The sequence below is a fragment of the Hibiscus syriacus genome, unplaced genomic scaffold, assembly GCF_006381635.1.
Source record: "Hibiscus syriacus cultivar Baekdansim isolate YM2019G1 unplaced genomic scaffold, ASM638163v2 tig00113722_pilon, whole genome shotgun sequence".
NCBI lineage: Eukaryota > Viridiplantae > Streptophyta > Magnoliopsida > Malvales > Malvaceae > Hibiscus > Hibiscus syriacus.
Window position 1 is genome coordinate 2,467,461 of NW_024063469.1, and position 72,089 is coordinate 2,539,549.

Below are 72,089 nucleotides of genomic sequence, written 5' to 3' on the forward strand. Positions count from 1 at the left end.
TTATTTTGATCCTAAATAATGTGCTAAAGCTTATGGAAGCTACTTAGGGTCATAAAGTACCACAAAACACATGATTTACACTAAAAATACCATCTATGGCATGAATTAATCATAAACCCTATGTTGAAAACATTTTAATGTTTCGATATAGCAAATTAAGTTAAATGAATTTTAAGATTTTACAAATGATTTTCTAAGTATATTCGATTTAATTACTCGAATATCAAAATATTACTCCAAGTCTTTCAAAGATCAATTTCAATACTTACTAAATGTGTAAAATTGTGTTTTATACTTAATATATTTTTGAAACAATTTTCACAAAGTATTTTGAACCAAAATCAAGCCTAAAATCAATTTTTCAAGGGAATGCACCGATGCACCAATCCATGCATCGATGTACCATTGAATAAATTGAACATCGAATGCAGTTTATGCATCGATGCACTCTCCATGCATCGATGCACTCAGGTTTTAATGAAAACATCGATTGCATTTTATGCATCAATGCACACACCATGCATCGATGCACTTAGGCTTATTCAAAACATCGAATGCATTTTATGCATCGATGCACACTTAGTGCACCGATGCACTAAGTGTTCCAATGGTCAAAATATTTTAATTTTACACTTGATGCACCGATGCACCTATGCATCGATGCATCCTGATTTTATTAATTAGTTTCAAATATTTTAATTTTACACTTGATGCACCGATGCACCTTGTGTATGCATCGATGCATTGACGCTCCTAACTGATTTTATTAATTAGTTTCACACTTAAACGGCTCTATTGATTCCACTAATCATCCCTAACGTTCAGAATCAATTGAATGAGAATTTAAACAAGCTTAGAAGCCATTGATCAAAAACAAGAAACAACATTAACAAGAATTGAGAGAGAATCAAAGAGAAGCATCAAACTCATTGTTGAGCAATTCAAGCCTATTTTTCATTCAATATTCATTGTGCTTTCAAGAACACCATTTGTTCTCTATTGTATAATCCTTGAGTGTTTTTCTTTATTCTAGAATTGTGCAAACAATCTACCTTGTGAGGTTTTCCTTGTAGTTTGCAAATTGTGTATTTCTCTTTGAAAAAGAGTGTGCTCAAGAATTTGGGTATCTTGAGGGAGTTGTAAGGTTACTCTTAGTCCTTAAAAGAAAGAACAAATTAGTGAATTTGTTGGAAAATCCTTAATGTAGATAGCTAAGATAGTGGACGTAGACTTTGGTTGAGAAAGTCGAACCATTGATCAATTAACTCAATAATTGGTATTAGAGCCTCACTCATTTGAAGGTTTAACCACCTCTTGAGTCAATTCGGGAAGAGTTAAATCGATAAAAATGACATTCATTTTAGGTTCATTCTCCATGGAAGAATCTAGACCAATTGACGTGCCTCCTTACTTCAATGGAACAAATTATCATCGTTAGAAGAGGTTCATAATGATATTTATCCAAGCACATGATATGGAAACTTGGATGATAATCGAGAAAGGATATTCCTCTCCTACGAAGAAGGCAAAGAAGTGGAGTGATCAAGAATGGAAGAAATCTCAACAAAATACGAAGGCTATGCATATGTTGTGTTATGTAATTTATCCTAATGTATATAAAGGAGTTTCTTTTTGTTCAAATGCCAAGGAAATGTGGGATAAGCTTGAGGCGATCTATAGAGACAAGGAATAATAAAAACCAATAAAGGTGATGTCTCTATTAGCTCTCACAGAGCCAAAGGTATCTTCTAACTCAAATAGATTAAACTCAAAATCTTTTAATGAGTTACACGATGCTTATGGTGAATTATTTTCAGAGTTTGAGATCATGAACTTTAAATACAATAAATTGATTTCTAAATTTATTACTAAAAATGATCTTCTTTGAAAGCTAAAACAGACTTGGAAATCAAAATGAAATGTTGAGAAAAGAGTTAGAGCTTTCAAAAATAAATCTGAAAACTTTGAAAAAGAAATTTTCAAATTAAACAAACTTCTTCTAGAAATAAATGGATTTTGAAAATCAAAATGAAATCTTGAGAAGGATTTAGAGCTTTCAAAAATGAAATTTGAAAGTATTGAAAAAGGAAATTTTGATTTGAAAGTTAAGCTTGAATGTTTAACAAAAGAAAAAGAGATCATTTTAAATAATCATCTAGTTCAATAATGACAATATGTTCACATTGTCATTATCATGGTCATAAGGAACATACTTGTCCTTTAAAGAAAGGAAAACGATTTAAAATTAGACAAGTATGGGTTCCAAAAGGAACAAGAGGCCTTGAACTAATGTTCAAGGATCCAAAGCAATTTGGATACCAAAATCTACTTAAATGTCTCTTGTAGGTGTGTGGGAGCAATGGTGATGAAGATTTCAAGGTGTAGCCACACATGAAAAAGGAATGGGTAACCTCTAAACTTAATGTTTATTTTATTTGTTGCTCATTTAGTTTATGAATGCATGAGGTTTTAAATGTTGAATAATTCTAAATGATTATGTTTTATCTCATGTATGTTGAAAAATATGTAAGATAAACATAGTATTTTGGTAATGTTTTATAAACTCTAGTTCATCATATTAATTTTTGGTAAAAATTATTCTTAAATGTAATGATATCTCTTTAACAATTGATATCGATTTTTCAAGAACTTTGGTTTTGCAAAACTTTGACCTTAATTTTTCTTAATGTTTATGCATATTTTTTTAAATATATAAAGTTTTAATGCATAACATTTTCAAAAACTTTATGCATGTGCTCTTAATCTTGATAATCAACATTGCATAATGTTTTGTATGTGAATGGATTAAAGCGTAATCCGATTAGATGAATTGACAAAAGATACAATCTTATTTTAAATTAAGTGTTTGCAAAATTGATTTACATTGCATCTATTTTGATTAGCTTGTTGGTCATAGAATAGGAAACATATACATGATTCATTAGATTCTATCAATATGACTAATTTATGCTTAGTTGCTAAGGATGAGCATGATAGTTGGTTATGGCATAGGAGACTAGGACATGCTAGTATGAGTGTTTTGCAATGACTAATTCAAGGAGATTTAGTAAGAGGGTTGCCTAAACTAAAATTTGATAATGATAAAATCTGTGATGCTTTTGCTAAAGGAAAATAGAAATGAGTTTCTTTTAAATCCATTAATGATGTATCAACTAGTAGAGTATTACAATTGATCCATATAGATCTTTTTGGGCTAACTAGAACTACTAGCTTGGGTGGAAAACAATATGCATTTGTCTTGGTAGATGACTATTCTTGATATACTTGGGTTCTATTTTTAAGTACTAAAGATGAAGCATTAGAACATTTTATCACATTTTCAAAAATAATCCAAAACGAAAAGGTTACTCTATCACTAGTGTTAGAAGTGATCATGGCACGAATTTGAAAATCTTGGATTTACTGAGTTTTGCAATTCTAATGGTATTAGCCATAATTTTTCAGCACCTAGAACCCCTCAACAAAATGGAGTTGTTGAGAGGAAAAATCGAACTTTAGAAGAAATGGCTAGAACCATGCTTTGTGAAAATAATTTGCCAAAATGTTTTTGTGCGAAAGCCACAAATACCGCTTGTTATGTTGTTAATCTAGTAATGATTAGGCCAATTTTAAAGAAAACTACATATGAAATTTTCAAAAATAAAAAGCCTAACATTGGCTATTTTCATTCTTTTGGATGTAAATGTTTTGTTTTAAACAACGGTAAGGACAATCTTGGCAAATTTGATGCTAAAAGTGATGAAGGAATTTTTCTGGGTTATTCCTTAAATTCTAAAGCTTATCGAGTATTTAATAAAAGAACTTTACTTGTAGAAGAGTCTATACATGTTGTTTTCGATGATAATCCCCTTCCGAGGAATGATTCTTGTGTGAATGATGATGTAGGCATTATAAATATAAATGACGTTGGACATGACGTTGGAGAACCATCATCAAAGGAAGAAACGAAAGATGAGGAAACTCAAGATCCTCTCGAGAATCCAACCATTGAAGAAAGGGAAGTCTCTTACCCAAGGGAATATAACTATGTCAAGGATGGTGAAATAATAGGTGATTCATCCAAAGGAGTAATAACTCGATCTTCTCTTAGAAATATTTGTAATTATGTTGCATTTATCTCATGCAGAGAGACTAAAAATATTAAAGAAATATTAAATGATGAACATTGGATTATGGCTATGCAATAAGAGTTAAATCAATTTGAGAGAAGTAAAGTATAGACATTAGTTGAAAGGCCTAGTAATAATCTATTGTAGGTACTAGTGGGTATTTAGAATAAACTTGATGAAAGTGGTAATATAGTGAGAAACAAGGCTAGACTTGTTGCTCAAGGGTATACTCAAGAAGAGAGCATAGACTATGATGAAACATACGCTCCCGTAGCTAGGATGGAAGAAATTAGAATGTTATTAGCATTTACATGTTTCAATGAATTCAAATTATATCAAATGGATGTTAAAAGTGCATTTTTAAATGGTTTTTTAAAAGAAGAAGTGTATGTGGAACAACCACCTGGTTTTGAAGATTCAAAATTTCCAAATCATGTTCTTAAATTGACAAAAGCTCTTTATGGTTTAAAACAAGCTCCTAGAGCTTCGTATGAAAGATTGTCAAAAATTTTAATCGAAAAAGATTTTTCAAAAGGGAAGGTTGACACTACATTGTTTTTAAAGCATAAAGGTAAATATTTATTAGTAGTTTAAATTTATGTTGATGATATAATATTTGGTTCTACTAATGATGTTCTTTGCCTAGAATTTTCTAAGCTAATGCAAATTGAATTCGAGATGAGCATAATGGGGGAGCTCTCATTTTTCTTGGGACTCCAAATCAAGTAAAGAAAAGATGATATCTTCATCAATCAAGCTAAGTACGTCAAAGATATGCTTAAGAAGTTTAGACTGGAAAATGGGAAACCACATAACACTCCAATGAGCTCATCAACAAAGCTTGACATAGATGAAGGAGGTAAATGTGTGGATGTTAAATTATATAGGTCAATGATTGGCTATTTGCTTTATTTAACCACAAGTAGACCGAACATTATTTTAGTGTTTGCTTATGTGCCAGATTTCAATCATGTCCTAAGGAATCACATTTACTAGCTGTTAAGAGAATCTTTAGATACCTTAAGGACACTCCTAGTTTAGGACTTTGGTATTCTAGAGACTCCAGCTTTAGCTTGTATGCCTTCTCTGATGCAGATTATGGAGGATGCAAATTAGATAGGAAAAGCACCTCCGGTACTTGCCAATTCCTTGAAAATATGTTGATTTATTGGTTTTCAAAGAAACAAAATTGTGTGGCATTATCTACCACTGAAGTGGAATACATTTCAGTCGATAGTTGTTGTACACAAGTTTTATGGATGAAACAACAACTTTTTGATTATGGAATTGAAGTAGGTACCATTCCTATCAAGTTTGACAATACTAGTGCTATTTGTCTCACTAAAAATCCCATCCACACTCTAGAACTAAGCATATTGAAATTAGACACCACTTCATTAGAGACCATGTCGCTAAGGAAGATGTAGTTCTAGAATTTGTTAATACTTTGCACCAGTTAGCAGACATTTTTACAAAACCTTTAAACAAAGAAAGATTTTGGACACTTAGAAGAGAATTAGGTTTAACTGACCTATCTTCACTTAGTGTATAAATTAATTTTAGCACTTTTAAGAATAAATGAAAAATGCTTATATTAATAATAATTTTTTGATTACATTCTTTGCTATTAGTTAGGGGGAGTTTATGTTCTTTGGTGAAAATTAATTTTATGTTCAAATGTAGTTTAAGAATTAAATTGATTGATTGAACATGATTAATTTTCAATATATGAGTTGCCAATACCACTAGAGCTAATTAATTTAGCATGTTGAGTGTTTAAAACAGATTTTTGACATTTTTGTGCATAATGCATCGATACACTGAATAGTGTATCGATGCATCCCCTTGAATGTGCATCGATACATCATGAAGATGCACCGATGCACTCCTTGAATGTGCATCGATGCACAAGGCCATACATCGATGCATCAATCGGGTTTTTGGATAAAAACCCTATTTCTTCTTTATTTTCTCAAAACTCTCTTAAAACACTCTCACTGCCGCCTCTCCTCTCCCTCTCTTCACTCTCAAAATTGCTCCAAATCCTTAGTTTTTTATCATAAATCTTTCATTCTTCAACTCCTAAACCTGCTTTCATCATCAAATTGTGCAAAACAACATCACATTCCTCTCAATCTAAAATTTTCAAGGTAATATTTCAAAACCTATGTTTTATTGATTTTTGAACTTAGAACTAGTTTTGATTAGTTCTAGGATGAACATTATATTGGGCATTGATTATATTATGAACTAGATTTTACAACCAATTTCGTCAAAAATACTCAATTTTTCAAATTATCTTTAAATTTCGAAATTAAAAAATATCAAAAATTGTTGTTATAATTGATGTTTTTGATTCAATTATGTTGTTTTCATAATAAAAAAAAACTATATGTATTATGATTTTCAAACATTATTTTCCAAATAGTTTTTCAAAATATTGCCCTTTAGGATTCGGTTTAGAGAACCTTGAAATTTTGAGGACTCATTTGAGTTTTGGGTTTGATTATATTTCATACATGTGTTTAAATTTGTAGGTTACATATTCTATTCTGATTCTTAAACCATGTCAAATCCTAAACGACCTAGGACATCGTCTAGTCGCTCAAGTCAAAATCAACCTCTTGTTCCTCCACCTAATCCAAATGACCCAAATATGACCATTCTGAACTCTTGTTTCAACGTACCTGGTCGTAGACAAGATCTATACCATAGGTACCATACTTGTTTTGAGTCATACAAAATCCGGGAAGAGCGTATTCCTTCTGTTCAAGCCATGATTGATATTGACTTCGGATACCTTCCGATTCTCAAAACATAGAAGTTTGATAAACTGTTTCACCTAAAACCTATCGACTATCATCAGTTAGTCCGCATTTTCTACTCTAATGCGGTATGTATTCAAAATCAGACTCAATGTGGGACTATAGCAATTAGATCCTACCTTTTAGGACAATATATTAATATTGACTCCGAGACGATAGCTTCACATTTTGGGCTAGATGACGATGGTTTATATAATGAGAAAGAAACTGTGGAATATCCCTATATTCCAAATGCTAGTGTTAGTACTCTACGATCTCATCATGATCGTCTTCTTCATTTGATGATCTCTTGGTGGTTTAGACCATCCGGAGGTAGGTACTCCACTCTTCGTATTAGGGATTTATGGTGGATGCACTGTATCAAGAATAAGAACAAAATAAATTTGCCACACATTATATTTTAGTGAGCTAGTGGATACCATAAACATTATTCCTTCAAAACATGTCGAAACATTAGTTTGGGGGATGTCTTCTTAGTAATCTTTTTATCAAACTCGATCTTAACGTCTCTCTTGACAATCCCATTCCTCTTCAAAACCAAATCAATCTCACCTCCTTGAAGAAAGCTGATTGAAAACAGGATGAGGAAACTGGTCAATGGGTTTATTGACCCTCTAAGCAAACTCCAGGAGCGAGTTCTTCACGAGCACCTCCTGCTCCTAGCTCTTCTCGTGCTCCTCCTCCTCCTTTGGCACGGGCTGCAGATGATGATCCTGATCTTCAAGGATTATTTCAAGACATTGACGATCCCGATAATGCATCGGCACCACAAGAGGATCAAGTGCCTCCATATTTTCGTTCGTTTTTGGAGACATTTGATCTACGGTTTACTTCCATCGATGCACTTAGGCTTATTCAAAACATCGAATGCATTTTATGCATCGATGCACACTTAGTGCACCGATGCACTAAGTGTTCCAACGGTCAAAATATTTGAATTTTACACTTGATGCACCGATGCACCTTGTGTATGCATCGATGCACTGACGTTCCCAACTAATTTTATTAATTGTTTTCACACTTAAACGGCTCTATTGACTCCACTAATCATCCCCAATGTTCAGAATCAATTGAAGGAGTATGTAAACAAGCTTAGAAGCCATTGATCAAAAACAAGAAACAACAATTAACAAGAATTGAGAGAGAATCAAAGAGAAAGCATCAAACTCATTGTTTGAGCAATTCAAGCCTATTTTTCATTCAATATTCATTGTGCTTTCAAGAACATCATTTGTGCTCTATTGTATTTATCCTTGAGTATTCTTTCTTTGTTCTAGAATTGTGCAAACAATCTACCTTGTGAGGTTTTCCTTGTAAGTTTGCAAATTTGTGTATTTTCTCTTTGAAAAAGAGTGTGCTCAAGAATTTGGGGTATAATTCTTGAGGGAGTTGTAAGGTTACTCTTTGTCCTCAAAAGAAAGAACAAATTAGTGAATTTGTTGGAAAATCCTTAGTGTGGATATCTAAGATAGTGGGCGTAGACTTTGGTTGAGAAAGTCGAACCACTCTAAATCGCTGTGCAAATATTTTCAATTTTCTGCAAAAGCTTCCACCAAAACTTTTATTGCCAATTCACCCCCTCCTTGGCAAATTCCGTCGATCGATTAACTCAACACCCTAAAATACTCAAATAAATAAATCTTAATGCTTATGAATGCCTTAACACCACAAAGGATTAGAAATACACTACCTTGGTTAAAGAATCATGAAATGAAGCTCCTTTAGCTAGTTATCACTCTTCTCCAAGACTTGGATGACAACCCCACTTTCTCTAGCAAAATAATAAACCCAAGGCTTGAATCTTCAAAACAAGGTTGCTGGAGGAATTATGGATGAATTTGAAGTTTAAAATATACATAAAAAGGCTTAAGAAGCTTACCCATAGCTATAGCACTTGGAAAGGAAGGGGGAGAATAAAATGAGAATTAATGAAATGAAGAGAAGAAGATGAAGAAAGATAAAAAGTCTTCTCATCTTTTCAAAATGTGAAAATTATATTATTGGTCTCTCTTTATATTTCTACTATGAGAAAAATACTCTTTTTGGCTAATTGGGCCCAATTATCATCCAATTAAACCTTAACTTGACCTGACGACTTTAGTTATGAACTCCACGAGGTTTGCATACCTCTCGGGTAAATCCAAAACTACTAGCCTAGAATTTGGGGTGTTACAGTTGAAGTTTTCAATTCTCTATGTGTTTTAGAGATTCAACATGGCTAAAGTGATTCAGTGGGCATTCAACAAGATCCAGATGAGCTTATTATGGAAGAACACATTAATTCCACACATGAAGTCGTGTCTTGTGAGGCAAATATTAATGGTTCATTATATGATGTGCAATTTATTCCTTATGTTGAAAATATTATAGTTGTCTATTCAACAGTCATCTCAAGTTATTCAAAAATTGTCATACCTTTAAAATTATTATTGTAATAATGCCTCTTCTCAATGTCTCTATCTTATTGAAGATTTTTTGTCTTCCTCAAAGCTATCAATTGAGTATGGTGGTTTTGTTTCTAATATTTCTTCTAAATATGAAGCTTCTTTCTATCATCAGGTTGTCAAGTCTTTGATTTGGAGAGATGTTATGAATGATGAACTTCGTGCTATGGAGTTCTTTGACACTTGGTCCATAGTTCTTTCACCTCAAGGAAAGAAAATTATATATTGCAAATAAGTTTATCATGTAAAACAAAAAGTTTTTGGCTTGGTTGATTGCTATAAAGCCAAGTTAGTTGTTCAGGGTTTACACAAGTTGAAGGGATTGATATGGACTTCTTTTCACCTATTTTCAAGATGACTTCTTACATAATGTTGCTTGCTTTAGCAGCAACATGAGGACGACATTTGCTTCAACTAGATGTTTAATCATTTTTTAAACGGTGTCTTAGATGGGGTTTACATGAAATTACCTCTTGGATACAAGCCTAATCTCAAGTATTCTAACATGGTTTGTAAACTTAGTAAGTTTATCTATGAGCTTAAGTAGGCATCCAGGCAATGGTTTATTGCTTTTTCGAGTGTCATTCTCGAGTTTGATTTTCAATAACCCCCTTTTGAACATTCCTTTTTACAAAAGATTCTAGTGATTATTTTGTTGTTCTCTTGATTTTTGTGAATGACATCGTAATAGCAGGGAAGGACTTGTAGTTAATGCATGAGATTCAAAACCTTTTACAACAACACTTGAAGCTAAAGGTGGTGGGGTCTTTGCGTTACTTTCTTGGTTTTGAGGTAGCTCGTAGAGTTTGGAATTTCTTTATCACAGAGGAAGTATGATTTGCAACTGTTGGAAGATATTGCTTACTTAGGCATGAAATCAATTGAATCTGCTATGATATATTCCTTGAAATCAGGTGTGTTGATGAAGGGGAATTGTTCCTTGATCCTCAAGAATATCGAACGTTAATAGGTCGATCTGTGTATATAACCAACATCATTCATGATATTGTTTATATTGTGCTTTTGTTGAGTCAATTCATATCATCTCCTCGTTTGCCTCATATGACAACTTTTAAACATCGTTTAGCCTACATAAAGTAATCGCTTGGACTTTGTTTACTTTTTCCTGCTGAATCTACTTTTTAGTTGATTATTTTTGTTACCCTGATTATGGTTTATGCCTTGATACTAGGCGTTCTACATCGGAGTTTTGTTCTTTGTTGGCAACAGTCTCATTTCTTGGAAATCAAAGAAACAAGTTATCTTGAGTCGATCTTCTTATGAGGCAGAATATTGAGGTATGATAGTTGCTACTTGTGAACTAATTTGGCTTGCTTCATTATTGTCTTCTTTCAATATATTTGTCGATCATGTAAAGTTATTTTGGGATAATCAAGTTGCGATTCATATGATCAATAATCAAGTGTTTCACGAATGAACCAAACACATTGAGGTTGATTGTCATTTTGTGAGAGATAAAGTCAAAGCTGATTTTTTGAAGTTGTTCCACGTTGCTTCTTCAGACCAAGCTGATGCGTTTTCAAAGACCCTTCGACCTCCCATACATTGTGTTTTTGTTGACAAGTTGAGACTTCTTAATATTCCATGCAATCCATCTTGAAGGGATACGATACATTATTAGTTAGTTAATCGGTTAGTTTTGGTGGTTAGCACAATTGCTTTATATAGCTGCCTTTGTATCCTCTTTACATATCAATGAAAATAAGAATTCATTCTTCTCTTTCGATTTTTCTTGGTATATTCTATCTCCAAACCAATAACAATGGTTGAAAATGGCTTGACCTAAATGCTCATGCTTGAGTTTCCCGTGCTTGTGTTTGTGTAATTATCTTCTTTACGGTTGTACCTTCCAATACAATGAAATGTTTCCATGACAGCTACTGCTCCTAAGAAATCCTTTGTGGTCCATGTAAGACTCGATGTTATAGATTAACTTGAATCACGACCATTCGCAATGGTTGGTTTGCAACCATATATTACGATTGATGATATTAATCTTGATACTATTGTTATTTAATTTGTGGTCATGTATGACGACTAATGGGTTATAGATTTGATATGCGATCATGTATGACGATCGGTGTATATATCATGTTGGACTAGGTGGTAATATTATTCAATTTACGATCATTTGTGACGAGGGACTATCCGGATAAATATCATACTATCTGACCACGTGTACAATTTTATCGATTCATTACTCGTGTGTTTGGTATACACAAGCTCATATACGTTTCAAATATACATAATGAGTCGGATTCATCAAATAATTTATCTTAATTTGGAGTCAAATTTAAGACTTTATAATTCTAGACTCGTATAATAAAAAAAAGGGTTTTAAGCCTTCAATTATAAAAAATAAATTAAAGAAAGAGTTATCATCATCCAATAAGTGAGAGACCCTGTTTGAACAGATTCTGGGTGTCTTGCCCATAAACCAAGCAAGTAAAAGTTAAAAAGTTGATTAGTATAATCATCATTGGATAATATATTTACAAAGCAGTGACATTGAAGTTCGTATAAGTCCAAAGATTCTACTTTCTTGTTGAATATTCAAATCAAACCCCACATGCTCTTACAAAATACAAGTGATGAACGGGCACTATTTCGTTTTGTTTTCTTCTCGTTTTTCCTTGTTCTCCCTTGCAAGCCCAATAATTCATTGAGATCTTAAAGTCAAACAACACTGCTGTAAGCATATCCACCACTCGACTCACTCTTCTTCTTCCCCAAGCTCACCTGCGTTCACCAATGGCGGTTGCGTTGGCAGTAACAGGTGGAGGCGGCCAATACAATGGTAGGATGACTTGGTTCGTTGTTCTGTCGTGTATGATGGCTGCCATGGGAGGTGTCATCTTCGGCTATGATATTGGAATTTCAGGTTTTTCTGTGCAGAATTTGTTTGTATCTCTATCTCTTCTTCCCTGACAATTTGTGCCCAGATTATTGATCTTTTAAACTATTTGTAGGTGGAGTGACATCTATGGAGCCTTTTCTCAAGAATTTTTTTGCGGAAGTATACAGGAAGATGAAGGAAGATACTAAAATCAGCAACTACTGCAAATTCGATAGCCAACTGTTAACATCATTTACATCTTCATTATACATAGCTGGCCTTATTGCCACTCTCTTCGCCTCGTCGGTTACGAAGGCTTTCGGTCGGAAGACATCGATCCTGGCCGGAGGTGCTGCATTCCTTGCTGGTTCAGCCCTTGGTGGTGCGGCTTTCAATGTCTACATGCTTATATTTGGTCGTATCTTGCTCGGAATTGGAGTCGGATTTGCCAACCAGGTACATGCTTTAACGAATTCCGATCTTAATTGTCTAGCGATACGTTAATTCCGATCTTATTGTCCTGCAGGCAGTCCCTTTGTATCTCTCAGAAATGGCACCACCTAGATACAGGGGAGCAATCAACAATGGCTTCCAGTTCAGTATTGGCATAGGAGCACTGGTGGCTAACCTTATTAATTTCGGTACCGAAAAAATCAAAGGCGGTTGGGGCTGGCGGATTTCCTTGGCCATGGCAGGAGTTCCTGCTTCAATCCTGACACTAGGTGCGCTTTTCCTCCCGGAAACACCCAGTGGCCTAATCAGCAGTGATCACGACAAGGCTAAACGATTGCTGCAACGTATACGAGGCACGTCCAATGTTGAAGCGGAGCTTGATGATCTCATCAAAGCCAGCTCAATCTCCAAAACCATCAAACATCCATTCAAGAGAATCATACAAAGAAAGTATAGGCCTCAACTAGTAATGGCAATAGCCATACCATTTTTCCAACAAGTGACTGGCATCAATGTCATTGCATTCTACGCCACACTTCTATTCAGGACGATCGGAATCGGTGAAAGCGCTTCCCTCCTCTCCTCTGTGGTAACCGGCGTTATCGGAGTAGGATTTCATATCAATGCTGATTGTCGATAAATTCGGGCGAAGAGCCTTATTCATGGTTGGGGGAGTCCAAATGTTCATCTCACAGATGCTTATAGGAGGAATCATGGCAACCCAGCTAGGGGATCATGGGACAGTAAGCCAAATGTATGCATATTTAATCATATTCTTGATCTGCATATATGTGGCTGGTTTTGGATGGTCATGGGGACCATTGGGATGGTTGGTTCCGAGTGAGATATATCAGCTCGAGATTCGATCGGCCGGACAAAGTATTACGGTGGCGGTCAGCTTTATATTCACTTTCATTGTTGCACAAACATTTCTAAGCATGCTTTGCCATTTAAAGGCAGGGATTTTCTTCTTCTTTGGGGGATGGGTGATAGTGATGACTGCATTTGTGTACTTTTTGTTGCCGGAGACTAAGAATGTTCCCATTGAACAAATGGAGAAAGTGTGGAAAGAGCATTGGTTTTGGACAAGGATTGTTGGGGAAGATGATGACAAGATTAAGGTTCAAGGTGCTTAAGGTTGGAATTTAACATAGATTGTTTAATGTAATAGTTTGTGTTACAAGGACAAGAACCTTTAAATAAACACACACAACTCCGATTAGCAAATTCAAGTGTCGGAGAAAGCATGAGATTTTAAATTCTATGTATAAATTTGGAGTTTGGACCATTCATGCGTTTGATTAGCTTCTTAATCAATTTTTTTAATAATTAAAAATATATTGAGTTAATTTCACAACACATCCTTAGACTTTGATTCTCATTTTAAATTGGTTTTATTAACTTTTGAACACTACAAATTCATCCCCAAATTATGACCCTAATTCAAAAGTAGTCCACAAACTTTTAACATTCCAATAACATCTCCCAAAACCATTAGAAAGTTTATGGAGGAAATTAAAACATTAAAAGAATTTGAGAACAATATAAAATGAGGATCATGGTTTGGGAATTAATTTGAAATGTTCAAAAGTTTAGAGAACGGTTTAGAATGAGAGTCATGGAATGAAATTAGAATGTGCAAAAGTTTGAGAATCAATTTAGAATAAGAGACAATTTAGGGATGTATAGTACAATTAACTCTAAAATATTTGGATAAAAATAAAGTTATAACGAATTTGGCTACTGTAATCTACTAAGAGGGTTTAGTATCGATATCATCCTACGAGTATCGAAACCGGGTTGACAGTATCGATACTATATGGGTGAATATCGATACTCTCCTCTCAAAACTCTTTTGTATCGATACTAAGATACTTTTTCAAAACATCGAACCTAATTTTGGTATTGATACCCAGGCCAATATTGATACCCCAACATTAGAGTATCAATACTATCCTCCCTTATACAATCAGTCAATATCGATACCAAGAAGTGGGTATCGATACTTAGTGTCAGTATTAGTACCAACGAACAATTTTGGATAAATAATCTAATGATTAAGGGATCAGACTTGAGGGTCCCAATAACAACAAAATATCAGCAGATAAAACTACAATTGAGAACAGTAATAAACTTCAAAACAACTAGAAATAGTAATAGCTAGGGATACATAAAACTAGCCTTGTTTGATGTTCGGGAAACAGTCATAACACCCTAGTCTCTTTAGCAGAATACGACAGTCAGTTGGATATCCCAATCAGTGCCAATGCACTTCAGTTGTCGACTAGGTGTAGATGCCCCAAGACTCGATGAAGTAAGTTAGTCAGGTGTACGTTTTCGATGCAATTTTGGATCTCAACCTAGATACCCAAGGGTATTTTACAAAAGGCTAGAGGGGTGTGTGAGCTCCGAGATGTAGAACCCTCAGTCACACCATGATGTCTACTCAGCAGTTCATACAGTAGTTCCCATGTTCATATACCTATGCGACTCACATGCTCATTTAGTCAATGCATGTAGTATAATACAATTATTAGTGTGACACTAAGCTCGTAAGCTCAGAATGTGTTTTAGTGTGCAGGTTCCTAGGTGACCAATAGCGAGGCATTATCATCGATAGCAATTCCATATCAGTCTAGACATTCAGAGTACGTCTTGAGTTATTCTTAGAGGGCATTTACTATTTATAGACCCTTATGTATTCAGTTTTAACTCTCTCTTTTTTTGGGTTTAAACTCAGTATTGTATTGTTTTGGATATTTTGGGAGCTCCTCATACTTATAAACTTTATTACTATGTTCTAATTTATTTTAATATGGATGAGTTTTATTAGATGGTTTTTAAATCAATTTTAAAGAAAAATTTTGGGCTAGTCACTTTTGTGGTCCAGTGTGACATGTTAATCCATCGGTCTTCGAATTGGATTAGGGTGTTACAAGCTAATGATGAGAGATTTTAGTCATATGTAGGGATTAAATATTGGATCAATTACACATTTTCACTTGTTGTACTTTCAATTTTTTTTCAATTTACTCACTGAACTTTATAAATTGAATTTTTTTGCCACTCTGTTGTTAAATAATTAAAAGGTGTTATGACATGGCAACCTACATCAAAACAATGTTGTTTTGAATTCTTGAAAACCATTAAATTTTAGAATAAAATGATGTCGTTTTGATTAAAATACGGCCATGTCATAACTTCGTTAATTATTTAACAGTGGAGCGACCAAAAAATTCAATCTATAAAGTTCACTGAGTATATTGCAAAAATTAAAAGTATGATGAGTGAAATAGAAGCAATAATAAAATTCAGCTACCAAATGTGTAGTTTATCCATTAATATTTAACTAAAGTTTAAGGATCAAATTGATATTTTACCTAAAAGTTAAGGATCAAATTAATATTTATCTAAAAATAATGTTGAGATTAAACATTAACCCCTTTTACTAATGTTCTAACAATATTTAAGGTCTCCATCATCAAAATTTATAAACTGATAACATAAATAATTAGAATATTATCTTTTTACAATTTAATGACCAAAAGTAAACACCTATGGATATAAAGGGAACATTTCGGTAATTTATCCAAGTAAGAAATAACTGGCCTAACCTTTTAAATTTTGAAAAAGAATTATCCCAAAAGTAAAACTATTAGTAAATTTGAACTCTTACGACTAAATAATTTATCCATAAATAAAAGTAGTTCACTTTCGACTTTCGCTCTCGCCTGCCGATTCAGCTCTCAAAAAAGAGAAGTTCGTCTTACATCTTCGCATCCTTTAAGCTAACATATAAAGGTAAATGTTATTCTTTTTAGTTTTCCGTCAAAATTAGGTTTTGTTCCGATCATATGTTTTGATGATCACCAAATATGATTATGTATCGATTCACTTCTCTTATGTTCTCTCAAGTTTCAAATCTTTGCTTTTTTTTTGGCAGTTTCCGGTTATATTTCGTTATTGATTATTTTCCGGTTTGCGTTAATCTTAAACGATGCCTTCAGCCGTGTCGCAGCAGTGGCAAGAGAAGGCGACTGGTTTTTTTTTCTTCCTCAGGTTCCTTTTACAACCAATCTTCATTATATTATTTTTATTTTCTATGTTTTTGCAACATTAGCCTTTTTTTTATTTTGAATTTCGATTGCGGGGTGAAACTAAAGGAAGCTAGCCAAACAGCCGGGACGTTTGTCGGAGAAGTTGCCAAGGATGCCAAAGGCAACGTCACTGACGTGGCGGAACGATTTGGTTCCATGGTGAAAACCCGATGGATGATTCTCCGGAAGCCGGCGACGAGACATGCTCTGCAAGAGAGCCTTATATCCGCTGCTGCAACGACCGGAACCTTTCTGAGGAAAGGCATCACTGGGACTAAAGACAAGGTTGTTGTCGGGAAAACAAAAGTTGAAAAGGTAAAAGATTTTTAGCTCTGAAAATAATTTTAAGCGATTGTTCTCAACAATTTTTACTCATTACCATGACTTGTTCAATGTATTGATTACATCTTGAGAGAGGATGGAATACCGTGTGAATTTTGAGTTTTCCTGTTTCATGTGGGATACTTGTCTATGGTTATGCTATTGGATTCTTCCTTGCTTGACCATTTATCTTTAATTGTGATTGTTTGTTTTCTAGCCTCTGTATCTTATCTGCCCGACTTCCTGCTTTGTAGATTTCTGTCGGCTATGTTCGTTGCTTTGATAAGTTAAGCTTGTCTTCTTATCAAAAGTTAGGTTATGCTAGAGAGATATCGATTTTGTACTCTACAGAAAGGGTGTTAGTTGCTTGGCATCACTTTTTTTATTGCAAAACTTTCAAGTTTCTAGTAACCAATGGATTTCAGATTCTTTTCTTCTTGTTATTATGGTAATTGTGGATGTTACAGTGGATCTTGTGTAATTGAAAATGCTTAAAACAAGGCATTGATGTAATTGTTTATTTTCTTACAGACTAGGTTTACCTTGGCTTATACAGATATTATGGTGAAAAAATCACATGTAATGGTGGATTTGTTGCAGGTGGCAAAAAAGACAGCGCAGAAAAGTTAGATAATCTTGACTGATACAGAGAGATGGCAAAAGGTATTGGCATTGTGTGCTTTGCTTTTATAATTGTTGTTTGTTTTTCAATCTTTAGTTTTTTTACATGCACTATCAAGCTTCTGAACTCTTACAATGTGTTTCATTTGCAGGGTGTTGCTAGCACTGATGGTAAATTTCTCAATCTTGGCCTCTGGATTCTCCAAATTGTGACTTCTTTGGGGATCTTTATCATTTTGCTTCTCTTTATGGACATTACGGTAGTGCATATTTTAGCCCCCCTTTTTTTCTGTCTTCAGTATTTGGAGTACCTATTGAGGTTACTGTGCAAAGCCAGCAAGCCAGCAAGCCCATCCTCTTATATTGGTGAAATGTGCAGATTATCTCGTGTTATCAGGTGACTCAGATGAAAATTTTCTTATTTAGAAAATGTTACTGGAGTCTTCAGTATACATTTTCCTTTCTCCAGCGGGTTACATATTTGTTGGTTTTTTAGGTCTAAATTCTCAGTACTTGTTTAAATCTGAAGGAGATAAGAAGATCATTGAGCAATTGGTTACTGCATACAACCAAGGTCTCTTATCTGCTTTAATTTGACCATAAATTATTCTATTTGGATTGCATCCTAATTTGTAGTCATATATATGTCACAGATTTTAATGCCTCTATACCAGAGGGTGTGAATCCAATTGATGTAGCAGCTCTAACCAAATACTACATTGCTAGTCTTCCTGAGCCATTGACTACCTTTGAGCTTTATGATGAGATCAAAGGTGCCCGTTCCAGCATTCATGCTATGAGAAACGTACTAAAGAGGCTTCCTACTGTAAACTACATGACTCTTGAGTTCATCACAGCATTGCTGCTTCGTGTTAGCCAGAACAAGGTATGAATTCTCTCTCTTATTTTCATCCGTGCATTTCCTTTATAAGATGGTTTTGAGAAAGGTCGGATATAATTGTAAAAGCTTATATTTCGCCAATATGTGAAGGTTACCTTTTAGATCTTTTGAACTTCAGTATGTTACCTTGTACTGAGCAATATTTTGGTCTGTCCTATGTATCAATGGGCTAAAGTTAGTCTAATGATAAAAAGTCTCCGCTGAAGTTTTCATGGATAATTTTTCTTTGGGACCATTATTAGCATGTTTTTATAGTCATTGTGAACAAAACGCATAAATAAAGCAGTTTCTTCGTTTCTGCACCTCTATCCCTCCAAATAGTTGGCTTGCAGTTATGTGCTTATTATGATCTAATAGACGAGTAGTACCTATTAACAGTGTTTTATTGTTGTTTATCTTCCAACAGATGGATGCACGAAGCCTAGCCATGGAAATGGCCCCTGTTATTATGTGGCAGAAGGATCTGAAACCGGAATCATATAGGAAATACTGGAGTCGTCCACCCAAAAGTCCTTCCAATGCTAGCATGGATCCAACCGCTGCTTATAGTGCATGGGACATGCTTGCTGGTAAATTTTCTTATCAGCTACAATCTATGCACATATCAGTATATTGTACAAGACTCTGGCTTCATATCATTTCGGGGGTAGCTAATACCAATAACACTATCGATAGATTAGGTATCTACTTACGGGAGCTAGATCTTAATTACAGCATAGGAAATAGTGGAAAATTAAGTGAACCCAAAATTGATTTCAAGAAGATTCTGGTTTTCCTTTATGTTTCACACTTTGTCATGGCCACAGATGATGGAGAAGATACGGATGCTTCCTCCCACATTCCTTTAGACGATGGTATGCCGGTTGATTTTGGTGCCATTGAGGTTATTCAATGTCTTATAGAGCAACACAATCCCATATTCACAGATGCTAACGAGACAGTCTGGAGATGATCGATACATCTCCAGGTACGATGTTCGAAATTGGATAGAGATGATTGGTTTGCAGTAGTGGATATTTTTTGTTGCCAGACAAATCTGGTGGAGCACTTTAAGATCATTAGTGGATACTTATTTGTATTTGGAGATGAAATTGAAATTACCTTAAGCGACTGTTTATCTTAAAAAGCCTTCTCTTTTAGGTTTTAACATAAGAGGCAAATTTACATTAGTGAAAACGAGTTAACGATTATAAGAATCAGTTGCGAATGCATTATCCTACAGAGTCATCACTCTCACTTCGTTTTTTCGGGTTCAGTTAACGTAGTGAGATGGATTGGGTATATTTATGGTTTAATATAAAAATAAGTGTTCAAATTATATTTTTTTCTATTTAAGTGTTTAAATTATTTTTTCAGTCGATCTAGGTGTTTAACGTTACACTTTTAGCTTCTTGGACTATCATTGCCATTAAATGACATGTGTTGTTTTTATAAAATTTTAAAAATTTTATTTAAAATAACACTTAAAAATATTTTTTTAAAACCCCTGTGTTTATGAAATTACAAATAAACCCCAAAACTCTTAAAATTATATTTTCAATCCTCCTGTCATTATCATCCGTGACCATTGTTGTCAATTGGCCAAAATTCCAATGGCGCATGACCAAACGAACACTCAAAGGTTGAAACCCCCAAGTCCAACATCTAATTGTAGCTAAAATCGATGATGGAGGTGAAAATCGTCGATTGCGAAATGTTGCATTTACAATGTTGTTGGGTGTTTGGTCGGTTGCAAAAATAAGGAGTTTTGGTTGTGGGTGGGTGGTCGGTCACATGTCGTTGGGTGATAGGCCGATTGACGATAGTGGTAAAGGGATTGAGATTAGAGTTTTAAAAGTTTTTGAGGTTTTTTGTAGTTTTATAAAATTTTGGGTTTTCCTTTAAAAAATTATAATTATAAGTTGTTTAATTTAAATAAAAATTTTAAATTTTATAAAGATGACGTGTTTCCTTTAACGACATAATTTAACGGTCGTGATAGTCCAAACACCTAAAAGTGTAATGTGACATGTCTGACTCATGTTCGGTAAAGAATACAGGAAATATGTGTTACACACAATATTGGTTTTGTTCATCCAGTACCGATACCTAAACCCAGAAATACTCTATTTTGTACACGAAAATGATACCCAACTTCCCCATAAACCCCTCTAAATGTCTAAAACGTTAAAGTGAAATCTACCTTGGATGTACTTATATGTTTCATGAACTCATACAAACCAACACATCTAGTGATCTATAAGTAATAGAGATGAGTTAGAAATGTGTTGCCTTGAATCCTAGATTGCTGAAAAATGTTTGCACTCAACCAAGAATCAACTTTTCCTTGCCTTTGGTCTTAGATTTTTGTCCAACTTATTTCACTATTCACAACAAGAAAAAAATGAGTTACTAATTCATTTAGGAGCTTAGAAGGAGGTTAAGAACACTTTTTAAGGCTTAAATTCCCAAAATAATATGGTAACATATGAGTTTCTAAACCCCCTTAAACTCCTATTAATGGCTACCATATCCAAATCTTGATGTTAAGGGCTTGAAAGGAAGCTTGAGATGTGGAGATTAAGATTTTTACCTTTAGAATCTCGGACAAAGCTTGCTAGATCACAAAGTTGCTACAAATCAGAGTTTGAATGGAAAAAGAAGGCAAAAGAGATGAAAAATAGACATGAAGCTCTTTCTCGTTGACATTATCCTTCATAAGGGAATTCAGTCTTTGAAAATGTTGATAGGTTAATTACCTTCTTGGTCTCTCTAACTAAGGTCACCATTCAAAAATGTCATTTTTTTACCCTAATTGAGCCCAATCCAACTTTCATTTGGACCAAGCTTTTTTACAAGACTAAAGAGGTTAGTTAAAAATGCTCTTGGTTTAACCCGAACCTAATAAGCTGAGATTTGAGGTGTTACAATAATCTCTAAAATTTAGACCTTGAAATCTTAAATTATAAGTTTAAACCTTAAACTCTAAATAAAATTTTAAATTTTAAAATAAAAACATAAAAAACTAATTTAACTACAATAATTAATGTTGAATTTAAATAAAACAAGAATCTAACTTTAAAACATATATAGCATTATAAACAAATTATGATAAAAAATAAAATCTAAAGAAAGAACCTTTTAATTTATTATAATAACGATTTTAGATGATATAATATAACATTTAACTATATAGCATATCATATTATTATATATTACACATCAATATTTATATGCATCAGTGTTTACATGATAGTCAATAATTTTTTAATGATTTTATTAAAAAAATATTATATATATATACATAGTTTGAGAAATAAAATTATAATATTAAAAAATTATAACCTAATTTAAAATAAATCATAATTTAAAATAATCTAAACAATAAAAATGCTGAGAAATGATTTAAAATAAGTTATAATTTTTTTGAACTTGAAACCATACTAATTTTATCCAAACAAAAGAAAATACAACAACAATACAATCAATCAAAGAGAGATTTATAGATGTCTACTAAAAAAATTGAAACATAAAATAATAAGAAAACCTAAGGGATCAAAACCTTCGTTTAAATCCCACGTTCATCATCCACAAATACCTAGTAATCATTAATATACTCATTTATCCCCAATTAAACACTTAAGAGATGGAGCCACGAGTTAACCAAAGTAAACTTACAAGTTGTTTCGTAAATGGATCTAAATATATTGATAAATAATAAAAAAAATTATTAAAAAATCATCGACAATCGTAAAATCAGATATAAATAACATGAGAATTTTTACACAATTACATGTCTATCACAAAAAATGTGCCATAAAACCAACATGCCACAAAAATAAAATAACATGTGCCACACGAGTAAAATTACAAAGGTGACAGACAAAGAATAGCATGAGCAAAATATTAAAAAAGAGGAAATCAAACAAAATAGATTTTATTAAAAATCAGAAAATCCTTGAATTTTTCCTCAAAGTTACACAATCGAGAAAATCCAAGTGGGCTCCTCTACAAGATTTTTGATTGGTCTGTCACCGGCTCAAAATCAATGTAACAAGTTACTCTAGTCTTTACAACCTTCACTTAAGTGGACTCTTTGGAACATGAGATTGGAAAACAAGATCTTCAACTCCTCCGAATTCCGATGGCTCCTACAAACCTGCCCATCGCACTTGTCCGCCTCTTCATCTTCTCTTCTCTGGTTTTTGATTTGGTTACACTGGTTTTGCGACTTTTGGCCCCTCTTTTTATATATGATTATCAGGTGAGAGGACAAGGGGTTGAGGATTCTGGGAACTACCCAATAGTGGTGAGCACATGGCCTTTCGTGGAGGCTGTGAGAGCTGCGTGGGAAGCGGTTGATAAAGGGTTCGACGCCGTTGATGCGGTGGTGGAGGGTTGTTCTGCTTGCGAGGAATTGAGGTGTGATGGTACAGGTTGGTGGCATCCACTCTGGGTTCTCATTTTTTGGGTCTAATTTCGCAGGAATCAGGATATTTCTTGTATATGATGAGATGGGTTTTATCCTTTTTTCTTGAATATACAAGGCTTTTGAACGTACTGCCTCTTTAATGAAATCCAATGAGATTCAATGTCAATCTCAAAAAAGAAATAAAATATATGCATTTTTTTTTGTGATTTGTTTAACATGTTTAATGTCCTGAATGGTATGAATTTGACCGTAACAGTGGGTCCTGGTGGCAGTCCGGACGAGAATGGCGAAACTACAATCGATGCATTGCTTATGAACGGGGTAGACAAAATTGTGCCGACTTTGTCTTGTGTGTTATTTTGATCCTTGTTTGTTTGCTCGTATTAAGAGAAACAATTTAATTTTGTGTTCACCAAGGACATGCATTAGGCCACGATGGAGGTTGGAGCTGTTGCTGCTATGAGACATGTAAAGGACGGCATTAAAGCTGCAAGATTAGTGATGCAACATACAAAACACACAATGCTTGTCGGTGACCGAGCATCTGCCTTTGCGATTTCAATGGGTCTTCCTGGACCAACAAACCTCAGTTCATCAGAGTCTATGGAGAAATGGGGAAATGGAAAGAAAATCACTGTCAACCTAATTTTTGGAAAAATGTTGTGCCTGTTGATGGCTGTGGCCCTTATAAACCCAAGGATAACATGGGGCTTGATATGGGGTTTTGTTCCATAGGCAATTCGATGGGAATTGTTGATTCCAGGACATCTCTGTTGGTCCTCATAACCATGATACCATATCAATGGCTGTTATTGATAAAGTAAGTTGACGTTATTGCTGGTTCATTGCAATTCAAGCGCATATGTGCGGAAATTCACATTTGTTTTCAATGAGATTATTTTTCTTGCATAGATGGGACATGTGGCTGTTGGTACATCAACGAATGGTGCAACCTTTAAGATCCCTGGCAGGTACAAGTGTTGTATTTGGTAAATTATTATCTCATGAACCTGGGAAGATATTGAATGATTCCAAATAAATTAGTTTGAGAACACAATCGGAGTCTTCGTTCAACTTATTCGCAGCTAACATATTATTTTGCCCGATTGCAGGGTGGGTGATGGACCTATTGCTGGATCTTCTGCATATGCTGATGATGAGGTTGGTGCTTGCAGTGCGACGGAGATGGTGACATCATGATGCGCTTCCTTCCATGGTATCTAATAAGTTCGAAAATTTAACTTCCACCATTCGTATCATGTTATACTAGTTAAATATCAGAAATATTTTCTTCTTTTTCAGATAAGCCCATTACTTGAAATATTTCAGAACAATGTTCTTAGAATTGAAAGTCTTTACGAGAAGGGCTGCAAATAACTAGGATTGACTCTTCAATGAGAATTATTTTATGTTGTTATGCTTAGTTAGCATGTTCTTTTTTTTCCAGATGGCTAATCTTCTGTGTACTCATTTTTTTTTTTCCTTTCACAGTTCACCCTTTGCAACTGTTCTATTTCAATTAATCTGTTGCATGCTTAATCCTTATCTGGTGCACACCATGTCTAATTTTTAGTTATCAAGTTGTGGAGAGCATGAGACAAGGAATGGAACCAAAGCTTGCGGCCAATGATGCAATATCTCGAATCGCGAAGAAATTCCCAGATTATATTGGAGCTGTTGTTGCTGTCAATAAGAAAGGTGAACATGCTGGTGCATGTTATGGATGGACATTCCAATACTCGGTCAAAAACCCCGATATGGACGACGTAAAGGTTTTCACTGTGCTGCCCTGAAATTGCTTCTGCCTAACATGCCTGCTTTCAGTATTATCACCATAAGCGTACAACAATTCATCATAGGACAGCTATTGATGTGTATTTTTGCCAGTGGCAATGACTATTCTTCCAAAGTATTTGTATAATGACTATATGAACAACTTTGTAGTGCATACTTTTCAAAAGTTCCTCTCAGCCTAGCCTTTGGATAGTGGTGGCGTACGCGTTTGGTAGGAAGGACTTTCAGACCTCTGTCAAATGTGGATGAATAAATTAAGGGTAAACTACATGTTTAGTCACCCAACTATCACTTTTTTTATGTTTTGGTCACCCATCTTTTTTTTTCAAAAAATCATATTTAACATTTAGTTTAGGTTTCATTTTGGTTACCGCCGTTAAAACTTAACATTAAATGATTTTGAAAAAAAAATTAAAGGATGGTGATCAAAATGGACCAAAAGTTATAGTTGGATGACTAAAAATGTAGTTTACCCTAAAATTAATGATACTCTAATGAAGTTGGAAGACCAAAGAATCTTGGGCTAGGCATCTATTAGTTTTGTTAAGGGTTAAATACTCTTTTAGTATGTGAACTATATCCAATTTATCAATTTTATATAATTATTTTTTCATTCTCAATTTCATATACAACTTTTTTTAGTCGTTGACGGGTTTCACTTCTATCACGGAAGTTAACACGAATTCTTTTAATCAATTAAAATTTGATATTTAAGATTTATTTTTTTAAAAAAAATCTTATATTAACAAGATTAGTTATTAATGTTTTATTAATATTTTGATTTCAATAATTAATTAATTATGCCATTTTAATTTTTAATTTTCCTTATTATGCAAAACCTACCGTTTTTCTCGGTCAAAGGAGCGATGTGCTGCCGTTTGGAAATCATGGGGGATGACCTCCGGACTTTTCGTCTGGCGGTGGTTCTCAGGCGGTTGTGTTTGGAGGATTTCAGGTGGTCCCTTTTGATGATTATGGGCGGTCTGTTGGGAATGAAGCAAATGAGGTTTTCGAAACCACGCACGATACGTTGCAAGAGGTGAGGGTAATCTTGGACAGTAGCTTTTTGGGTTAAAGGTGAGCGATGTGGACACAGTCATGACTGATGGAAGGGAGAGCAATGTGAGGGAGGGTGACACCCATGAGAAGGATGTGAATTCGGTAACCTTACATAGTGATAATTCCATGTCTAATCCACACATTGGGAGTGGGAAACTATCGTTTAGGGATATGGTTAAGGGGACTTCGCTGAGGGGCCAACTGAATGTTTCGGCTCATGATCTGGATGTCGACGAAATGATTGAGGATGTTGAGGTGATTTCAGGGGGTCATTTCCTGAAATTAAATTCTCAAGGCGTGTTCATGATGCCATTGATGCCAAGCTTGCGGACTCTATAGTTGTTCGCCTGTTGGGCAAGTCTATCGAGTATAGAACGCTACTGAATCGAATAAAGATGATTTGGAATCCTCAGGGTGAAATTAATTTGATTGATCTGGTCAATGAGTATTACATGGTACGGTTTGCAAACGAAAGGATTATAATCACATATTATCTCGAGGGCCTTGGATCATTTACGGGTGTTATCTTACAGTTCAACTGTGGAGTCGCTCATTCTCTACTATGGTTGAATATCCGAAGAAAAAATGGCTTGGTGTCATCTTTCAAGTTTACCCTATCGCTATTATACAAGAAGTTTGTTTAGATATATAGGGAAAACAATTGGTATAATGGTCTGTGTTAACTATAATACGAAGGATGAAAGTTGAGGACATTTTACGAGGCTATCCATTGTTGTGGATTTAGAGAAGTCGCTCGTGTCTGGGGTTATTATCGATGGTCATAAACAACCGGTGGAGTATGAAGGTTTACCGGTTATCTGTTATAATTGTAGGGGCAATTTATCGGCCATGGCGATGAATGGTGATGAGGGGCTAATGCGAATTACAGATGAGAACTTGTATGGGCCTTGGATGCAAGTGGCCAAACGTACCAGGAAGGTTCCAACAAATCATAAATGTGGTAATATCGAGGCATCTATCCGATGTGGATGAAACCTTAATGGGTCCCAATTTTCGGTGCTTGATACTCATATGGATGAGGAGAATGTGCGGCCATTTTCATCACGGGAATGACATCAAGCGGTTGATCAGCAAGGAAGTGGTGGCGTTGGTTTGTTTAGTTATCCCCTAGATGGGTGAGAAGGTTGAATCTTATAGGCAAGGGGGTAACGAAAAAATGCAGGAAAGTCAAAACAGGTGGACATCAGTGCTCAGGGGATTCTGCTTCAACTGATCAGTCTTAATACAATTGCTTACACTGATAATGTAGTTCAAGTTCATTCATCGCTTGACAATGACAAGCATGTTGCTGTTCAAGTGAGAATGAGTGATAAGAATCTGAAAACTATAGATCAGGGAATTAGCGACTCACGCTAAGTAAAAAAAGCTTCTTCCCGAAAGGGGTCAGTAAAGGATTATCGACAGTTCAAGGGCTATTACGGAAAGATTGAAAGACTCGAAAAAGGAAGATAGGGTGTCGACTAAACCAGTGTTAACGGAATAGTTAGTCCATGCACACTAAATTAGACCAGACACAAAGTTCGACCGTGTTACCTAGGTATTGTGATATCTCGACTGTTAGTCGGGAAGAAGAGTTGCCCCTTTGTCGTGCTAGTAACGTTTTTGTACATTATGCTCTAGATGAGATGCAAACTTAATCGTGGGGGTATTCTCTAATTTTTTATGTCTAAGTTATTCTTTTGGAATGTTCAAGGTACTTGAGATCCTGATTTCAACCATTATTTTAAGTTTATTAGATACTCGTAACTAGATTTAGTGGCAATCTTTGAACCTTGAATTAATGGGTTGACTGTTGATTAGTTTTTCATAAATTGGATTTTGACTTCTCGTATCGGGTGGAGTCGCGAGACTGTTCAGGGGGCATTTAGATCCTTTGGAGGGGTTCTATCCGGTTCTTAGTTCTGGCAGTCTCTGGGGAGTTAATTCATGGTTGATGTGCTATCAGTATTGATAGTCGAGGTTTTTTCTTAACGTGCATTTTATGCTAATCCTGGTAACAGTTTAAGGAGATGTTTATGGAATGAGTTGAAGGTGTTGATCCTGGTTCGGACCAGTCTTGGGTGCTCGTGGGAGATTTTAACGTTATTTGAAGTCGCTCGGAGCGCTAATGGGGTTTGTAAAAACGGGTGGGAATTTGTAACTGCTTTTATGATTTTATGTTTGATTTAGGTTGTATGATTTGGGGTTTATTGGGTCGAAGTTCAGTTGAAGAGGGGACTTTGTCACAACGGCTTGCATGTGTGTGTAGTTCCTCTTGGCTCAATACTTTTTTAATTAAGAGGTGGTGCATCTACAATGATTGGGATCTGATCAACGTCCACTTCTGGATTTGGGTACGGTCGTATTTTGGTTTGGCATCGACCGTACAGGTATATTGATGTGTGGAGCAATCACTCCGATTTTCCAAGGCTTGTGAATGTACTTGGGTTGATGGGAAAACCATCAGCGATAATTTTGGACTTTCAATGTAGGAGTGAGTGGAACAATAATTTTTTGTATTCCTAAAGCATAAGGCTTTTCTTATGGCTCGCATTAAAGGCATTAAGCGGGTTCTTGAGGACTCGGAGGATGAATATTTGTTACAATTGGAGGACGATCTTAAAAAAGAGTTGGGATGAGTTCTCTCTTAGGAAGATAGTCTTTGGCGTCAAAAGTCTCGCAATTTATGGATCTTAAAGGTGACCTATTACTTTTTTTCATCGATCAACTATGGTGCGAAGGAGAATAATCATATTGCAGTTGTCAGATGTTTGTTTGAGTAGTGACCACGACCAGCTCAAGGAACTTGTCGTGGGTTACTTTTAATTTGATTGCTTCAGAGCATACTCACTCTAGTCATGTTGTTCATGAGTGCAATTTTTCCAGTTTAATGGTATTCAACTTTTCCCTACTCAATGAGGTCTCAATGGATGGTTCCAATGCTTTGTTTAGTATGGAGCCTTTGAAATCTCCAAGAGTTGATGGGCTTCTGTAACTTTTTCTAGAAGAATTGAGTGTTGTGGGTTCTTCTATCTTCGGTTCATCAAGCGTTTTTAATGAATGACTGTTGGAGGACTGGGTAAATGTGTGTGGTTTTAATCCCGAAGGTTAGTAATCTCGTCTCTTTGAGCCATTTGACCGATCAGTTGTGTTGTACTATATAAGATGGTGACTAAGGTTTTGGTTTGTCGGTTGAAACCTTTTCTTTCGATATGGGTGGCACAAACTCAAGTGAGTTTTGTTTCAGGCCCAATACATTATAGTGGCAAGAAGCGATACACCCCATGGCTAGGAAAAGGGAGGAAGAGTTAGATGGTTATAAAGGTTGATCTTGAGAAGGCGTATGACTGTTTGGAGTGGGATTATATTGAGCAGACTCTTCATGATACGGGATTCCCGATCATTTTTTGAATTTATTATGATTTGTGTACGTTCAGTCTCTACGATTTTATGGAATGAGAGCTTTCGATTATTTTAAAAAGGGATCCGTCAAGGGGATCCATTATCTCCCACCTCTTTGTGATTTGTATGGAACATTATCTCAAATGATTGAGAAACGGGTTGCGGAGGATTAGTGGAAGTCGATTGTCTTGTCTAGAAATGGCCCGAGTTTGTCTCACCTGTTTTTTTTTTACTAACGACCTTATCATTTTTGCCGGAGCAGAGTGGAGTCAGGTGACAACTATTAAATCTGTGCTTGATGGTTTCTGTCATGAATCAGGTCATCATATTAGTGTTCCTAAGACTCAAATCTTTTCTCAAAGAATTGTGCACCTCAGGGAGGAATACAATTGTAGGGGCTTTTGGATTTGCAGAGGTTAAGGATTAGAAAAGTATGGGGTGCCATACTTCATAGTAGAGTGACTAAAGCCACTATGGTTACCTTCTTGACCGTGTGAATAGTCAGCTTTGGAATAGACATCGAAGATGTTGACCTTGGCGGGATGTGTCACTTTAGCGAAAGATATTTTACAGGCAATTCCGGGCTATGTTATGCAGTCTATGTGATGTAGGTTGATCTACACGCTTTGATGAAAGAGAGTAGATAGCCTTATTGTGTCCCAATCTAGGATTGACAAGTACTGATGTCCTTGAACTATAAGTTTAGGCTGCAATAAAAATAAGAAAGAAATAATATTAATGGTGGACTTAAGAAATGGATAATAATAAAAGTAATGGAAATAGAAAGAAATGAAATAAAGATAGAAAAGAGATGGCTGTGGAAGAATGAAATTGGTATGGTCTTGATGGAGGATGTTGATGATGAAAGGAAAATGGTGGTGATGATGTATCTCAAACTCGCCAAAGATGAAACAATGCTAAGGAGCACAATCCCGATCTTCACAAACTTGCTTGAGGGGTAGTGATAGTGTCTTCAACCCACTAGATATCAATCTAGGAATTTTGGAATCATGATGGAAGGTATGACGCCACAAGTATATGAATTATACTGCATAATCGATAAGTTCTCAAAGAACTTTGAAGAGAAATTAACTCACAAGAGTAATTTTAATATATGAGGATCCTTAAATGATGGCCGCCTCTCAATTTATAGGAAATGAGAGGGTTGGCCAATAATTAGATGTCTATTTGTCTAAACATGACTATTTGAAGGTGCATGATGCTTTGGACGAATGGGATGCTCCTTGGCCTTGGTGTTGGTTCGGCTACTCATTCATGAAAGGACTTGATGTTTCGGTTGAAATGAACATACATCTCCCTTGGTCGAATGGTTAGGTGATGTTTCAACCAAGGCTAGTGCATGAGCTAGGCATGTGGGGGCTGGCCGAATGGTCATGTTGTTTATCTCATGTCTCTTCATGATTTAGGCCCAATGGATGCAATCTCTTCACCAACGTGTGCCTTGATGAAAGGACTTCTTCATGGACAACAACATTCATGAAAGGTCACAATTGTTGCAAGGTAACCTTTCATGTTTGAGCTAGTTCTAGGTTGAATGAGCTGGAGGTGAGCTGGCCATAGGTGAGTTGTAACATGATGAACATTATGGCAGCTCCTTGTGAAAATGTACCTCTTGAGGTGGCAACTATTCACGAAAAGGTATGATTTCACAAAATTTGACTTAGGACATATTTGAAGTGTCCTAAGTGGTGATGATGATGGTGCATCTCCCCAGCTGAATTGAAGTCATCTTGTAGCTCAAATCTTTAGCTCAATCCAGCTATGAGCTCACGGGTCTCCGGATATCTTTTCACTAAATGTTCCTTATGCTCTCCTAAACGTCCCCATGTAAGTTTCCTTGTTGTTGCATGCTCCATTTAGCTCCGAAGTTGTGTGGTCGAATGTACCTTCACAAAGAAACACAATATAAGCTAAGTATTTAAAGAATAATGATGTGCATATTATAAAGATGTGGACTATGGTATAATAATAACTCATGCATCATATGATAATGAATGAATATTATTATATAACTATAGATTATATGCTTGAATATCAATCAATGATGCAAACCAAATGACATGAATGCACAAGTTATGATAATTCAAGTATAGTCTATTATGCAAATGTAGCCCATAGTAATATATAGTGCATAAATGAGTAATATAATATAAAGTAAGGTAGAACTCCCTTAGATTGGGCTTGATGAATCTTCAATGATGTGAGTGTCATGAAGAAAGTTGGTGCTAGACATGATCACATCACTAAGTGTATTCCAAAAAGAATGTGTGAGGCAATAGAAAGGATTATTCGGGGTTTTGCGTGGGGGTGGTACGAATATGAAGAATGCCTTCTCTTATTAAATGGGATGATATGCAAGCCTTTAGACAATGGTGGAATGGGATTGAAGAATTTATTCCACAACGGCGTTTATGATGAAGCCTGCTTTTCATGGGTATATGTGATGCAGGCGAAGTATAATTGGATGGAACCTGAGCCACTTTCGCTTCTAAATAAATGTGGTTCATGGCTTAGAATGGGCTTCGAAGTATCTGGAGCGATTCTTGGAGAATATTACGTTGAATATTCGTAATGGTAGAGACTGATTTTTGGTTTGATCGTTGGGTGGAGAATGAGGAGACCAATTTTTTCATTTGAAGGTTCTGTGCCTCCACACCCTCCCCCAGTGAGTGCTATGGTGAAGGATTCCAGAGTGGATTGGTATATGATTTCCCCCGTTCTTCCAAGCGCGAGTGGAGAAGATTGCTTCCCTCCCTCGTTGCTTGCATCCTCACCTCGAGCGCACTTTGAAAGAGATGTTCCTGGTTGACGATAGGAAGAGGATCAGCGATTTTCGGTGGCTTCTGCTTACAATGCTTGTTATAATAGAGTTAATGAGATAAAACAGATCCATTGGGAACAGTTATAGAAGCTTGGGGTTTCACTACGAATTAAAAATTCATTTGGCTTATTTCCACAACAGGCTTTTTACTAATGTTGAACGGGTGAGACGACATATCTCATTGGATGACTCATGGGGGATTTTACTAGAGAAGTGGAGAGTATAGACCATGTTCTTCGTCGATGCAATGCTACGGCTAGCCTTTGGCCAATTGTGGTGAGTGCTAACATGTTTGGGAGATTCTTGTCGTTGCATTTGCTGGAGTGGCTCGAAGAGAATATTCACCCAACAGGTCTGTTTGGTATTACTGAGGTAAATTGGATGATCCGCTTTGCTGTTTTCTGTTGGTTTCTATGGAATGATAGATTGGTATGGTTTTCGACCCGCATTATTTTGAGATGGGAGTCTTAATTCGTGGTCATAGTTATGAGGAGGTTATTCGCGCGATTGTTGAGCATACTACAACAGTCGCAGCTTGGTAGGAGACTATGGGGTGGACTTGTCCTCCTATAGGATGGGTCAAGCCATGCGGACGGGGCTGTAACCCCAACAATCAGGGAGCTGCCGATGGTGATGTATTCGGAACCAGGAGGGAGGTTAGATTGTTGCGCAACGATTATGATGCTGTTCGTTTTGTTAGCCGAACTTTGGGCAGCTAATGATTTTGCACGCTTGGAGATTAGGTTATCGGCAGGTGATACTCAAAACCTAATTGCGAGGTTGCGTGGATTTTTTTATAGCTCCGACGCTTTGGTGGGTTACGCCTTGACTTCTGCTTTCCAAGGGATTCGTATAAGGGCATGGGATGTTCAAGTGAAGCGTATTGGCTGCAAGCAGAATGTCGGATAAATTGGCAGCTATAGGGATAGAGGTGCCTATTGGTTCCACAGTTTTTTTACTACACGACCAAGGGAGGTTGAGCTGATTTCCAGAAGGAAACCATGCATAGGTGTAATGTTGCCTTTATGTGTTGTGTTCATAAAAAAAATATTTTGATTTCACATTAAAGGAATATTAATAACTTAAAATCTAAAAGTTACTCGTAAACCAATCTAACGATGTTTAACGTCCATCGAGCAAAATAACTATAACTTAAGTGACTATATCGATGGTGAAAAAGGTGGACTCCATTAGCAAATTTAATCAAATATTGGCAAGAATCTCTGTTAAGAATTTAATGAGTGGAAAATGCCTCATATTTCATATGTTTATTTACAAAGCTCATATACAATGTCTCTTTATACTATTATGCTATCTACTAAATAATACTACTATAGGATAACAAATTAACCAATCGTAACTAACTTCTAACCATACTAACCAACTAACACTCCCCTTAAGTTGGCGGTTGAAAAAAGTCTTTAAACCCCAAATTGGAAATTAAATACTCGTGTTGTTGAACACCCAATGTCTTGGTCATTACATTATCAAATTGTTCTCCTGGCCGAACATGTTCTACCTGTATCACTCTCTTTCTCCTGACAAAATGACAATCTATTTCAATATGTTGGTTCTTCCTGAAAAAACCGGGTTTGCTGCATTTGTAAGACAGCTTTGCTATCGCATTTCAACCTTGCTGCACCCTCTTTCTTAATTCCAAATTCAGTTAACAACCCTTGCAGCCACACTATTTCAGTCGTTGTTACCGCCATGCTCTATACTCCACTTCAGCTGAAGACGTGCCACAGTATGCTTCTTGGACTTCCAAGAGATCAAATTCTCCCAACTTAATGCAAAATCCAGTCACAGACCTCTCGTATTGGACACGATGCCCAATCATAGTTAATAAGCTAGTAATAGGCACCTTTTTAAAGAACTCAAGAAGATTCCTTGTCATGGATTCTTTTTTATGTATCTTAGTACTCTTAAGGAAGCATCTAGGTGTGATCTTTCGAATACTGCATGAATTGACTCAAAGTATGGACAACAAACATAATATTCGGCCTAGTATGTATCTTAGTACTCTTAAGGAAGCATCTTAGTATGAATTGACTCAAATTCAGTATAAACTTTTGATAAATTATTTTGTCTTGCAACATCTTTGTTATTTCGCCATTGAACTCAAGTGAAGTAAGTTTCTTGTCTTGTTCCAAATGAGTCATGGCCAGCTTGCTCCCCCTATCCCGGCATCTTCTATAAGCTCCAACCATACTTTCGTTGATTCAAAACAATCTTTTGATCGCAACATTCTAGACCCAAGAAATACTTCAAGTCACCAAGATCCTTCATTCTAAAATTCTTATTCAGAATTTCCTTTAACTCTTCAATCAACAAGCTATCATTTCCTATTATCAAAACATCGTATACATAAACAAGCATGATAACTATCCTATCTCCTTGATGTTTAGTGAATAATGAATAGTCATACTTACTTTGCTGGTATCCTTCAGCCAACAAAGCTTCCGTTAGTTTTATATTCCATTGTCGTGAGGCTTGCTTAAGTCAATATAGCGACTTTTATAGCTACATACCTTGGACTCTCCCTGGCTGCAAAAACCCTAGGGTAAACTCATATAAACTTCCTCGGCTAAGTCCCCTTACAAGAAGACATTGTACACATCAAGCTGATAAAGAGCCAATTGAAAATAGAAGCAGTGCAAGAACAAGCCGAACCGTACCAATCTTCGCAACAAGAGAAAGGTATCACCATAATCCACCCTTCCTGCTGGGTGTATCCCTTAGCAACAAGTGAGCTTTGAAGCGCTCCACATCACCATTAGCCTTTTATTTCACCTTATACACCCATTTACATCTTGGCACCTTCCCTGGAGACAAAGAAACCACAAACCATGTGTTTTTTGTTTCCAGAGTAGAGAATTCCTCATTCATGGCCCGGACCCAAAGTGGGTTTTTAACAGCTTCATTAAAGGTTTAGGTTCGGCTAAATGGGAAGTAGAAGAAAGATAAGTCTGAGTGCAAGTGGATCCTTACACGCGGGAGAAGAAGATCGGCAAGAGTGCACATAATCATGAAGTCAAAGAGGAGGGTTAATATGCCTAGTAGACCTACGTTACGGTAAAACAGGTTCCGACTCAACTATAGGATGAGCACATGGATGACTCAATCATGGTGAAGAAACAAGGGGTAATGAATCTATAGAAACCTTTGGAGAAGACGTGGTAGGACTATTTGATGAAGCCGAAGGCACAAGAGGGACTGCGTGAAGGAATTGAAGGAGCGGTAGGAGACAGTAGAAGTTGGAAAAGTAAGATTCAAAAACTCGAATAAGGTTGCGAAGTTTGTGAGAAAAAAAAAACAGAGGATTCTAAAATAGGAAAAAGAAAAGGAAATGCATCTCTTTGAAAATCACGTCACGATTCAAAAAAAAAAACTTTAACTCAAGGTTAAACAAAAGATACCCTTTGGGTAGAAGAATACCCATAAAAATCGAAGAATTGCCCTTGGAGAGAATTTATCAACAGGATTAGTTTGTGTGGCGTAACAGAGACATCCGAAGACCTTCATATGCGAAAGGTTAGGAGGTTTATGAAAAAAAACTTATAAAGGACCCTTCCCCCCCCCCCCCCCCGTAAGTATGAAGCCCATTAATGATATAACAAGAAGTTAAAACACAATCCCCTCAAAATTTGAGAGGTACATTGGAATGGAAGCGAAGAGCCCGAGCAATTTCTAACAAGTGCCTATGTTTTCTTTCGGCAACCCCATTCTGTTGTAGAGTTAAAAAACAAGAGCTTTGATGAGTTGTTTTAAGAGAGATGAAAACATTTGAACACTCGTTGCTAAAGAACTCTGATCCATTGTCGCTACGGATGGTTTTGACTGTGGTTGAATGATGATTTTGAACAAAGGAATAAAACCTTTTAAGAAAAAATAGCATCACTTTTATGCTTCATCAAATAGACCCACGTCATCCTAGAATAGTCATCTACAATGGTAAAAAAAACTATGACTGCCATGGGTAGAAATATGATAAGCCCCCCACAAATCAATATGCACTAGTTCAAAAGGCGCACTAGTCTTAGAGTTGCTTACTATAAAAGGTAATCGAGTTTGTTTAGCCAAAGGAAAAACTGAGCATCATAGATATTGTAAGAACAAATCAGAGACCGCAAGAAAAGAGTCTTATGTAATGTTGTAGAGGTGCATGGCCCATTCGGGCATGCCAAAAGTATTATTAATGGAAGACTTTGCATTACACCAAGTAAAAGCATAAACTAAAAAAACATAACTGATGAAAAAAACTACACAGATTATCAGCCGACAAGTTAGGAACAAGACTTGTAGAGTCGAAGAGATACATACCCCATGACTCTTTACCAATCCCCTTCATCCGCCCAGTGTAAAAATCCTGTAACACAAAAATCAGGGTAAAAATTGATGCTGCAATTGAGTTCACGTGTAAGCTTAGATACAAAAAGTAAATTGTGGGTAAAGTGAGGAACATAAAGCACATTTTGAGTTTAGTGGTTGAATCAAAAGCATAGGATCCAATGTGTGTGATGGGGGCTGTTTTACCATTTGGGAGTTGAACAAGATGAGAGTCCGGAGTACATGAAGTAGGGAAATCTAAGCTACGGAAATCCGACACCATATGATCAGTAGCACCAGTGTCCAGTATCCATTGAACTGAAGAACAAGATGAAGGCATACCTTGCTTAGTTATACCTGCCAAGTTAGCAACTGAAGAAACAGGAAGAGGCTTGTTCAACAAACCCAGAATCTGGTTATACTGCTCTCGGGTAAACATTGGGGCCAGCTCAGGCTAACATTAACACTAGAAGAACTACCTGAATCAGAACCAAGAAGCAAAGACTCGGCTGAAGTGTTTAATGCTAGCACGGTTGAAGACCCCTTCTTCTTCGTGAACTTGAAATCCGAAAGAAAACCATTAAGACTAGCAATGCTCACGTTTATGCCCAAGAATTTTACAATAATCGAATTTACCATTAAAACCTCCTTCGATCAGAAGAGCCAGTCGTTGGGGAAAACATAACAGTGGCTTGAGAAATTGGAGATACACCAGACAACTGTGATCGCTGTGATTTTTCTTGCACCGCCATGGAGTACGCTTGATTCACTGTTCGAAGTAGCTGCATCAGCAAAATTTGGCTTCAAATCGTTGTGTACGACTCATTAAGCCCCATCAGGAATTGAAACAAACGTTGTTGGGCAAGATGCTGAAGATTTCGATGAGAGACCGCACAATCACAAACAGATACGGAAACCAAAGAATTGTACTCATCCCATAAGAGTTCCAACTTAGTAAAATACGCGGAAACCGTCAACTCACCCTGACCAGCCGTCGCGATTTCACAATGAAGAAAAAAATATGTGACTCATCCAACTTGTCAAACAACTCCTTGAGATCTTGCCAAACTTGAGCAGCACTTGAGGGAAAAACAATCCCCGCCGAAAGCTCACCACTGACAGTATTAAGAATCCATGACAAAACAAAAGCATTGCACCCTTCCCATTGAGGATGAAGATGCTCACCATCGCTTTTCTTTCAGCAACTCCCATTAACAAAACCTATCTTGTTCTTCGCAAGAAGTGCAATGCGCATCGATCGGCTCCAAATGTTGTAATTATCGATACCAGAAAGACGATGAGAAACCAGTAGTCCCCCCAGCGTGTCTGATGTATGCAAAAAAAAAGGGGGGATTAAAGTCAATCACCGAACCGTCGATGGCCGAATGCATCCTCAAGAAGAAGAAAAAAGAAAAAAACCAAAGGAAGAAAGAAATGAGAGAATCGTGAAGACCAGAAAAACGAGGCCTTGACTAATTGATACCATGTTAAGAATTTATTAACTGGAAAATGCCTCATATATTTCGTATGTGTTTACAAAGCTGATAAACAATGTCTATGTCTGTTTATACTATTCTGCTATCTACTAAACAATGCTACTATAGGATAACAAATTAACCAATCGTAACTAAATTCTAACCACTACTAACCCACTGATAATCTCATTTAAGTGGATTGGGAGACCAACACTGAACCAATCCCATAACAGGTTCACATCACATTCAATTAATTGCAACTTCAGTGGCTGATCCAATGAGCTGTGACCATTAAAAAGAGAAGACTTGGAATATCATGATTTTTCTCTTGACTTTCCCAACTCAAAACTCACGCCATTGTCCATTAAGCAAAGCCATTCTACAAACCAATCATATTCATATAAATAATCCTTCATTCTGCAATGAAAGCATTAGCCCTGCAATCTCTACATCAACACAGTAACCTTTCTTCCTTTGTCTCATTGAATTTCGATCATCATTTTTTTTCTATTTTTCCAAATTTGTGTCTAATTGTTTATTAGTTTACAATTTGATCAGATATTATCAATCTTTGCTGCCTGTGAGCAAGTTCTATGGCGTGGCCTGTCTGATGACCACCTCCGCCTTGTATTTTGATCTTTATGATCCCTGGAACATAGCTCTCTTTTACAAAGATGTATTTAAACGTTTCCAGGTGAACTTGTTAAATTTTTTTTGTAATCAAATTCACAACTTGGAGAGCTTGTTTTGATTGTTCATCGTTGATATTCTTTTGTTGCAAGTTTGGAGGCTCATCTCCAACTTTTTCTTCCTCGGCCGTTTTTGCCCTTTTTCGCCTTCCGTCTTATATTGACGTGATGTTTCGAAAAAAAAAATTAGATAGTTTTAGTTCAAAACTAATACTGAATATCCAGATCATCGATATGCAGTTCCAGAAATATAAAAATTTCAACAAAAAACACACAATACGAGCTTAAAATGGGAAAGTGCAAAAAAGGAAAAACTTATTTCCGGATAGTCCAAAAGAAAAAAATAAATACCTTCTTGCAAGAGAGGGGAGAGGCTAAGAAATAAACGCAATCGGTGTTGCGTTCCAGTAATTTTTCCTCCATTTTTTCTTTGTAAATAAAAAGTTGAAATACAGATCACTGTTTGGGTTTACAACTTTACATGGCGAAAAATTGAAGAAGAAAAAACCAAACGAGAGTGCATTTAAACGAAAGAGACTGAGAGGTGAATACGCTGTTTGAGATTTCATTATATTTGACCATCTGTTAGAAAATCTTTATACACTAGGATTAAATGAAAAAAATTATTATATGTCATTTATATAAAATAATTCAACCCTATTGCATATGGGAATTTGGGTTTTGTTGCTGTTATTGTATATAAAATAATTCAAGTTTTGTTGGTGACTTTCAACAATGATACTTAGTTCATCTTAGTTCATCAAACATCTATATTTCACATGAAATAACATGTATCTAACATTACACCTTGAATCGTTGATGGTCCGATAGTCCCTTGATTGAGTTTTCTCTCAATGAACCCCTATTCAAGTCAACACATCCATATAATTCAAAGTTAGATTAGAATTTCCCATGCATCATCGACTGAAAAATTACGCTGGAAATGACAAGAGAGAAACAAAAAAGGAAATTCGAGATCGAAAAGGAATTTGAGGTTTAGAATGAAATTGAGGAATGTGTTGCAAGTTTTATTAGTTGGTGGACCTAAATGTAAGCGCCTAAAAAGTTCAGTGACCATATTACAAATGTACTAATGGTAGTGTAATAGCGTCAATCGGTTACATCAACATCATATTATAAACGAACTAAATGTTGCAAGTTTTAAATATTAAGAAACCTAAACGAAAACTTTAGAAAAATTAAGTGATAATTACTATACGTTACCCTAAAAAAAACTTCAAAAATCTGATCCAAAGATAATACTGATAAGATAAGATTCCTCAAATTCAATCCCTTAATTCTAATCGGCTTTTCCCTCCACTGCATGCTTCCGGCCAACAGTCACAGCCTTCCTCTTCAGATCAGCAATCGTTATTGTTACAAAAGCTTTGTCTTTTACATCTCTTTTTCTCTCTCCCCAACTCCAAAGAAACGCTTTTTTTCTTCTTCACCGTATCCATATGAAAAAGAAAGCAGCTTTATCATTTCTTTGAATTTCCCATCTTTCTTGATTCGCTTCTATATAATTTTCATTCAATACTCAGATTTATTTATTTTCCTCAATTCACAATCCAAATTCATTCTTTCCGAGAAAAACTCCCCATTTTTTGCCCTTAACATGTTCTTCAAACTTTTCCTTCTCCTTTCCTTCATTCCCTCCACTTTATCTCACGATGGCTTCAATTCCCATCTTCTCCCAAGACCACTAATAATTAAATACCTAGAACGCATCGAGTCCCAGTCCGTGAAATCCAATGAAGAGCTCGAATTAGAGTGTACGAGCTGGAGATTTGCTGTGGAGACCAACAATTTGAGCCCCTGGAATGTGGAAGCTATGTTAAAGATTACATGACGGGTGAGGCTATAAAGTGGATATCGAAAGGGTTTCGAGTGAGGCTGAGATTTGTGCTATGAGCTTGAAGCTGAGTGGAGATGGAAAGACGTTTGGATTTTGATGTTGATCACACTTTGTCGTCCAATCTTCCTTACTATGTTGAACTTGGTTATGGGTAATCTTTCTCATCCCATTTTTCATAATGTTGTTTGGTTGCTAAGAAAACGCGAGATCTACATTTTTCATAATTAGAAGAAAGATGGAATTGTATATCCTTTTTATCAAATGCTAGGATTTAGAACATTGGCACATCTACATTACCTTAGGAATAGGAACCTTGGTAATTTATAAGAAGAGATTGGAAATTTTGGTATTCTTCTCGACTTTAAGTAGTGCGGTTGCTTATGTGGGAAGGAAGATTGATTTCAGCAAATTAAATTGGTTGATAACAATAAATGGATTGTGGCGGCTTTACGCGATTCCCTTCTGATTTGACGGAGAGTCGTAGCCGGTAGTAGAGTAGATGCCAGTTGGTGTCTAAGTGTTCTGTTTCTATGAAGAGGTAGAATAGAGGAGAGTAAGGATGAGGTAGTTTCATTGAGGTCACATCTTGTCTCTCGGTCACAGTTAGAGGTTTTATAAGCGATTCTTAGTGCATGTGTCAATTGTAGGGTCGTAATGGCTACTCATAGGTTAGTATGCTAAGCAAATACGGTCAGGTAGTGGTGGATTTGGCTTTGGTAGGTCAAGTGAGTCTGTCAAGGGTCATATCAACTAGCCTTGTCTTTTCAAGTGATATTAGATATTCGAAACCTTTCCTTCAGAGGTGTCCCCCCTATGCTTTCCGGAGGTCCCTTGGTGTCAGAGGGTTAGGGATGTTTTAGGGTCTTCGGATAATTGTGAGGTGCGAGGATGGTGTATGCTAAGGATCTTTAGTGAGATACTATAGGATTTCTTTAAATTTATGCATGCATGCATGTATATGTAATCTTGAGCTGTTTTGTATATTGGAAGCTGCTTTGGAATGTGAGAAATATAGACATGCAATCGATCGATAGTTTGATGCAAAAGGTTAGGCAAGAACAACGTTCAAATCAGTAGGACTTTTGAATTTACCAACTTTTTCTCTTTAATTGTTGCTCTCTTGTGGGATTGAAATTGCTTAAGTTCTAATGTGAGTTTGCAGCCTGGAGATTTTCAATCCCGTTGAGTTTGATAAGTGGGTTCATAGGGCGATGGCACTGGCAATAGAACCTAGCCTAAAACTTTCTTACTGACAAGAAGTGAAAAGCAAAGATCTATTACGATTGAAAATTTAACCAAAGCAGGGTTTCGGAGCTGGGACAAGCTTATTCTAAATGAGCATCATTACACTTTAGTTCAACATTTGTGAATTCGGATATTTATTACTTATACGTCCTATCATGTGACATATGTCAGACTGCAATCAGATTTTGCATGGAGATATTGCTGTTGGTACTATATGGAGTAGTCAATGTTAGTAGTTTCTTTGCCATGATAGGCTAGAATTTTTCTTGGTGGACAAGCTTCTTTGGTCTAGATATTGGTCTCAGAGTATCCTAATTTTCTGTTCAATCTAAACTCGTCCTCGTAGGAGACTGTATTTCATTTATACCTTTGGTGTAGACATTACTTGTGTTGTGCTATCAAATTATGTGCTTTGCCTGTAGATCTTGAACTCTTATAGTTCTTGTTTATACCTCCATGGTGTGAAATCAAGGAACAATAAAGCAGAAGAAAGAAATTGCACGTTTTAATAGGAGAATGTATTCGTTTATCCATCATAGGCTTCTTTGCCAAATTATGAATGCATAATTTTTTCTAGTTTCACCCATGGTATATAATGTAAACTTGCAGATCACTTTGGTTGAGCTCTTAATATGCCACGAAACAGTTGTCTAACATGAATGGCGTCTCACTAAATCTCCTTTCGAGGAAGACAGTTTTGTTTTCTGTAGAACACGTGCACGACGTCAACATCTTGCATGAAAATGGAACTTAAAATCATGCAATTGATCTTCCATACCTCTGTTTTGGTGCCTGGAAACATGGTGATTTACCTTGCTTAGAAGGAACATATCATTAGTTACTTTTAGCATCTGCAATGAGTATACAAACAAGTCCTTGACTTGTTTCGAGACATGGCCTGAACTCTGCTGTCCCTTTTCTTCTTTATATTACAGTAACTGATCATGCTCATATTAACTAAATTATTTAGTTATTTTTAACTGAATTCTTAGACTTTGCTTTTATGTTGTCTACTATATCTGCTCATAGAAATGTTTGATCTATTCTTCTGGCTTTGCAATTACCGGTTCCTCGATCACCGACTAACTACCGGATTTCATTCCATGCAGAGACTCCGAAGACCATGTCAAGCCAACGACGGTATTCAAGTTGGAGAAGAGAGTAAGATGGTAGGAGAGGGATATAGGATTCTGGGTAACTACGGTGATCAATGGAGCAATTTATCGGCTCCTCCCCGTCCAATCATTTATTCAAGTTACCAAATCCTATGTATTGCATTCCCTAATAGACACCTTTGTTTTCTGGATAATACTTGTCATTCTTCTAACTTTAAATACAATCAAATCCGCCATTGTTATTACAACTCACTAATTGTACTTTGTTAAGGGATCAATCAAATTATACATTAACTCCTCCATATTCAAATCTATCACCATGATAATATTAGAGTATATTAGAGTATTCTAATAGGAACTTGAAGTGTTTTGGAATATTATAGTGTATCTAACAAGATTATGTTAGTTACAAATCTGTTAGGTAAGTCAGTTAGGCCTTAACTCTCTGTATTGGACTATATAAGTGAGTTAGCCTGCATTGGACCACTTATGGGGAATAATGTAACTTTTACCCAAGTTATTGTTTTCAATATATTCCACGTTTTCCTGATTTTCCTTAATCTTTGTAACTACTTTCTCTAAACCTTCTTCTCCTCTTCTAACCTTCTCCTCATCGTCTGCTTATCGTCGATTACATCTTCGATTGCTAATATGGTATTAAAGCCATGAACGGTGGTTGATCACTAGAGATTTGATTGCTTGACGAAAGGTTGTTTGATCCGTTGTTGAAGTCTGTAAGTGTCTCTGGAGATCTGTTTGTTCTTGGTTGATTCATCTTCGATAAACCTCATTGATCTGTGCGTTATCATTTGTAAGTGATTTCTTTCATTAATTTCGGTTCTTCTGGAGCCTATTAATCTATCTGCTTTCAATCGTGAGTTTATCTGGTTTGTTGTTCTTGTAAGAAATTTCTTCACTGTTGTTTGCATGTGTTTCTGTCTGCATGTTTCTTCGAACTGATGTGTTGTGTGGATTTATCATGTGCTCTATGTAAATCTACTTTAATTCTTCTCATGTTTCTTTTTTAATTCTGTTCTTAAGATTCTTGTGACCTTTCGTCTTCTATTTGTCTGTATTGCTCTTGTTCGTGTTTAATTTTTCTCTAGAGCTGATAAAAATGGTGACCTCAAAAGAGGAGAATAAAAATAATAGTAATCTTCAGAATAACAATCAGAACACTCAACATAATAATACTGGAAGGGTGTTGTTCTCGACTAAAAAGATTAATGTCACATTATATGATCACAATTACTTCCTTTGGCATCAACATGTGTTATTAACTATTAAGACAAATAAACTTCAAAAGTTTATAGTTGGTATGATCACTTGGCTTGAACAATATATCACTCAAGATGAGGTCACTAGTATAATTCTCAAGTTTGAAATGTATGAAGAACAGGATAGGGCTTTAGCATCTTGGTTGTTGTCTACTATGAGTAAGAGTATTCTGCCTCATTTAATTGGTCATAACACATCTGATGAGATATGTAGTACTCTTCACAGATTGTACAACAGAAATAAAACTTTTAGATTGATGTCCTATAGGAGGTTATTGTACTCTCAGAAGAAAGGTGATCTGAGTATGAAAGATGTTTTCATGAAGATTAAGTCAATTTGTGATAATTTGGCTAGTTGTGGAGAGATTATCTCTGATCATGAACATGTCACACTGAATGACTTATCTTTTGAATTTGAGTCTGTTATGACAATCATAACTGCTAGTCCTACCCCTGCTGATGTTAAAATTATTCATACATTATTACTTGATGTGGATGCTCATCTTTTAGTCATCTGAGTGTTGCTGCTCACATGGCCATTCAACAGCCAGCAGGTGGACATGATGGTACCTTGAATCCGATTGGACAGTCTCAATCTGAGGTTTACACTACCCAGAGTGACTATACTAAGCAAAATGGCAATTTCAACAGTTCTTCCTATGGTAAGTATTCTGATTCAACCTCATATGCTAATAACTTTGGTTCAAGTAAGGGTAGGGGTCAAAGTGGTAGGTACTCATCTGGTAGACCTCAGTGTCAACTGTGTGGAAGAATTGGGCATTTAATTGATGTGTTACTTTCGATTTAATATCAGCTATAAGAATGAGTCATCTAGAAATAATTCTAATTCCTCCAACAGAGGATACTCCAATACTCAAGGCAATTATTATAAACAAGTTAATATGTGCACCTACAACCCACGACATGTCTATTACATTCCTTTTGTTGCTCCTACTCTGATAACTTCTTTTTTTTCTCATTCTCAGATTATGGCACCTAATTCTATAATTGTTGGCACATCTTCTGCCTATTTTCATCAGTAGGTTCCTCAAGTGTTTACTCAAAGTACTCAGCAACCTCTTGTCTCAAATTATCCTCAAACTTTGCTGGCTACACCTGAGGTTGTTGGAGATAATACCTGGTACCCAGATTCTGGGGCCAGTCATCATCTGACCAATGATCTTGCAAATTTAAATGTTGGTGATGCTTATCCTGACACTGGTAAGGTTGTTAGAAATGGTAATGTTATTTCTATTTGTGGTGTTGGACAATCTTCTTTACTTGGAGTCAATAACAAAGTTTTAAGTCTTAAACATTTATTTTATGTGCCCAAAATTACTAAGAATCTCCTCTCTGTTTGAAAGTTCATCCAGGACAATCAAATGTGCCTTGAGTTTTATCATAGTCACTGTCAAGTGAGAGATTTGCACACACAAAAACTACTATTGCAAGGCAATAAGAAGGAATGATTATATGCTTTATCTACAAGTTGTATGAAGATAACCGATAATAGGTTTTTAGTGTGTCATAATGCATGTTATAGTCTTAGAAATAATAGTTTTAGTTCAGCTGTTGATAATCTTGCTAAGCCAGAATGTGGTTTTCTGCTAATGTTGAGTCCTTAGATATATGGCATTAGAAGCTTGGGCACCCTGTCCAAGAGACTCTGATCAAAGTCTTGAACTCTTGTAATATTTCATTTAATAAAAATAAACAATGATATATCTGTTCAACATGTCATTTTGGTAAGTCACACAAGCTACCCTTTTCTAACTCTTGTACTGTTTATTATACGCCTTTAGAATTAGTCTTTGTTGATGTGTCGGGTCCAACACCAATTGCTTCTAATCAGTTCAAGTATTATGTTGTCTTTAAAGATGCTTTTTCAAGGTATTCTTGGGTGTACTTCTAAACAAAAATCTGATGTATTTTTTTATTTTGTTTAGTTTCATGCTTTTGTAGAAAGGCAACTTGGCTGCCAACTTAAAGCCATTCAGACAGATCCAGGTGGTGAATTTGTGGGCCTTGCTTCCTTTTTGCAAATCAATGGTATAGTTTACAAGGATATTTGTCCTCACACTTCTGAACAAAATGGTGTAGTTGAAAGAAAACATAGACAGATAGTTGAGGTTGGTTCTACCTTGTTAGCTCTGGCATCCATACCTCTTAATTTCTGGTGTGATTCTTTTACTAGTGTTATTTTTCTCATTAATAGGCTTATTTCAAAGGCTTTGTCTGGTTTGTCACCTTATGAAAAGTTGTATAAAGTTTGCCATGACTATACCGTTATGGAAGTTTTTGGATGAGCTGCTTTTCCTTTTCTAGGACCTTTCAATAAAAATAAGCTTCAGTTCAGGTCTGCTCAGTGTGGTTTTCTTAGGTTATTCACATGGTCATAGAGGTTATAAGTGCTTAAGTCCCACAGAAAGTGTCTATGTGTCAAGACATGTCAAATTTGATGAGAAGGTTTTTCCCTATATGTCATAAACTGAGTTTTCAGGTGAAAAGATGCAATCAAAGTCAAAATGTATTCACTGTAACAAAAAACAGTCGCTAAATATACTGTCTATGTTAAGTCATCTGTTTTCAGTCCGGTGTAAATTCCTTCAGCTTCTAATCATATTGTTCCATTATCATCACCTCATGTGTCATCTCATCATATTCCAATGTCTACTACACCTGCTTCTTCCCATCACACACCTTTGTCATTTTAATCCATTCCATCTCCTCGCACTTCATCTCTTCCATTTCACATGGTTTCAACTACTTCATTACCAACCCCATCATTCATTCCTCAATCACAGTTGTATTCATCTCCTTCCACATCACCATCATCATCTGTCACTCATCTATCTCCATCTCAACCACGTTCCACATCATCACCTCTATCTCTCACTCTTTCATCTCCATCACATTCAGCTTCATCCACATCACTATCACCGTCTAACACTTTTACATCCCCATCTGTTCTTGTTCATGACAATCAATCATGTGGTTACTCGTGGAAAATCTGGATTTATAAGCCAAAGATTTTTCTTGCTAACAGTGAATGTCAAGAGCCTTCTGATGTGTATGCTGGTCTACAAGATCCAGACTGGAGAGTAGCTGTTCAAGCCGACTATGATGCCTTGATAAAAAATGGTACCTGGGAATTACAAGTTATGCCTGCCTCGAGGAAGGTTGTATGTTGTAAGTGGCTTTTCAGAGTGAAGAAAAAGTCAAATGGATTTGTAGAAAGGCTCAAGACTCGATTAGTAGCCAAGGGTTTCTCTCAGACAACAGGGTGTGATTTAAAAAAAAACATTCAGTTCCGTGGTGAGATCAAGTACAATCAGGATTGTTTTAGTTACAACGGTCATAAAAAGTGGGTGATTAGACAGATTGACATAAATAATGTATTTTTAAATGGGGAGCTGGCTGAAGACATCTACATGACTCAACCTCCTGGTTGTGAGAAGAAGGGGTCACATGGGGAATTACTTGTATGTCATCTTAAGAAGGCATTGTATGGGTTTCGACAAGCGCCAAGGGCCTGGTTTGACACCCTTAAGTCCTACTTGGTTAATAAATTGGGCTTTAAATCTTCTAAGGCTGATACATCTCTGTTTATCAAATCATCCACTTCATCAACATTGTTGATGATATAGTGATCACAGGGAATGACTGCTGAAGTTCAGCGTGTTCAACAGATAAATGTTGAGTTTTCCCTTAAAGATTTGAGACAAGTTAGTTTTTTTTCTTGGGATGGAGATAAAACAATATCCTGAAGTGACTCCTCAGTCAAAAGAAGTATATCTAAGAGTTTCCGACTATAACAAGTATGCTGGAGTCTGTTCCTACTATGATACCTATGATTATTTCTTCTAAACTTACTACTAATGATGGTGTTCCTTTGGCTGATATTCACCTGTACATGAGTGTTGTTGGAAGACTTCAATATATCTACTTCACTCGTCCAGATATATCATATGCAGTAAACAAAGTAAGTCGGTACATAAATGTTCCCTGTTCTACACACTGGACTGCTGTCAAGTGAATCTTAAGGTATCTTAAAGGAACCTTAAGTCATGGTTTATATTTTGCTGCCAATGAATCATTCTCTCTGGTTTGTTACTCATGCTGACTGGGCAACTTTGATTGAAGATAGACGATCCACAACAGGGTATTGCATTTACCTTGATGGCAACCCGATTGCTTGGAGTTCGAAAAAGCAAAGTGTTGTGTCATGGTCCACATGTGGGGCTGAGTATACGAGTCTTGCAAATATTGTTTCAGAGTTAATATGGGTAGAACAATTGTTGAAGGGGCAAGCTAGTAGCTTGGTGTGGTAACACCTCAATAGCCTCCTTGGTTGCGAATCCCATCCACCATGCCAAGGTAAAGCACGTTGAGATCGACATGCATTTTTTCGAGAACGTGTGACTGCTGGGCAGCTTGTGGTCAACTATGTTTCCCGTAATGAGCAGGTTGCTGATATTTTAACTAAACCAGTGACTCGTGCTTTTCTTTTTCTTCGATCTCAACTTGGAGTTAAGTCCCCTGAAGAGGTTTGCACTTGTTGGGACAAGAAAGAACCAGGAGAGTATTAGAGTATATTAGAGTATTCTAATAGGAACTTGAAGTGTATTGGAATATTCTAGTGTATCTAACCAGATTATCTTAGTTACAAGTCAGTTAGGCCTTAATTCTCTGTATTGGGCTATATAAGTGGGTTATCCTGCATTGAGCCACTTATGTGGAATAATGTAACCTTTACCCAAGTTATTGTTTTCAATGAATTCCATATTGCATACCCTAGATTTTGTCATCATCCCAGCATTACACCAAACTGCCCCAGAGCACATGTTTCCTACCATTGTCAACTCACAAAGATAAAGATGCATGTGAAATCCAATCCAAATTATGATCACATCACAAGTTGTATTATTTTATGAAAAAGTTATGTAAAATAGGGGTTATAAAACCCGAATGAAAATGTAAGAAAAAGGGGAGGGGGAACAGAAACGAAGAGAAATAATTGTAAGGGGAGTTCATCTCAGTTTTTTTTTTATAGATTTTCATTAATAAAAATACAACAGTTGAAACATATTTTGAGCAACCCAAATCCAAAATCGAAAGCAAAAATCCGAAGGGATTTATAATTACCTTGTTGCCGTGGCGTTTATCGGGGTGGCGTTGTACTCGGACGTCACTAGAAGTCGAAGGGCCAACTTCTATGGTCGGTTGAAGCTTGTATGTTGACTTAGGGGTTGTTTGGATTATTTCTTCTCTGGTTTGAGTTGAGAAGAGAAAAGAATAAGAGTAAAAGGGTGTTAGGTTTCACGCATATAATGAGATATAAAGGGGAAGGGAAAGTGGTTCACGAGTTTTGGAATTGGGGAAAGGAAAAAATGCTTTCATTTTAATTTTGGGTTAACCTCACATAGGGCCCTTTAATTTCTTGCCATCTTTTATGTTGGTCTCTTAAACTTTTAGACTATTTATGTTTAAGCCACTCCATTATCACATTTTTTAAAAATCAGCCACCAAATCCTTGAGTCTAATCACGTTTAGGTCCCTCTAATATTACCTTATTTTTACATTCTAGTCACCAAAGCTCTATGTTTTTATTTTATTTTATTTTTGGCGCTTTATTTTCGTTATTTTCAATTCGATCACCAATATGTTATATTTTGTGATGATTTATGCCTGTAACTTTCATTTCCTTTATTTTAGTTACTATTAACTTTTAATTTAGTCACTGTTGTTTTAATTTTTTGAATTTAGATCCTTGCTTATTTTTATTTAGTAACTATCTTATGTTTTCTTGCATTTTTAGTTAACATAATTAGGTTTTGGGTCCTTCTATTCATTTTAAATTAATTGTTGAGGCTCTTATTTGTTCATATATATTTATTAGATCCTTCTACTTTAATCCTTTAATTTTTCGTTTGTGTTATTTTAGTACTTTATTTTTTTATTTTTGCTATTTAATCCCTTAAGTTTTTTGTTTTTCTTGCAGCTCGTTCTTAAGATTAATTCGACCCATAAATTTTGATTGTTTCCAATTTAATTTTTAATTTGATTTTTTTTCATTCCTTTTATTTATTTATTTTATTTCAATCTTAATACTAACTCTTTGTGTTTGTTTGTTTTATTTTCTTACTTTATTTATGATTTTTTAGGATAATTTTAATCAATTAAAGGTAAGTAATTTGAATCGAATCTCTAAATTTTAATTTAAATTGTAGTTTTCGCAATTAAGACAACCGATAAATTAAATGGTACCGAAAGGGCAGTTCAAGGGTGCTAATCCTTCCTTGACTGTAACCGACTCCCGAATCCGACATATTTCTGGTAAAACGCAGATCAGGTAAGATGGTATCCGATCAACCAAATTTTTTACGAAAAATAAATGATCGGTGGTGACTCCAATATTTTATTCCAAGTCGAAGCCAAATTCTGGGCCCACCCGAAAGACGGTTGCGACAGCTTGGCGACTCCGCTAGGGACAATAAGTGAGTCAGGCCAGAATTAATTTTCGGTTGTCTTTTTATGCGAAAATGGTAAATTTTAATTTTAATTTATTTATTCGATTCCAATTATTTATCTTTGAATTTTTTTCAAATAAATAGTTGTACTAACGTTTTTTAATGTTTTCATATTTTTCAAAATTGTCATCTCATGCTCTATACCTGAGCTCCGAACCCTATTTAAGTGGGGGTGAAAGCGACGCCTTCGTGAGAATTTATTCTCCGTGCGGGCCTAGCAAGTAACCTTCGGGATTCATATACCTTATGTCTTCGTGTGAATTTATTCACCATGCGGGCATAAGGGAATGTGTCCTCTCGAGTTTAACTTAGTCCACACAAGCCTGTGATGGGTTTAGGACTAAGGGTCTGGAAAGCCCAAGGGGGCACCGGCAAGGAGAACTCGGGTACCGTTTTTTAGAACCTAAACCGAGAGACTACAGAAAATTATAATCACCCCAAAACCTCATTTCAAACCCTAGGCTATTTTGAGTTCATTTCCTGCCTTATTTTATGTTCAAAGCATGTGAACTAGAAATTTATGCGGTTAGGACTTGTTCAAAATCAACTTGCGGGATAGAGATCATGTACGAGTAGGAATACTAAGCATGTGAGGTAGATATCATGTGGGGTAGGACTTTTTATTTTCATTATTATTTTTTTTATTATCCTTATCTCACTAATTTTTTTTTCTCATTTCATTTTCCCTTTTTTTTATTGTTCTATTTTATTGTTTATCATTTACATCATTTAAAAGAGGTGTTGATCCATAAAAACGTGTTCGTTAAACGTAAATAATTTGCATTAATAGATAAAGGGATTGTAATACAAGAGATGAAAATACAGGGGACAGTCTACAAGGCGACTATGTGTCACATTCGATCCAGAAGACGTTGTGCCCACAATTGAAGAGTATATCACTCTGCTGCATTATAAAGGACTCAAAATGAACCGGGTTTACATCAATCACAATAAAAGCCTATATTTGAAGAACTGACTAGCAGAGTTTGCAGGAGCAAGATGAAGGTTACTGATTTTGAGAGTCCATTCAAAGATAACAATGGCAAAACGATAGCTGAAATTGGAGACCATTGCTGACGAATTCAAGAAATAGACAAATGAACTTCACATAGTTCCTATCAATTGAGGGCTCTAATGACGTATTCGATGGGAACAGGTTCAATAAAAGATAAATGTAGAGATGCAGTCATTTGAGACTTCTTGGACCAGTAAAAAAGCAACTCAACATTTGCACAATTCATCCAGAGAATCTGGAGAGGTTAACATTTGCACGGTTTATCCAGAGAAGCCGGAGCGGTTTGACAGGTTATTCAACCGGTGACAGACGAAGGCAGAAGACTAGTCAACATGTCAGAAGCTGTCAAGATATTTTTGTCTCTTAAAAGATAAAACACTTTTGTCCCTAATAAGGATTATTTATAATAACAAGCATGTTTTCGGATCAATGCCTCGAGCATGTCATGCATTTTTGCATCTACATTTCATTTTTAAGCATTTTCATAAACATAAATATCTTCATGGAGGATTCGATGCAGTGTTCTTAATCACGTGACACTACATGGAAGAAAGATTTTATCAATTAAAACTGAAATCAGTACAGTGGAAGCCTGATCAACTGATTGTATGGCCAAGCCTGCCAAGATGATCTGAGAAAAGAGTCCCTATATCCCGAGGGTTACGATATTGATATCGTGCACAATTATCACATAGGAAGCTCCAAACATTCCTCTAAGAACTGTAAGGCACTGAAGCGCAAGATTCAAAACTTGATGGATTCAAGAGTATGGATAATCGAAGAAGGGGGCATTACATCCACCATTTGTACTGAGAGCATTGTTTTGTTTGAACGTATTTTGATATTTCATGTTTGCTTAATCCTTTAAATGATTGAATTTATGCTACCTTCTAAGGTGAAATAATTGAGCAAATTTTAATCTTTAGTTCTTCGAATATTAAATGAATTAAGGATTCTTTTTAATTCTTCAAGAATTATAGATTTTTGACATATGGCAAGATCAGACCTTTCTTATCCTGTTAAAAAAACAATACAAAAAAAATCCCTCAATTTTTTTACCCAGAATAATTCATGGAGATATAAAGAGTCATACCGAAACCTTTGAGTCAATAAAGTCACATCATCGTTCTTTTAGACGTAAACTCAACATTTTTTTTACCAATAAAACCTAAGGCATTAGGTACAAGATGTTCACTTGAACATGAACCTTCCTACCAGAAGACACAACTTGGGGCATCACTCATCAATTTTCTGAAGACGAGCTTGTACAATTGAGGCATGCTGGGAACAAGAAGCAAAAAGGAGAATTAATTCGAAATAATTCTATCATGCATTAATTACATTTTTTTCATGTGAATAAAACTTAATCCTGAAAATCTATCCCCCTGGGGATACCTCTTATGCGAAGACTTTTGTGTATGAGATGATGAACGGCTTTGTTTCATTTATCCATATATGTATATATATATATATATATATATATATATATATCATTTGTTGTCCCCTTTTGAGCCTATAATATTTTTTCTTTCTTCTGATTCAACCCTAACCAAGGATCACCCCCACACTGGGGGGCAAGATGGAAGAAATCTGCTCACATGAGTGAAGACATAAAATCAGAGGAGATATCAAAAGGAGAACCAAATGTCAAGTGCGAAGATCTAATCGAAAGAAAAGAAGAAAAAAATGATAATCGACTCAAATGACGCATCAAGCTTCAAATTATGAGATTGATCAAGCACAATTATTCCAGAATCACTTCACACGAAGTTTATGGAGCATCGAGAGAGATACATACGAGCATATTCAAATTGAGCAAGACGAGATTGAAAGCATCAGAATGAATTGATCCTTGGTTCAATACCTTGAAACACTTGTTTGGGCCTATTTATCCTTTTCTTTCATAACCATGAACCATGGCCTACATTACGTGCCTTAAAAAGTCTCTTCTAATCATACATGGATTTCTAAACATAAGAGATTATCTTCATATTTCATTCTGCCCATCAGGATTAATTTTTATTTGCAAAAGGTTTTCTAAAACCTTTAATGCATGATAGAGAAAAATAACAAAGGGGGTTCAAGACGTAAATTCTAAATGACATCTTGAAACCAAAAGAGGATTCGAGTTGAAAACCTGAAAAGGCGACTTGAATGTAAAAATTGTGCAGCTGAGGCAATCACACAAATTCCATAATAAGGCATTGCACAATGCGTGTCCATAAGAGCAGGGAGCCGGCGAACACGTCCAATAGAGGAGCATACAAGCTACCCCATCATATCAATTAACATCAAAGAAATAAGAAGGCCAAACCATTGACCAAACAAAATAACCTGAGACTTTTTTATCATTTCCTTACTATTTCCCAAAGATAGCTTTGATCTTAACACTTGTCAAATAGCTATAATTTATTGAAGGATTAACATTGTAATTAATTCTTTGATGTCTAATGAACTCTAGTTTTATGATTGGTCTAAATTGTGAAACCTAGAAAGGGGCAATATTTTCAAAACTTTTGATTAAACATTTTTCAAAACTCTTCTAATACATTTTCAGAACTTTTGAAAATAAATGAAGAAGAAAAACACTTTTCAAACAAGACAATCTCTCTAGAATGGATCTTGGTATTTGACATGTGGCTCTTAGACACAAAACTCATGTTTAGAATCAGTGCTGAAGCAAGAAATAAGGAACAACGGGGCATCTTTAAAGATTCAACAGTAAATGTTGGGGCATATTTGGAGATTCAACATTGAATATTGTGGTATATTTGGGGATTCAACATCCTGATGCAAACGATCAGATCTTTTGAAGGCATTTCCTCCACATGTAGGAAAAGCAAGACAAAGCACGAGGAGATAAAACTAATTCATGTTGCATGCATCTTAGACATACTTAAGATCATCACATTCATCATTTTTTATACATATTTTTTGCAGCTTTTAGATTCAAGTTTCAACTTCAAGAAGAAAGATACTCGATTCAAAAGCACATTTAGAAATTGATGGTAGGTGCTCAACTTCACAGCGAAGGAGCGTCTGTCAATAAACAACTTTTCAATTTCATTCAGAGTCAATTTCAACTTCACACCGAAGGATATTGTACTCAACAAGCAATTTTCCAGTTTCATTCAGAGTCAATTTCAACTTCACAACGAAGGATATTGAGCTCACAATTTGCTCGAGAGTATATTTCAACTTCACGACGAATGATATCTAACTCGAAGCCAAACTTCACAACGAAGGGAATCGTGTCTACTCGCAACAACATAAGCTTGGATTTCAACTTCACGACGAAGGATATTCAAGTCAAGGCTCAACTTCACGATGAAGGGGTCATCCGCAATTTCAACTCCACGACGGAGGATATCGTACCCATACATCCACGATTTTAACTCCACGACTGAGGATATCATACCAACAGATCCACGATTTCAACTCCACAACGGAGGATATCGTGCCCATACATTCACGGTTTCAACTTCACAACGAAGGGAATCGTATACACGAGCAGCATCCATCTCTTGATTGGATTTCAACTTCATGACGAAGGATATCCAACTCAAAGAATGAGTGTCTGTCAATAAACTTTCCAGTTTCAGAGCCAATTTCAACTTCACGGCGAAGGATATTGGACTCGAAACAACACAAGCTTGGATTTCAACTTCACGATGAAGGATATTCAAGTTGCTCAACTTCACGACGAATGGGCCATCCACAATTTCAACTCCACGACGGAGGATATCGTACCCACGAATCCATGATTTTAACTCCACGACGGAGGATATCATGCCCACACATCCACGGTTTCAACTTCATGACGAAGGGAATCGTACACACAAGCATCATCTATCTCTAGGTTGGATTTCAACTTCAGGACGAATGATATCCAACTCAGAGAGGGAGTGTTTGTCAATAAACTTTCCAGTTTCATAGTCAACTTCAACTTCACGAAGAAGGATATTGGCCTCGAAACAATGCAACTTAACTTGGATTTCAACTTCTCGACGAAGGATATCCAATTCAAGGTTTAACTTCACGACGAAGGGGTCATCCACGATTTCAACTTCACGACGAAGGATATCCAATTCGAGGCTCAACTTCACAATGAATGGGTCATTCACGATTTCAACTTCACGACGAAGGATATCGTGCTCATTTGCAGCTTAGCTCAAGGTAAGAAGGGTTATCTGCTAACAAAAGACCTTCGAGTTCGATTATACTCAGCTCAAAGGCACATCATTTGTAGTATAGCTTAAGTCGAGAAGGGCTATCTGCCAACCAAAGACCTTCGAGATTGACTACGCTTAGCTCCAAGGCACGTCATTTGCAGCATAACTCAAGGCTAGAAGGGTTATCTGTCAATAAAAGACCTTCGAGTTCAATTATATTCAGCTCAAAGGAATATCATTTGCAGTATAGCTTAAGTTGAGAAGAGCTATCTGTCATCAAATACCTTCAATATTCAATTTCATTCAGTTCCAAGGCACGTCATTTGCAGCATAACTCAAGGCTAGAAGGGTTATCTGTCAACAAAAGACCTTTTGAGTTCGATTACACTCAGTTTAAAGACACATCTTTTGCAGCATAACTCAAGGCTAGAAGGATTATCCACCAACATCAAGACTTTTGAGTTCGATTTTATTCATCTCAGAGGCATATCAACTGCATGGTAGCAACGAGGAACTACCTTCTGGAAGAATTTTCAAGCTGAGGTCTTTAATCGAGAAGAAGACCAAGGCCTAATTCCAGGCTCAGCCTGAAGCCCAATTACAGTTACTCCCTAACAAATGTATCAAGTCAAAAAAAAAAGACCGGACAAAAACTGATTGTCTTTTTTGTCTTTGCCCTATTCTTCTTAACACAAGAATGTGCAAAGAGGGGCAGCTGTAGACCCCATATTTTGTCCTCATCCCAGCATTACACCAAGCTTCCCCAGAGCACATGTTTCCTACCATTGCCAACTCACAAAGATAAAGATGCATGTGAAATCCAATCCAAATTATGATCACATCACAAGTTGTATTATTTTATGGAAAAGTTATGTAAAATAGGGGTTATAAAACCCGAATGAAATGTAAGAAAAGGGGAGGGGAACAGAAACGAAGAGAAATAATTGTAAGGGGAGTTCATCTCAGTTTTTTTTATAGATTTTCATCAATAAAAATACAGCAGTTGAAACATATTTTGAGCAACCCAAATCCAAAATCGAAAGCAAAAAACTGAAGGGATTTATAATTATCTTGTTGTCGTGGCGTTTATCGGGGTGGCGTTGTACTCGGACGTCGCCAGAAGTCGAAGGGCCAACTTCTATGGTCGGTTGAAGCTTGTATGTTGACTTGGGGGTTGTTTGGATTATTTCTTCTCTGGTTTGAGTTGAGAAGAGAAAGAATAAGAGTAAAAGGGTGTTAGGTTTCACGCATATAATGAAGATATAAAGGGGAAGGGAAAGTGGTTCACGAGTTCTGGAATTGGGGGAAGGAAAAATGCTTTCATTTTAATTTTGGGTTAACCTCACATAGGGCCCTTTAATTTCTTTCCATCTTTTATGTTGGTCTCTTAAACTTAGACTATTTATGTTTAAGCCACTCCATTATCACATTTTTTTAAAAACCAGCCACCAAATCCTTGAGTCTAATCACGTTTAGGTCCCTCTAATATTACCTTATTTTTACATTCTAGTCACCAAAGCTCTATGTTTTTATTTTATTTTATTTTTGGCTCTTTATTTTCGTTATTTTCAATTCGATCACCAATATGTTATATTTTGTGATGATTTATGCATGTAACTTTCATTTCCTTTATTTTAGTTACTATTAACTTTTAATTTAGTCACTGTTGTTTTAATTTTTTGAATTTAGATCCTTGCTTATTTTTATTTAGTAACTATCTTATGTTTTCTTGCATTTTTAGTTAACATAATTAGGTTTTGGGTCCTTCTATTCATTTTAAATTAATTGTTGAGGCTCTTATTTGTTCATATATATTTATTAGATCCTTCTACTTTAATCCTTTAATTTTTCGTTTGTGTTATTTTAGTACTTTATTTTTTTTATTTTTTCTATTTAATCCCTTAAGTTTTTTTTTCTTGCAGCTCGTTCTTAAGATTAATTCGACCCATAAATTTTAATTGTTTCCAATTTAATTTTTAATTTAATTTTTTTTTCATTCCTTTTATTTATTTATTTTATTTCAATCTTAATACTAACTCTTTGTGTTTGTTTGTTTTATTTTCTTACTTTATTTATGATTTTTAGGATAATTTTAATCAATTAAAGGTAAGTAATTTGAATCGAATCTTTAAATTTTAATTTAAATTATAATTTTCGCAATTAAGACAACCGATAAATTAAATGGTACCGAAAGGGCAGTTCAAGGGTGCTAATCCTTCATTGACTGTAACCGACTCCCGAATCCGACATATTTATGGTAAAACGCAGATCAGATAAGATGGTATCCGATCAACCAAATTTTTTACGAAAAATAAATGATCGGTGGTGACTCCAATATTTTATTCTAAGTTGAAGCCAAATTCTTGGCCCACCCGAAAAGCGGTTGCGACACATATTTTCTTAATTTTCCTTAATCTTTGCAACTACTTTCTCTAAACCTTCTTTTTGCTAATAAATAGTTCATCAATCAAATCCCATATTTTTTTCCCCGAATCTCGTGATGCTTGAAATAATAAGTTGCTATGATTATGCATTAAAGATGAGGGGCTTATTTAAAAAAGTTAATATGGTTGAAGGGACTTTTTAATATATAAGACTATTTTTAATTAACAAATAAAAATGATGGACTGATGGTGTTGAAAGATAGCTTTCTCATTTGTTTCTTTCCATTATTGTTTCCGGTAAAGAAAATAACACGGTTTCTGATAAAACGTTGAACCAATATTGTGCTAAAAAAATTATCTTCATTTTCATTCGAATCACTTTATAGTTTCTATGAAGACAGTGACCTTACAGCTTTCCCGTGAAAACGATCTGATGTTTAATGGATCACCTAACAAGGCTGTTCCGCGTGTCTCTTCCTTTACTATTAGATTAAAATCTAAATCGGTTAAACTAGTGTGATATACTTCTCTTCTATGTTACAAGTAGCGTTTCTCAAAATCGAATCTTTAAATCTAATTAGATTTCCCAAGATTTACGACGTGCATGTGCCGTGTGCTTCATTTTCAGACACCTGAAGTTGAAAAAGTGAGGAGTTCATGTGCTGTTGATCAGACAGAGAATAATGAGTTGGATTTCACTGGATTATTCTCTTCGTTTCCTTTTACACGTCGTTGAAACATAGAATTATGATGTCCCATTATCACATTCCCATGTGCTTTTTTATTATTTTTAATCATATCCACTTCACCAAAATCAATCCAAATAAAATAAAATCATTATACGAGATAAATTAATCGATCAAACAAAAAGATAATTAAAAACTTAGGATTCATGGAATCGAAAGGATGGTACCGAACTGATAACAAAGTCAGCAATGCTTCCCGTGGGTCCCAAAACAACTCATCAATCTACGCCGTTAACTTACATTCTGATTTGTGATCTTTCCACAATACATCACCACTTCTCCATCGTCTTAGTATTGCTTTTACGTGCACGTGTTCCTTTTTCAATTTTTTGTCAGGAATTTTGATCAGATCTTGATAAAATTAAAATCGGATTAAAACTTATCCAAATAAATAAATAAAATCGGATTAAATCTTTGGGGGGAAGGACAGGTAGGATCGTAATGGAGGTTGGACCCATACGTCACTTTTCTGAAATTATAATCCACAACCACTTTCCTAACTATCGTTATTTTGCTTTATGTGTATTTACTTTTACTTTATGCAATGCATTCATTTTTATTTTTATTTTTTTTGTTATTGACGTGGTTTCTGTAGGATTAAAATATTATTTTTCCAATTTTATAATTAGATTTAAATAAACTTATTTTTTCATTAAATTAAATAATCACTTCAACTGAATTGAATTAACGTCGCAACTAATCTACAACAACTTTAATTGTGGCCAAGTCCACAGTACAGATATCAATGGCTTTGCATCCCATGATGCAAATGGGCCACCAATGGAATAAAATCATTCCAGCACTGATTTTTGCACAAAAAAAAAAAAAACAGAAAAACAAATATACAGAATCCATAAATTTGACATTCAACACATTTATTCTCCTTATTGTTTCCCCAAAATTTATGCATAATGAATTAGGTATTTGAAAAAACTAAACAAGAGGCCTTGTTTTTCATGTTTTTATCTTATACAAATGAAAAACGTTTAAAAAAAGGGAAAAAATGTTCGAGTTTTAAAATAAGGGTATATTACACCGATCATCGTTGGATTTTACTCTCTCTCCTATTTCAATCACTGTACTTTAAATCCGTTCAATTTCCTCATTGAATTTAACACAATTAACATTTTTTGTCACTCGACTGGCGTTATAAATGAGATGTTATATAGATGAAAAACGATGTCGTTTTGGTAAAAAAAATTATTTTTCTAAAACGGTCGTTTTAACACCGTTAAATATTTAATGACTGGATGACTAAAAATGCTATTTGTATTAAATTTAATGGGAAATTTCAACGGAAAGATTAATTTTCAGTGATGATTTACCCTTTAAATGAAAATAAAATAAAAGTAGGAAACATTTAAAGGTGCGCCACGTCGGTAAGGTATAGTCCGCCAACTTAAAACCTTTTATTTTCCCTTTAACATTTACAATCCTAGTCATTTCTGCTGCTTTTCAGTTCTGTAGGCCGGAAATAGAGGGTAAAGTTACAGACAATCACTACAAAAATTTGAAATTTTAATATTAAATTTAGAAATGTTTAATAAATTATGTCAATGTCTATAATATTTAACAAAATTCGTCTATAATCGATGATATATTTTTACGTAAATTTGAATAGTGAAAGATGTAAATAGAATGATTAAATACTTATCTTAAAATTTAAATTATTTATTTTTATAGTTTCTCTCAATTAATTAAATTGGTTCAAAGTGTAAATGTAATTATAGTAGACTAAAACTATTGTTATCTAGCTTATCTCGATTAAAAGTGAGTGACCAAATTTAACTAATAATAATTATTTAAAAATTAAAAATTAGTGACTTAATTAATATCAAAATAAAATATTAATAGCTTAATTTTAATCCATTCTATAATTTAGTGATTAGATTGATAGCTTATCCAATTAAAAATACCGAGGAGCAAGGAAGACAAATGAGGCAGTTGAGCCAGTTTAACTAGGAAAATGAGTCAAACAAGATAGAAAAGCTTTCACATGGCAGATCCGAGTACACCCTTACAACTTAAAATTTTTGTCCTAAAAATTCAGTAGTTGGCTAGAATCTGTTGGGTTCCAACATCCCCTCCCGCCTTTCTATTCTCAATATCTGAAACACTACATCACCCCGATCTTCATTCTCTTACAAGCTGCAATCTTTCTTTGTCGAATCGACAGTTTTCGAGAAATGAAAAACACCCACATGTTAAAACTCCTTTTATTATCATCATTAGCTTTCTTGTTCATTCTCCTGCTCGTCATCTTCTTCTGTCGGAAGAGGGCGGCGAGAAACGACCAGCTTGATGACGTAGAAAACAATGAGCAGCAGAAACGTGATGGTGATGGTGAAGACGAAGGTGAGTCAGAAATGGAGGATATGATCACTTTCAGCGGCGGAGAAGACCTCACAATCGGCGACATTCTCGACGCTCCCGGTGAAGTGATCGGGAAATCCAACTACGGCACCTTGTATAAGGCCTTGTTGCAGAGGAGCAGCTTGGTCCGATTGCTTCGATTTTTTAGGCCGGTGTGTGCCTTGAGAGGCGGAGAATTTTCCGAGGTGGTTCAGCTGCTGGGGTGCATCAGACATCCCAATTTGGTTCCTCTTCTGGGATTTTATGCTGGCCCTCGAGGAGAGAAGCTTCTTGTTCATCCTTTCTACTGGCATGGCAATTTGTCTCAGTTAATCAGAGGTATGATATTGTTATGAAAATTTTTATATTTTTGTCCATAAGTTTGTCATTCAGCTTCATTTCCCAGATTTTTTTATGCAAAGAAAAGGTCAAACATTTATTGATTGTGGGTTATCTTTGTTTTGTGTGTCAAAATTTCTCCCTTTGCTGCATAATTTGATCTGTCGGCACCTACCTCTGTCCTTTTCTCTCCCGTTTCTATAATTTATTCAATGAGAATACTGGTTTGAGTTTTATGTCTGTGTTTTCTTCTTGCAAATCTTATCTGATAATGTTTTAACACCCAAAATCACATCCTTTTCTCTTTAATTTCTCATATGAATATGCAGTTAAAAGTTAGAATCTTGTTTATGTCTGATGACTTTGAATGGACTATTTCATTTGAGCAGATGGGAGTGTGGAGTCTCATAGCTGGGCAGTAATTTACAAGATTTCCATTGGTATGGCCAGAGGATTAGATCATCTACATACTGGATTGCAGAAGCCAATAGTCCATGGAAATCTTAAGTCGAAAAACGTTCTTTTGGATCGAAATTACGAGCCGTATATTTCGGATTTCGGTATATACTTGCTCTTGAACCCTGCTGCTGGTCAAGAAATACTTGAAGCTTCAGCAGCTGAGGGGTATAAAGCTCCTGAGCTAATCAAAATGAGGGATGCAAGTAAGGAGACTGATGTGTGCAGTCTTGGTGTGATCTTTCTCGAACTACTTTCGGGTAAGGAACCGATAAATGAGAAGCCGACACCTGATGAGGATTTCTATCTGCCAAACTTCATGAGGAATGCTGTTCTTGATCATAGAATCAGTGATCTGTATCATCCGGATTTTCTTCTAAGGGACAACTCTGATAAGGGAAATCCAGTTACTGAAGAATCCATTCTTAAGTTCTTTCAGCTTGCCTTGGCTTGTTGTTCTCCTTCGCCTTCTCTTAGACCGAATATCAGACAAGTACTCGTGAAGCTCGAAGAAATCGGGAAGTAGGAACCAGTGCATTTTGTAGAAGCATGAGTCAATAATGGTGATCTTTCAAGCATCCAAGGAGGATTGTTGGAAAACCGAATTTCCTTATCATCCAACCCGGTTCATTTACAAGGCACAAAGGAGACGAAATGCGAAAGATTTTTCAGCCGGTCGACGTGCTGCTAAGACCGAGCGCGCCAGAATAAAGCTAGGGCATGCCTATCAGCTACCATAGGTGATTTCTGGTCATTCTGTGCGGGTTAGTTTCCAACCATATTCCTAGAATTTGTGATTGTTTGGTGGCTCGTTCATTCTTTGCTTTCTTGAACAGCAACACCATTGTCATTGTTATAGTTGACTATATTTTCCCTGTAAAAAAAAGAAAGAAAAAGAGACATGCTCCCAATGAACTCAAAATCTTGGCAAATCCTTAATTGTATATTCAACTAGCTTTATAGGTCAATTTATTACATTCAATCAAATCTGTGTTGAATATTTGTGTGCGTTGTAGTGTTCCAGTCTTTTAAATGACAGGTGAGAATGATATATCTTAACATGTAAGAAACTAAATAACAAATCATTAAAGTATATATATATATATTAGTATTTTAATGGGAAGACCCACATTTTTTTCATTTTCCATCTAAAGCTTGCTAATTGATATCCTTTGAGTACCATTGCAACAGATTAACATAACAACTAAAATATGATAATCATCTAAGATTTTGAGATTAAGTTTTTATCATATTACTATCAAAAGATTAACATTCAGGTCAGAATATCGTCCACTTTTTAGCGGAAAATGACAAGTTTGGAACATAATGAATAATCGAGTAATCATTTTATAACTTTTAATAGTTGAAGGACTCAATAAAGTAACATTCTATAATTAGAGAATCATTTTGTGACTTTTAATAGTCGATTAACTTAATAAATTAATACTCAATAGTCGAGGATCATTTATACTTTACCCTTAAGTAAATGATGTTCACTTAAATGATCATTTTATTATAAAATAATAATGTTAATAATAATATTATTACGAGGATAAAAAGATATATTATCAAAAAATATTTTTAATATTTGATAAAATAATTATTTTTATTTTCTTTTTAAATATTTTAATTTTATAATATTTTATTTTAAAGTAAAATGATCTCTAACTAGATCAAAATAATTATTTAACTAAAGTTAACATATTGATGTGGTAATTTTTTTTTGTCTAAAATGATAAAGTAGCACATGCTATGTGTTTAAATTGATGACATGTCATTTGTTATGTGTATATAAATGAAGATGTAATATATATCACAACATCATTTTAAATATACATAATTTATCACGTCAATAACAAATATAATGTAGTATTTGTTCAAAAAAATTTAATTATTTAACAATAAATATTTATACTCCAATATATATAATACTCGAACTTAAAACCTCAAGATATTACAATAATATCTTAACTTATTTATACATCTTATAAAATAAAAAAGGTTAAAATAAAATAAAAAGTAAAAGTTAAAATAATTATTTTATCAATTGTTAGGAGAGTTTAACAGATTCTGTTGGTGATGTTTGTGTTGGTTTGCTGAAAGACTAGCGAAAAGGGGGACGTCTACTTCAAACTTCACCTCTTTCTCGGATGGAAAGCAAACGAAGTTTGGATTTGTCTTCATTGAATTTCATTCATTTTAAATTTAAAAGAAAAAATCAATAGTTTACATATTTAGTATCTAAACTATTAATTTTGATCTTTTTAATACTTTAACTTTCATTCTTCTAAATTATATCTAGAATTTAGTTTTTGTTTCATTTTAGTACATATCATTAAAAACTTTAGTTTTTTTTTTCATTTTAGTACTCGATCAAAATTAACGTTAATTTTTGAAAAACTGAATATTTATGTATTAAAACGGGCTAAAACTGATAGTTCAGGTACTAAACGTGTTAAGTTTTTAACAGCGGGTACTAAAATGAAAACTAAATCTTAGGTATGATTTTGAAAAAAATTAAAAGTTTAGATATTAAAATGAACCACAACTGATAATTTATGCACTAAATATGTAGTTTACCCTAATTTTTTTATTACATAAAATAGCATAAAAATGAAGTTCACTTAGGCTTATAAACGCATATGTCTTTATTGACGATGTTGATTTAAATGGTAAGTAGCTTGTTATTGTTTAAGTAGGTCTTGATTTTGAATTTTTATATATGCAGGAAATTTTTACTAAGAGACTCACTCATCAAAACTAGATGTGTGACACAGATTGGTCCGAATTAATCAGGACAAAGCTCTAGAACCGGGAGGGTAACAAAAAACACACAAGTCGTCGTTGTTTTTCACTAAATACTAGTTACATTGTGGTTGTTGTAGATTACTGCCTTGTCAGTCGTGACACACTTTCTTTAGGGGTTGTTTGGTTTACGAAATATAATATTACATTTGGAAATAAGATTACTGAAATGTTGTATTACCTTAGGAATGATGTATTACATTATTTGGTTTGTTTAGGAGGAACATAAGATTATAATGTTTGGTTAGAGGAATATAAAATTACTTGGATGCAAATTTTACTAATTTATCCCTATGATATATGTTTTTTAACAAATAAAACTTTGATATTAAATTATAAATATTTGAATGAAAAATCTATAGAAATATTTTAATTGTTATATTATCTAACTTTTGAGGAAATATATATTTAATATAAATAATTAATATATCAAATTTATATTTTTAAATAATTTTCATAATTATCATATTTATTTATATAAAATATAATTTAATATGAAAAAAATAATATTATGGTCTCAAGTAGACAAAGATATTATTTTTCAATGTATAAGATTCATTTTTTTAATAAATCAAAGTTTAATATTATTTTAAATAATTACACTTTTATACTAATATCATTTTCACATTTTAAAATTAAAAATTATTACTATACTAAATGTTAAAATATAACAATTTTACTATTCATCGAAAAATATTAAAATATAAAATATTTTTAGCTACTCAAATTTATTAATATTTTATTAATTAAACTCTTTGCATAAAATTATTATTATGTTTATAAGTTTGAGTAAAACACAAAGAATTAGGATTGAGAAAGATCCATGTGAAAAGAATTTATTATTTGAAGGTATTTTCATCCAAAGTGACAAAAATTGTGCACCTAAGAATTTGGATATAAAACATTCTCATCATTTTAACAAAAAATTGCTACTATTAGTAATAAATTATTACCTAATAATTATTTTTTTCATGAATCAAATATTGACATATAATTTCGGAAAAAATTATGCCTTCCGATAATGATTTTTTTTTCGCGAACCAAATGCTCCCTTAATGTATATTATTTTTAATTGGCTTGATTAGAAAATAAGTTCTCAAAAATATTGTTTTCCCCAAACAGGTGTCCAAACTTTTTTTCCCGATTCATCTAGGTGCCTACATGTTACCATTTTAGGTGTCTTGATCGTTATGACCGTTAAATTCTACCATTAAAGGACACATGTCACGTTCTAATAATTTTAAAAAACTTATTTAAAATTAAAAAAATTTAAATACTATTATATTTTTAAAAACTCTAAAATTTTCAAAAAGACCCAAAACTTTTAAAACCATAATTTCAACCCCTAAACTCACACTGACTGTCACCCTTTGTCGTCAATGAACCTCCACTGACCTCACCTCCATTCGACGATCAATAACCCCATGAAAAGCCACCAGAATAAGAGTTAATTGACGTGTATACCCCGACGAACTCCAATGTTGAAAATTATGACCCCACACAATTCCGACAACTAATCGACGACAAGAATGATGACATCTAACTAGGAAGATGACAAGGACAATGTTGACAACAATGGTCATGGTCAGCAAGGATGATGTCGATGTGTTAGGGTTAGGGATTTAGGATTTTTAAGGATTGGGGGTTTTCTATGGTTTAAGAGAAATTAAGGTTGTTTTTAAAATATAATAATTTTTTTTAATTTTTAAAAAATAAAATTCTTAAAATTACCAAAACGTGACACATGTCACTTAACAGATATTACGGTTGAGGCACTTAAAGTGGTAATGTCAAACATTAGGCACCTAGATGAATTGAAAAAAAGTTTGGACATCTATTTAAGAAAAACGATATAGTTTGGACACTTATTTTCTAATTAAGCCTTTTAATTTTTCTTTCCTTTCCTTCTTTCCAATTTCATTTGCTCTGTCTGGTTATAAAATGCGTGGAAGTACAGGAGTGACATTTGGAAATGCATTTTTTTTTCTTTTCCATTTGTATTTGTTTTGATTTTTTTTTGATGAATTGTAAGTGAGATCAAAGTTTAGATATTAAGATTAACCTCATTTTTGTTTCTGATTAGATCTCCTTGTACTTTTATTCAGAAAACATTTGAGTCAGATTTGTTCAGTTTGCTTTGTATTGTTCAATTCTATATGCCAAACTAATAGATTTGTCGGTTGCTCTGTTTTTCTGTGTCATTGAGGATTGTTAAGAGTTAAATGTGAGATGGAAAATTGTTTTGAGCAAAACTTTATCATTTATCATTACTACAATACTCTCTGTTGAAAACTATGGATGTTTAGGTAATCATTCAGGTTTCACTCGGATCCTATCAGGTCAGGTCAAATCAGATACAGGTCGTGTCAGGTTAATTGTATAGTTCGACTCAAATCAGATTAAATCAAAGTCAAATCAGTTTGGGTCATTTTCAGGTTGATTTGACATTAGATTCAATTCATGTTTGGACGGGTTAATTTCAATTCGGATCGATGCCAGTTCATATCGAAACGATTCAGGTCTGAATCTGTTAAATGCTAGGTTAACTCATGTTCGTATGGACTTTAGGTCGGATCTCGTTCAAATCGGGTCACATAATTGACAGAAAAAATTCAGGTCGTATCTTATCGGGTACGGATTAACTTCAGGTCTGGTCATTTTTGGGTTAATTATTTTTCATCTTTCATGAACAACGATTTGTAATTTGTAATTGTATACGATTTCGAATAAATTACAAAAAATATAAATAATTAAGGGTCAATTTTAATAAAAATCTAATTTTAAGGACTAAATTGAACAAACATGAAATTACAAATTGTTATTTAAATAAATTAAACAACACGCATGATGAGGGATCAAATTGAAATGATTATAAAATGTTAAGTTGAAATTAATATAAAAATGAACTAACTTGAATCCATTTAAAAAGTTGGTGAACAAAAGTTTATAGGGTTTGGAGATTATTATATAATTTATAGAGTTTGAAATGAAGTTTATTATGTAAGTAAATTATAAAAATATAAATAAGTATGACTCAATTTCATATACAAATATAAGTTTAAGCACTAAATTGAACAAATATGAAATTATAAGTTAAGATTTAAATAAATTAAACAATACATAGGGATCAAATCGAAATAATTGTAAAATATGAAGCTGAAATTAATATAAAAATGAATTGAATTGTATTCATTTCAAAAGTCAAGGAACAAAAGTTTATAAGGTTTTGGATATTATAAGATAATTTTAAGGATTAAATTAATTAAACATGAAATTACAAACTATAATTTAAATAAATTAAACAACATTCGATTATCAAATTAAAAACAACTATAATATAAATATATATGTATGATGAATGATATGATATGATATATATATAAGTAATTAAGCATATATGTATTTATGTATGATCAATTATGTATGTTACATATGTATGATGTACGAACATAAGTGTATATATAAGCATACATATAAATATATATATGCATGCATGTACATATGTATGATGCATATATATACATACTTATATGTATATAAATGTATTTTTATATATCATAATTTTTTTAAATAAAAGAAAAATTAATAAAAATTATAATTATTAAAAAACTTCAATTCAGGTTCATGTAATTAGCTTTGATTCACATGGATTGCCAACTTGGCAAATCCTTAAATCTATCAACACCATAAATCTAAGGATCTGACCTCCCTTAGGGTGCGTTTGGTTTACATAATGTAAGATTACCAGTGGGAATAAAAGATTATCAGGGAATAGGATTACTAGGAATGTTGTATTTTGTGTTTGGTTGGTTTAGCAAGAATGTAAGATTACAGTGTTTGGTTAAAGGAATAAAAGATTATTAGAATATATATTTGACCAAATTGTCCTTATTATATATTTGTTTTTTAACAAGTTAGAAAATATTTATATATTTTATTTAAAAAAATTTAAATTCATAAAATTTATATTTTTTTTTACAAAATTGAAAATATAAAAAGGTTTAATGAAAGGGTAAAATTTTATTTTAAGCCCTGAACTTCATATAAAATTTTAATTATAGATATTTTTTTTGTAAATCTAAAATAGTTTAAGGATAAATTTGTAATTTAACCTTAATAGAATTTTTATTATTCAATGACAGAATAAGGATATTTTTGAAAAAAAATAAAGGTATTTTTAGTCTAAAACGCCGGTAATCCAACAATACCTAAGGAAATGGAGGTAATGACATTCCCGGTAATATACCCCAAAAATCCACTATTGGTAATGTAAGATTACTGGGAATGGCATTCCCGGCCAACCAAACGGGGGAATGTGAGGAATATGGATTCCATTCCCATAGGAATCTCATATCCCCCAACCAAACACACCCTTAATCTTTTCCAAAACTAAGGCAATGTGATGAAACAAGAGGGAAAATTTTTAACTTTTTAAAAATCAAAAGCAAAGTGGACTACAAGTGGGCTTTTAAGATTTTCAACTATAAATATTTAAATTAATTTTATATAATCTTAATAAAATCATGTTCAATAAATAAATTATTTAATGAAATGAATTTAATGATTATAATTAAATTTTATAATATAAGGATTATAATTAATATAGAAAATAAATTTATTAATTTAATTATCATAACTAATAATTTGTTTTAATTTTTAAAAAATAATCATATTAATTGTTATAGTTTATTATAAAATTAAAATCTCATAACTTTGTCAAAATTTTACAATTTTATCATTTATAATTTATAAGTTAGGTAAATATCAAATCATTTCAATAATAAGTCGGATCATTTACAAGTTGAGTTAATTATAGGTCAGGTTCATAACATGTCAGGTTCATAACAGGTCGGGTAATACCTGAAAAAATTATGGATATTTAAAATTGTAAATCGCCAAAATTATTACATGTATCTAAGTTGAAAAAATTAGATATCTATTTTTTAATATCTGAATATTCATATTCGAATGTAAAATTAAATTTGACCAAAATTTAAGATTTAAATTTTATATTTTATAATATTATGTATCATCTTTTATACCTATACTTAGGAGGGATAGGGATGGGTCGAGTTTTCAGTTAACCCGACCCGAGATATAAACCTTCTCTCAAAATTCGACCCAACCTGAGTTTTTGAGATAAAACCTGAACTTGACCCAACCCGAAATAAATATATTTATAAAAATATTATTTTTTCAATAAAAATAGGATATAATTGAAAAAATAATATCTTGAGGATTATTATTATAATTATCCCTAAATATATAAAGTAATTTTTTGGGTATGGTTGGGTCAGGTTTGGATATTTTTCACCCTAAACCCGAACATGACCTGACCCGAACATATTTTCTAAAAAAATAGACTAGACTCGAACTTGATTTTTTTTTAAAAAAAAATCGACTCGATCAAGTCAGGTCAAAACCTATCGGATTTAGCTCCGTGCCCATCTCTACCTATACTATATTATATATATAATTATTTACGCACAATAAACAATAAACATTTTAATTTTATAATTATTCACGCATAATTAAATAATTAAACATCTTATCTAATATATATAAGACTGCCAATGTAACACCCTAAATCTCGGGGTTAGTAGTTTTGGGTTAACACAAGAGTATTTTAGATAAACCCATCAGTCATATAAGGAAACTTGATCTAATAAAGCTTGGGTTTGAGCTTAGAAAGGCCCAATAAGGTATAAAAGGGCCATTTTTAATCTTAGGACAAAAGAGGAATGACTAAAAGTGTGAATAACCCCTTATTTGAATCAAAATTTGAAATCTCTTAATTTGTGGTGATGTAATTGACAGAGGAAGCACCAAAATAGACCATTCAACTCCCCTCCCCCACAACCTTTTCCCACACTCCTTTGTTTATTTCTTTCTTCTCCTTCTTCTTCCTCACCAAGATACCTAAGAAAGGTCGAAACTTTGAGACCTTTTAAGCCTTACCCAACAATATCAAGGTAATAAACTTAATCTCCTCTTTTCAAGCTTTATTTAAAGCCTTCATTTATAAGTTTTGGTTATGGTAACCAAATATAGGTTTTATGGATGTTTAAGAGAACATTAGTTATCCAACCCATTTTTTAAGGATTACAGTTTTAGGAAGTATTTTAAACCTTTCCAAGCTCCCAAACACATTAGAAATCCATATGTTCAATTCTTGTATAGTGGGAGAAGTTGGAGAAAACTTCATGTAACATCCTCAATACCGGGTTAGTGATTTAAGTGTAAGATATTTTTTTAATTCAATGACCAAACTAAATAAATTGAAAAGTGAAGGAATTAATTGAAATATATTATGTAGGATGAATTAATAAGTGAAGGAGAATGAAAGGGGGCACAAAGGTCATTGATCAAAGGATAAAATAAAATAATAATCTGGGGTGAGTTTATAACCATGTGGAGCATGTGTTTTGGAAACAAAAGTTTCCAGAGACATTTCTCATCTCTATCTTTTTCTTCCTCAAACGTGAAACCTAAGCTCAAGGTAAGAATCTGAATTTTTGGTTGTTTCTTTAATTTTTGGTTTAGTAATGAAAGTTTGGATGTTATATAAGCTAAAGGAAAGCTTATATAACATTAAAACAACAAGATAAGTGTTTTAGAGATGGATTTGAAGAATGGGTTTTTAGATGAAATTTTGATATGAATGAGTTTTTGAAGTTTGAATAAGATTTTTGACTTGTCAAGAGGTTAATTAAGAAATATGGAGTGTTAGAATTGGATTTGAAACATGTTGAAAAATTTGGTATGATTCTTAGCTTTAAGGATTTGAATGAAGTATTGGAGATAATAAGGTGTGTGAATGATAGAAGTTAGTTAAAATGGTTGTAGTTGAAAGGAGATTTGTATGAGGAAATTCAGTGATGAGTTGATGAATTTTTGGGAGAAAATTTCCAGAACGTAATAGGGGAACCGATACCCCCACAGTAGGGAACCGATTCCCCCTAAAGGAAAACTGAAATATTAATTCCTTAAATTTGTTTAAGCTGTTAGAGGTTAATTGCAAGGTTTAGGCTTTTGATAATTTTCTCGGAAATTATGTTTATATAGATATCGAGCCTAAACGAGTTCCGGAACAAGGGACAAGTAAGATCGATCGAGGAAAAAGCAAAAAGATATAGGTGAGTGCA

The 72,089-nt window shown here is 34.6% G+C and overlaps 3 protein-coding genes, 1 long non-coding RNA gene and 2 pseudogenes across 5 annotated transcripts in view; 5 read left to right on the forward strand and 1 right to left on the reverse strand.

Annotated features, from left to right (window-relative positions):
* The first annotated feature begins 12,071 nt into the window (after positions 1-12,071).
* On the forward strand, positions 12,072-13,869 carry LOC120186975 (hexose carrier protein HEX6). The gene is given in 4 exon segments (XM_039190769.1): positions 12,072-12,301; positions 12,390-12,712; positions 12,783-13,318; positions 13,320-13,869. Coding segments are annotated over 4 exon segments (1,515 nt in total). The 5' UTR covers positions 12,072-12,171; the 3' UTR covers positions 13,846-13,869.
* A 2,701-nt stretch (positions 13,870-16,570) lies between these two features.
* On the forward strand, positions 16,571-19,717 carry LOC120187168 (annotated as a pseudogene).
* A 2,971-nt stretch (positions 19,718-22,688) lies between these two features.
* Positions 22,689-25,030, forward strand: LOC120187169 (probable isoaspartyl peptidase/L-asparaginase 3). Its single transcript, XM_039190947.1, is given in 10 exon segments — positions 22,689-22,829; positions 22,893-23,064; positions 23,317-23,381; positions 23,490-23,676; positions 23,679-23,828; positions 23,831-23,880; positions 23,973-24,031; positions 24,173-24,237; positions 24,240-24,276; positions 24,634-25,030. Coding segments are annotated over 10 exon segments (1,062 nt in total). The 5' UTR covers positions 22,689-22,772; the 3' UTR covers positions 24,854-25,030.
* Positions 25,031-39,957: 14,927 nt separating this feature from the next.
* Positions 39,958-43,186, forward strand: LOC120187080 (annotated as a pseudogene).
* Positions 43,187-48,657: 5,471 nt separating this feature from the next.
* Positions 48,658-49,462, reverse strand: LOC120187081. Its single transcript, XR_005522257.1, has 2 exons — positions 49,291-49,462; positions 48,658-48,699 (listed from the first exon to the last, which is right to left on the reverse strand). It is a non-coding gene; the product is annotated as an uncharacterized LOC120187081 (long non-coding RNA).
* An 11,532-nt stretch (positions 49,463-60,994) lies between these two features.
* LOC120187088 (putative kinase-like protein TMKL1) overlaps positions 60,995-72,089 on the forward strand; it is an 18,749-nt gene continuing 7,654 nt past the window's right edge. The window contains exons 1-2 of one of the 2 annotated variants that reach the window (XM_039190887.1): positions 60,995-61,683; positions 62,073-62,692. In XM_039190887.1, coding sequence (XP_039046818.1) covers positions 61,179-61,683; positions 62,073-62,665 — 1,098 coding nt within the window. In that variant the 5' untranslated portion in view covers positions 60,995-61,178 and the 3' untranslated portion in view covers positions 62,666-62,692. Of the gene's footprint in view, positions 61,684-62,072; positions 63,030-72,089 lie in introns of those variants that run through there. The other variant, XM_039190888.1, reaches the window with a different exon arrangement.